Source organism: Melanostigma gelatinosum (assembly GCF_949748355.1).
Source record: "Melanostigma gelatinosum genome assembly, chromosome: 3".
Lineage (NCBI taxonomy): Eukaryota > Metazoa > Chordata > Actinopteri > Perciformes > Zoarcidae > Melanostigma > Melanostigma gelatinosum.
Window position 1 is genome coordinate 738,220 of NC_136636.1, and position 72,089 is coordinate 810,308.

Genomic DNA, 72,089 nt, shown 5'->3' on the forward strand with positions numbered 1-72,089 from the left:
TCATACCTCCGCTGACCGCACGTCCCTGGTTGACACTATATGTCCTTTGCTTCCAGGGAACAGGTCAACAGGTCATGTGTATTTCACCTTATGTGTAGAACATATTCAGTCTTGCTGATCTGACAGAAAGCACAGAGGTGAGGCAATGAAGGGGGCGTGAGAGAGTTCCATTACTCTTCTTCTACACTTCTCTTCTTCTTCTTCTTCTTCTATTTTGCTTTGTCCGCAAACATTGAAGATTAAATATCTAAGCTTTAACAATTCTCAAAAAACAGGAAAATATGACCAAATCAACAGCAATCCAGCGTCGGTAAAGTAACCTTGCATGTGTTTGTTCTCTTTATGAATCACGCACCTGGTGCATTCAAATATGTACCTTACCTGTGTGTCTGTGTGTGTGTGTGCGTGTGTGTGTGTAAAGAATGCTGATATGAAATATGAGCTTGTAAAGTTAATTTATGTTGATTCATTTAAACTGTGCTAAGTGTTCGCTAGCGTACAGCTCATGGTGTGCTAAGCTAATGTTAGCACTCAGGATAAAGCATGACTGCACATGTCAAACATCTTCCTTAATCGAGTGTCTACTGTCGGGGATGACGGCTCGTCTAGAGCAGCTGGAGAACCAGCTGCTCTCCAGGAAGTGATCCGATCTTCATCGCAGCAAGCGAGCGAGACGTCACAGAGGAAGAGGAACAGAGTGAGGAAGAGGAGGGGCCCATCAGAAACCTGTGTGGCCTTCAGTCGGTCCTCGTGAGGAAGACCTTCATCTGAGCAACAACATCACGTCAAACGGAAGCTTTCATAAAACATCAACCAAGACTTCATCATCGACATTTAGGATAAATCCAAGAGACGGTGTAGAACCGGTGTTATTGTGACGCACGTCATCACGGTCACACTGGAGATGTTATCAGACATCTCACTCTGTTCATCTCGCTCCGTTCATCTCACTATTTCATCTCGCTCTGTTCATCTCACTCTGTTCATCTCGCTCTGTTCATCTCGCTCCGTTCATCTCACTCTTTCATCTCACTCTTTCATCTCACTCCGTTTATCTTGCTCTGTTCATCTCACTCTTTCATCTCGCTCCGTTCATCTCACTCCGTTCATCTCGCTCTTTCATCTCGCTCTGTTCATCTCACTCTGTTCATCTCACTCTTTCATCTCGCTCTGTTCATCTCACTCTGTTCATCTCGCTCCGTTCATCTCACTCTGTTCATCTCGCTCTTTCATCTCACTCTTTCATCTCACTCTTTCATCTCGCTCTGTTCATCTCGCTCCGTTCATCTCACTCTTTCATCTCGCTCCGTTCATCTCGCTCCGTTCATCTCACTTTCATCTCGCTCTTTCATCTTGCTCTTTCATCTCGCTCTGTTCATCTCGCTCTTTCATCTCACTCTGTTCATCTCACTCTTTCATCTCGCTCTGTTCATCTCGCTCCGTTCATCGCACTCTTTCATCTCGCTCCGTTCATCTCACTTTCATCTCACTTTCATCTCGCTCTGTCCATCTCACTCTTTCATCTCACTTTCATCTCGCTCTGTTCATCTCACTCTTTCATCTCACTCTTTCATCTCGCTCTGTTCATCTCGCTCTGTTCATCTCGCTCTTTCATCTCGCTCTTTCATCTCGCTCTTTCATCTCGCTCCGTTCATCTCGCTCTGTTCATCTCACTCTGTTCATCTCGCTCCGTTCATCTCGCTCTGTTCATCTCACTCTTTCATCTCGCTCCGTTCATCTCACTCTTTCATCTCACTCTTTCATCTCGCTCTGTTTATCTCACTCTGTTCATCTCACTCTTTCATCTCGCTCCGTTCATCTCGCTCTTTCATCTCACTCTTTCATCTCACTCTTTCATCTCACTCTGTTCATCTCACTCTTTCATCTCGCTCCGTTCATCTCACTTTCATCTCGCTCCGTTCATCTCGCTCCGTTCATCTCACTCTTTCATCTCGCTCCGTTCATCTCGCTCCGTTCATCTTACTTTCATCTCGCTCTGTTCATCTCGCTCTGTTCATCTCGCTCTTTCATCTCGCTCTGTTCATCTCGCTCTTTCATCTCACTCTGTTCATCTCACTCTTTCATCTCACTCTGTTCATCTCGCTCCGTTCATCTCACTCTTTCATCTCGCTCCGTTCATCTCACTCTTTCATCTCACTTTCATCTCGCTCTGTCCATCTCACTCTTTCATCTTGCTCTGTTCATCTCACTCTTTCATCTCGCTCTGTTCATCTCGCTCTGTTCATCTCGCTCGTTCATCTCGCTCTTTCATCTCGCTCCGTTCATCTCGCTCCGTTCATCTCACTCCGTTCATCTCACTCTTTCATCTCGCTCTGTTCATCTCACTCTGTTCATCTCGCTCCGTTCATCTCGCTCCGTTCATCTCACTCTTTCATCTCGCTCTGTTCATCGCACTCTTTCATCTCACTCTTTCATCTCGCTCTGTTTATCTCGCTCTGTTCATCTCACTCTTTCATCTCGCTCCGTTCATCTCGCTCTTTCATCTCACTCTTTCATCTCACTCTGTTTATCTCGCTCTGTTCATCTCACTCTTTCATCTCGCTCCGTTCATCTCACTCTTTCATCTCACTCTTTCATCTCACTTTCATCTCGCTCTGTTCATCTCGCTCCGTTCATCTCACTCTTTCATCTCGCTCCGTTCATCTCGCTCTGTTCATCTCACTTTCATCTCGCTCTGTTCATCTCGCTCTTTCATCTCGCTCTTTCATCTCGCTCTGTTCATCTCGCTCTTTCATCTCACTCTGTTCATCTCACTCTTTCATCTCGCTCCGTTCATCTCACTCTTTCATCTCGCTCCGTTCATCTCACTCTTTCATCTCACTTTCATCTCGCTCTGTCCATCTCACTCTTTCATCTCGCTCTGTTCATCTCGCTCTGTTCATCTCACTCTTTCATCTCGCTCTGTTCATCTCGCTCTTTCATCTCGCTCTGTTCATCTCGCTCTGTTCATCTCGCTCTTTCATCTCGCTCCGTTCATCTCGCTCTGTTCATCTCACTCGTTCATCTCGCTCTGTTCATCTCACTCGTTCATCTCGCTCTGTTCATCTCACTCTTTCATCTCGCTCTGTTCATCTCGCTCTGTTCATCTCGCTCTGTTCATCTCGCTCTGTTCATCTCGCTCTTTCATCTCACTCTTTCATCTCACTCTGTTAATACTCCATCTCTTCTGTCGTTTCATGTCATGGATTTATAGCAGATTCTTTGTTTTCTACACTAGAATAAAAGTACAAAGTGTCGTTACCACTCATATAATATCTAAAATAATATAATAAGACAAGGAGGGAAGTTCAGACGTTCATCACCACTGAGCTCACGATCACTACGGTCCTGAACACGTCCTTCATCATCATCATCATCATCATCATCATCATCACCTGAGCAGCCTGCCATCGTCCGCTCACATCAGACTGCAGGAAATATGAATATTTGGTTTCTCTCTTGTAAAAACAGAACAAAATGTACTTCTTTGTATTTTCTGTATGTTTTTGTACATTTCATAACAGCTGTACCTTTTTGTATTTTTCTGATCAATCTCTATGTTACAGCACAGACTGCAATAAAAGAGTCAACTTTTTACTTGTGAGTGATGTTTTGTTTTTCCTCAGTTATGAGAGAATATGAATAATCAAACACTAACACGTCTGGTCAATATTTTCAAGCGGTTTCCTGGAAGGAACAACCTAACTAAAGCTCCATTTAACCCAAAGTAAATATGAATCCAGCATTCCTTCATTATCGGCAATATTTTCCATAAATGTCGAATTGTGTGTTTGTAATAAATAACAATGTAATAATGACTCTTGTGTCCTTTGTCCATTAATTGGAAATGTACCAATTAAAGCACGTCTCTACATTCCCTATAATTAGAACCAAACTACAGAACTCATTTTTGAAAATGTAAGTATTATTACTTGGCTGATATTTCTGGAGTCGGATCAGAACCCACAGACCTGAGCCCAGTCGGCCCGATCAACAATGGATCCATGCTCATAAAGAACATTGAGTTTGATGAGTTTGATGACGTTGTGACCTTCTTATGTTGTTCCCATGAAGTTCTTCTTCGGTTAGACGTGTTCAGCTTCGACCGGGCGTCATGTGACCAGTTGAGATCCTCAGCACTTGGTTTAGAAGCTGTTCTCATCAGTGACGGGTCCCAACAATCACAAGTGGGTCTTGACTTACAGAAAGTGGGATGTTTGCATAATTCACTTTTATCAGCAGATCTTTTTTTCCATCAATACTCTGATTACTTTCTTCAGTCCACAGAATGTGAAATGCAGAAGCACTTCCTGTCCTACGTGGGACCAGGTCCACCTTCAGGCTTTAGACGGGCTACTAAACACTCACTGAACTTTTCTTTGTCCTACTTTGAACGTAGAGAACTCGCGTGTCATTCTGAAAGGTGACGAGTTCCCTGATGACCGGAGTCTGTTGTGAAGGAGGCAGCAGGAGGTTGTGATTAGCGAGCAGCTCCTCAGGGATCAGTGAGCGCCTCATTACTGACGATGACCTTTAGTCCGCGGTCTCAGGGGACGGGGACGTGACACCTATTGGTTCCACTGGCTCCTCTCTTGTGTGGGCTGACGGATCTACAAGTCAAAGTTTCTGTCAGCGTCATTCTAAATATGAACTTGTACTGTAGTTCTGACTTCTTTACTGACATGGAAGGATTCCTCACAGTGAAGTTCACAGATAATAAATAACCAGGATCAGATCTCAGATGCACTGACTCACTGAACCCCTTGATTCATTGATTATTTATGGGTGAGGCTGCACCATTATGCCTAAAATGAGAATCACAATTATTTCGGTCAATGCTGAGATCTCGATTATTCACAGATTTAAGGGACAAAACATATTTTTTGCCGTCTCACGTTTAAACCAACAGAGTTCTTCAACAAATCCTCGTTCAGCCGATATCGATCAGAAGTTACTGCTTCTTCTTTGTGTGTTTTACGAACATTTCTGTAGGAGAAGCTACGAACGCTGGACGAGACCAGTCCGTCCTTATTCACAGCGATTCAAAATAAAATCAGACAAAAACCTTTTTCAAGACATTAAAGGTGCAAAGTCAGAGATTGGGAGCATTTTGATTGACTCCCAACGGCTCTCAAGATGGTGGCATCGAGCCGGCAGCTCACAGCTAACAGTGGTAGCACGCTAACATGCACTAACATGCACTAAAAGGCACGCGGCCGGCTATGTGAACAAAGAGAGAAGCTCTGATAGCAGATTTGTTATGAATGTACGTTGGTACATAGAGGGTAATAAGAAGCTGTACATGGAGGGGCTTAGGACCCAGGGGAATGTAGGTGAAGGATACAGGAAGAGACGGAAGCGACGCCACACAAACAGCTGTTCACCGCTCGCTGCGTTCTTGTGTTAAGAATGTCCGCTTAATAATAAATAAAAAAAACTGCGTTAACGCTAGATAAAATAATTGTCGGCGTTAATGAATGAATGCGTTCACGCAGTGGTTCTCAAACTGTGGGGCGCGCCCCTCTAGTGGGGCGCGGAGGTATTGCAGGTGGGGCGCAGGGGGAAATGCAGAATTTTTTTATTTCAAGAACTTTATTCATACCTGAAAACTTGTCGCTTTCCGGTGAAATTCGCCGTTTTGAATCAACGTTTCAGCGTTCAGGGTCTTCATTTCCCTCCGTTAAAGTTTAAATTCCGTTATGTTCCGTCACGTTCATACTTGCTGGGTTAAGTTAACGTCCACTGCATGCGGAACTTTATCGACTGTTAACGTTCGTCATTATCACGATTTAGAAGGAAAACGTAACGTGATGAAACATGCAGTTCACGCGGTCACTCTTTAACGTTAAACCAGAACGCTGGCGCATCTGCAGGCAGGTTGTTTGTTTCAACTCAAAGTAGAATGAGATGATTTCATGGTCAGAATAACTTTCATGACCACGAAACATGAGGCCCAGATACTGATGAGATGATGAGGTCACAGAGCTTCAGGGAGAGGAGGCTGTCTGTAGCGCAGCTTGACGCTTGATCCAGGCCTGGATAAAGGTGGAGCTGGGCCTGGATAAAGGTGGAGGTGGGCCTGGATAAAGGTGGAGGTGGGCCTGGATAAAGGTGGAGCTGGGTCTGGATAAAGGTGGAGGTGGGCCTGGATAAAGGTGGAGGTGGGCCTGGATAAAGGTGGAGCTGGGTCTGGATAAAGGTGGAGGTGGAGGTGGGCCTGAATAAAGGTGGTGCTGGGCCTGGATAAAGGTGGAGGTGGGCCTGGATAAAGGTGGAGCTGGGCCTGGATAAAGGTGGAGGTGGGCCTGAATAAAGGTGGTGCTGGGCCTGGATAAAGGTGGAGCTGGGCCTGGATAAAGGTGGAGGTGGGCCTGGATAAAGGTGGAGCTGGGCCTGGATAAAGATGGAGCTGGGCCTGGATAAAGGTGGAGGTGGGCCTGGATAAAGGTGGAGCTGGGTCTGGATAAAGGTGGAGGTGGGCCTGGATAAAGGTGGAGGTGGGCCTGGATAAAGGTGGAGCTGGGTCTGGATAAAGGTGGAGGTGGGCCTGAATAAAGGTGGTGCTGGGCCTGGATAAAGGTGGAGGTGGGCCTGGATAAAGGTGGAGCTGGGCCTGGATAAAGGTGGAGCTGGGTCTGGATAAAGGTGGAGGTGGGCCTGGATAAAGGTGGAGGTGGGCCTGGATAAAGGTGGAGCTGGGCCTGGATAAAGGTGGAGGTGGGCCTGGATAAAGGTGGAGCTGGGCCTGGATAAAGGTGGAGCTGGGACTGGATAAAGGTGGAGGTGGGCCTGGATAAAGGTGGAGCTGGGCCTTGATAAAGGTGGAGGTGGGCCTGGATAAAGGTGGAGCTGGGTCTGGATAAAGGTGGAGCTGGGCCTGGATAAAGGTGGAGGTGGGCCTGGATAAAGGTGGAGCTGGGTCTGGATAAAGGTGGAGCTGGCCTGGATAAAGGTGGAGCTGGGACTGGATAAAGGTGGAGGTGGGCCTGGATAAAGGTGGAGGTGGGCCTGGATAAAGGTGGAGCTGGGCCTTGATAAAGGTGGAGGTGGGCCTGGATAAAGGTGGAGCTGGGCCTTGATAAAGGTGGAGGTGGGCCTGGATAAAGGTGGAGGTGGCCTGGATAAAGGTGGAGCTGGGCCTGGATAAAGGTGGAGGTGGGCCTGGATAAAGGTGGAGCTGGGCCTGGATAAAGATGGAGCTGGGCCTGGATAAAGGTGGAGGTGGGCCTGGATAAAGGTGGAGCTGGGTCTGGATAAAGGTGGAGCTGGGCTGGATAAAGGTGGAGCTGGGCTGGATAAAGGTGGCGCTGGGCCTGGATAAAGGTGGAGGTGGCCTGGATAAAGGTGGCGCTGGGCCTGGATAAAGGTGGAGGTGGGCCTGGATAAAGGTGGAGGTCTAAACAGACGTGAGTACAGCTTCCTGCTGTCACAGTGTTTAAACACATTGATATTCAGGGTATGATGAATGCAGCCTCTGCTCCAAGGAGATGAACAACAGCAACAAAGACCCACGTGCAGCTATTATTATTATCACAGCTATTATTTTACTCTTAGAATGCTACATTTTAAAGCTCATAATTAAAATAAAATGCTCCTGATATGTGTGAGCATATCTGCACTCATTTAGTTTAGTTTTTCACAGGTTGCACTTTATTGTTATTATCTTAGAAAGATATTCAGTGCAAAACAGGTGCATTGCAGCCACAATAAGCTATTTTTGCCAAATATTAGTTATTTTTTGCACAGATTGAACATTATTTGCATTGTTCTAACAAAGTGATGCACATTGTGTTTGTTTCTGTCTGATGGAGTAATCTGGTTTACTTGAAAGTGATCGCAATTGTCTTTATTCTATTATTTGAAAAAGCACAGATGGAGGAGTCACAATGTTGTTATTTCAATAAAAGTTCAACATGGAACATTTTGTTACAACTTTGTTGGGGCGGTGGGGCATGAACATTGTTCTTCCTCCAAAGTGGGGCGCGACAGAAGAAGTTTGAGAACCAGAGAGTGAACGTGATAATCACGCGTTCCCTTACCGGCACGAGTTCTTAACAACCTGGTTAAAGTAAACGCTTTGTTAGTGGAGAGATTTCAAACAAGATCTATTGTCATATTTTGATGAAATATCACAATTCTTTGTTTCAGTTGATTTTTCTGACTGAAGCGTTCGTCACACATGTGTTCAAGGACCACCGGAAAGATGAAAATCTGACAATAATAACAATTTTTACAGCCGTTGTGATAAACGGTGTAGTTTTGTAGTTTTCAATCCGTGTTTTGGGGTTCAGAGGGTTAAAGTCAGACATTTAGTTTACGTTCACGGAGACATTTCGATGGACGGATTCATTAGGAAATCAACTGACTGAACCAGTTACAGGATGTAGAAGATAACGGAACAGGCATTTTGTTAAATATCATAAATGTGGCTTTGAGAGGGTGAACACGTGAAAGGAAAGTTGTGATCACAAACTAACGGTGAAGGAAAGTTTCAGTTCATTCGTTTCGAAGTAAAAGCTGCTGAAGGAACAGAGATGATGATGATGATGATGATGATGAAGAGCACGTCCACAGAGAACGTCGTGTCTCTTTAATGTCAGTGAACCGAACCCGTTCTCCATTGAGGATGCTGCAACTTGTTGTTGATTGACTGAGAGCCGTTTGAAGTAAATGATGTTGAACATGAGGACGTCTCAGAGGACATACTTAATAAAAGTAAATGATGTTGAACATGAGGACGTCTCAGAGGACATGTCTCATGAAACAACAAGCCGCCCCACCGCGGCCAACCTTTCCTGATGACGCTCTGCAGCTCCACGGAGGACTCGTGACGTCACCGCGTCCCTCGCGGCGCTCCAGCAGCTTTACTCACTTTTAGTTTGACAGAAAAATAGTTCCATGAAGGATTTCAAAACGAAATGTTTTATTAGAGTCATGAGAATCTTGACCACAGTCATCTTCATCATCATCATCATCTTCATCATCTTCAGGTCTGGATATTAAAGGACTCAATGTCAGCTGATCAACAGCAAAACATCACAGAGCAGAAATCAAACATTGCAGTAAATCCAGAGCTTTAGTTTGAATGTGATCTGTTCAAATGTTACGACACTGAAAACGTATCACAATATGCTGATGTCATCATATAATACATACACCTACATATATATAATCGATTGATCATATAATATAATCCATCATATTTAGTGATACAAGATGTTCATGTTGATTTCCTTTTAGAAGTAATTAATTAATACGAGCCACAAAGCAAATGTTCCAGATTGAACCATGAAGGCTGATTTTCATCTGCAGTCAATGAACGCATGAACAAACACATAAACACATGTTCATGTGTTTGTTTATGTCTTCATGTATTCATGTGTTCATGTGTTTGTGTTCATGTGTTCATGTGTTTGTGGTCATGTGTTTATGTGTTTATGTGTTCATGTGTTTATGTGTTTATGTGTTTGTGTTTATGTGTTAATGTGTTTGTGTTCATGTGTTTGTGTTCATGTATTCATGTGTTTGTGTTTATGTGTTTATGTGTTTGTGTTCATGTGTTCATGTGTTCATGTGTTCGTGTGTTCGTGTGTTTATGTGTTTATGTGTTCATGTGTTTGTGTTCATGTGTTTGTGTTCATGTATTCATGTGTTTGTGTTTATGTGTTTATGTGTTTGTGTTCATGTGTTCATGTGTTCGTGTGTTCGTGTGTTTATGTGTTTATGTATTCATGTGTTCATGTGTTCGTGTGTTCGTGTGTTTATGTGTTTGTGTTCATGTGTTCGTGTTTGTGTTCATGTATTCATGTGTTTGTGTTCATGTATTCATGTGTTCATGTGTTCATGTGTTCATGTGTTTATGTGTTCATGTGTTTATGTGTTCATGTGTTCATGTGTTTATGTGTGTTTGTTTGTATATTGATCACATTGATTGTATTGATCACATTGATTATATTGATTATATTGATTATATTGATTACATTGATTATATTGATCACATTGATTATATTGATCACATTAATCACATCGATGATATTTATCACATTGATTATATTGATCACATTGATCACATCGATGATATTTATCACATTGATTATATTGATCACATTGATTATATTGATCATGTTGATTATATTGATCACATTGATCACATCGATGATATTGATCACATTGATTATATTGATCACATTGATTATATTGATCACATTGATGATATTGATGATATTGATGATATTGATTACATTGATCACAATGACTATATTGATCACATTGATGATATTGATTACATTGATCACATTGATTATATTGATTACATTGATTATATTGATCACATTGATTATATTGATCACATCGATGATATTTATCACATTGATTATATTGATCACATTGATTATATTGATGATATTGATTATATTGATCACATTGATTATATAGATTACATTGATTATATTGATCACATTGATTATATTGATCACATTGATGATATTGATCACATTGATTATATTGATCACATTGATTATATTGATCACATTGATGATATTGATGATATTGATTACATTGATCACAATGACTATATTGATCACATTGATGATATTGATGATATTGATTACATTGATCACATTGATTATATTGATTACATTGATTATATTGATCACATTGATTATATTGATCACATTGATTATATTGATCACATTGATCGCATTGATTATATTGATTACATTGATTGTATTGATCACATTGATTCTATTGATCACATTGATTACATTGATTATATTGATTACATTGATTATATTGATCACATTGATTACATTGATCACATTGATTATATTGATTACATTGATTGTATTGATCACATTGATTATATTGATCACATTGATTATATTGATCACATTGATTATATTGATTACATTGATCACATTGATTATATTGATCACATTGATTATATTGATCACAATGATTATATTGATCACATTGATTATATTGATCACAATGATTATATTGATCACATTGATTATATTGATCACATTGATTACATTGATCACATTGATTATATTGATCACATTGATTATATTGATTACATTGATTGTATTGATCACATTGATTATATTGATTACATTGATTGTATTGATCACATTGATTATATTGATCACATTGATTATATTTATCACATTGATTGTATTGATCACATTGATTATATTGATCACATTGATTATATTTATCACATTGGTTATATTGATCACATTGATTATATTGATCATACTGATGACATTGATCACATTGATTATATTGATTACATTGATTGTATTGATCACATTGATTATATTGATCACATTGATGATATTGATCACATTGATTATATTGATTATATTGATTACATTGATCACAATGACTATATTGATTACATTGATTGTATTGATCACATTGATTATATTGATCACATTGATGATATTGATCACATTGATTATATTGATTATATTGATTAGGATTATATATTCACTCTGGTCGAGGAAACAACTGGCTCGTGGTCTTGAGCGATACTTTTGGCATCTGGTTTATATTCTGCCCGACAACACACTGAGGATCAACAAACGATATAAATTATGTAATACATTTTGTTTTAAAAACTAGATTCTGATAAATGATCAAATATTCATCACATCTCTCTCTCTGCTGCTATAATAGAGTTTATGTTTGTCCCTGAGGTTTAAATACAACACACACACATAGACACACACGCACAGACAGACAGAGACAGACAGAGAGACAGACAGACAGAGACATACAGACAGACAGACAGATAGAGACAGACAGAGAGACAGACAGACAGACAGATAGAGACAGACAGAGAGACAGACAGACAGAGACATACAGACAGACAGACAGATAGAGATAGAGAGACAGACAGAGATATAGAGACAGACAGACAGACAGATACATACAGAGAGACAGACAGAAAGACAGAGACACACAGACAGACAGATATAGACAGAGACAGACAGAGATATAGAGACAGACAGACAGACAGATAGAGACAGATAGAGACAGACAGACAGACAGATAGAGACAGACAGAATGATAGAGACAGACAGACAGAGACAGATAGAGACAGACAGAATGATAGAGACAGACAGACAGACAGACAGATACAGACAGAATAGCTATAGAATCATGATGTGCTTCTCGTCCACGATGTCAAACATGAGATCTCATTTCAGTCAAAAGGCCCAGAAGGTTCCGTCCATCACGGATCTGCTGAGGCTGACCAGACGGAGGTTCTAGGTGGCTCCAAAAAGGACGTCCACATCCATCCACGCCACACAGTACCTCCATCCACACCCTGATCATCAACCGCTATTATTTATTATATTCACCATTTGGGCCATTTTGCTCTTAGACTGCTTCATAGATGACTAAGTGTTGAAGCAGTCAAACGTGGACAGAACTGTCTGTAAAGATCCACAAAAGAACCCAAACAAAGGATAACGGTGACGGGAAAGAAGGAGCTTGCTAATATAATAATAATAACAATAATAATAATAATAATAATAATAATATTTTTGGATTACGGCCGTCGCCATGTTGTTGTTTTTTGCAACCAGTGAACAGGAAGTGACCATATCTGGACTGAGGAGGAGTGACGTAGAGACGCTGTATACGTCTCTGGTGTCGACCTGTCAATCAGCGTGTAGCCCCGCCCTAAAGCATCCCCTGCTTTATGGTCTATGTGACTCTAAATGGACCATAATGTACTAAATGAACATCATGCTGTATTGAAGAAGACTTGGAACTGGAGATTGGTTGGTTCACAGTTTGTGAATAAGACCACGTCGGCTGGTTGGGCAGGTTTAGTCTACAGGTGTGTTCTTTAGGACGTCTCTGGTCCTGAGATCGGCCTGCTGGAGGAACCACTCAGGTCGGCTTGGTGTTCCTTTTTCTTACTGCTGGACAGAAAAACTTTCAGCTCACATCAACTCTGGCTTCAGATGTTTTGGAGGTTAAAGTATTGAAATTGAATATCTATGATTAATATAGATAGAAATAGTCAATGAGTAAAAACTAAAACTCTGCCACTCATCATAATGGGAAGTGATGCTCTCATAGAATATAAATGTTATTTTGAATCATAATGATGTTTATAAGAGTAAACAACAACTGATAGTTTTAAGAATAAATAAGTATGTAATAACACATTTTCTTTGGGAATGTTTCACTCAAAGGGTCAATATTGGAATTTCTTTTCAATTATTGTCAATATTTACAATCCTTTGTTAGAGATGAACGTGTCGTCCGTCAATGTGACCGTGGTTCTGGAGTACCGAGACTCCTTCACTAAAGCTGTGATCAAGAACGTGATCGTCGTGGTTCTCGGCATCTCCATCAACTACATCAATGCTGCCCTCATCCACACCTTCCATAACCACCAGGTATGATGCTCCTTCAATTATGTGGGAACAAACAAGACATATGCTGCAGATTCATATTTAAATGAGTGAGTCATAGTCTTTTACCAGCAGCAGAAGATATTCAATGTTGATTCCATATTTATCTGACACATTGAAACAACAGGTTCAGCCTTCTACATTTGTAAACAACTATCTATGTATTACTACATTTGTATACAACTATCTATGTATTACTACATTTGTATACAACTATCTATGTATTAATACATTTGTATACAACTATCTATGTATCACTACATTTGTATACAACTATCTATGTATTAATACATTTCAATGTACCTTTCAACGGAAAGGTACCTGGTGCATTACAGAGCCCGAACGGCATCCGTGTAAACTCATACAAGCCTCATACAAGCCTGTCTAGTTCATCTTCTCCCGACCTACAGGCAGAAGCTAAAATCTGCAAAGCCTGAGGTGAAGACTGTGGGGAGTTGGACCAACGAGGCAAAGCTGGAGCTACAGTCCTGCTTTGCCTGCACTGATTGGAATGTTTGTGAGGCTGCTGCTACAGACCTGGATTAGGGTTAGGGTTTGGCCTGACTGAGGCCTAGTCCATACTACTCCCGTTTTACTCCATCTTTGCTACGTTTACACTGAGCAGCCACACTACACAGGAGTTTTGGAGCACCCTAAACGGAGGAGCCTGAAAACTCCGCCGAGGTTGGAGGTATTTAAAAACTCCGGGGTTTTGGTTGAGTGTAGACGTAGGATACGGATGTGTGTTTGAAAAAATGAGCCCACACCCGTGCTCGCTACTGGATTGGTTATTACCAGCCATGACGTCTCCGTGCCTGATTCGTCACACTCACTATCACGTGACCCGTACCCGGAAGAAAACAAACAGCTGGTGGACCAGCAGCGATTCATTTCAACATGGATAACGAATGGCAAGCCTTGCTTGCTGTGTTGTCTGTCCTAGCAGCTATTGTGAGTTAAATGTGTCATTTTACAATGCTGCTCTTGCCTACAGGCGGAGGAGGTGAGCTGTTCTTCGAGCGATGAGCGACAATTCCCGAGTCCAGAGACTTATCAGCCGTACATGGAGCGCCGGTTTTGTGCACGCTGTATTACCTGTTGCGTAGTAGCAGCTGTTGTGCAGTAAAAAGTCTGCATTTATGTGGAGGAAGCAGCTGTTCTTCTAGCGATGAGCGAGCTGCTTGACCATCGGCGATCAGCCCCCACGGAGTGGCTGTCTGAAGCTACAGTTAGCAATAAATGCTATTCAGCGCTACGAGTGACAAACAGACAACAACACAGAGGAAACGAGTGATCGACGCTGATTCGTTTTACTTCTTCCGTTTGGTAGCCTTGAGAGACCTTAGTCTGCAAGTATTTCTTTATGAAGCATGAAAAGATTTACGAAGATATATTATATTCGCTAATGCTAATCGCGGTTAGCATTTCCCCATTGGCGGTAATGTTATAATTAGCTTAGAAGCTGGCGAGTCGGACCTGTTTCATGATGTTCAGAGCTAGAGCTGTGCCCTAAAAGATGGAGCAATTCCCCCATGCCCTAAAGAATTGATAGAGGGCGAAGATGATATCCCTGTTTCTCTGCTGGGTGACCAGCTTATCCCCTGATGCCGGATCTCATGAAGGAATACCTCAATGGCGGAGCTAACGTTACATTCATCAGCCCCCATGGCAACAACAGACAACAACACAGAGGAAGCGAGTGATCTACGTGTGTTGACCACATTTATGGACCATAATCTAGTAAACGTTTCCGTGTAAGTGTTGATTTTAAAGTAAAGTTGATGTGTGAGAGAGAGAGAGACAGAGACCCGCAGCGCTGTAACTACGTCTGAAAAATAAAACTTCTAAAACTTTCCACGAACTGTGTCTGTTTGAGTTTATAGAGGAATATTTTAGAGGAAGATCAAATACAACCTTTCAAATACAACCTTTCATTATTAAAGACTACTTTGGTATTTTTTTTAACGAAGCGAGCAATCCACTTCCTGTTTACACCGTCACGCGCATGCCCAGTGTACGTTAATGGTCACGTGCTGTCCGCCTTCGAAGGCTGCCGTGTGGATGCAGATCAACTTGAGAATAATGCTGAAACTCCCATGTGGACGGAGATCGTTTCTATTTGACAACTCTGCATCCAACTAGACACGGAGTAGTGAGGACATGGCATGACACTGTGACATCATACATCAGTTTTACTGAGGACATGTGTGTGCCGACTAAAACCTTCTGCACATTCTACAACAATAAACCTGGTTTACTGAAAGACTGCTAAGGAGGAGGCCTACAGAGGTGGGGACAGGATCCTGGACAACCAGACCAGAAACACACTGACAAAGGAGATCAGGGTAGCAAAGAGGAGCTACACTGAAAAACTGGAGAAAAAGTTTTCAGTCAACGACCCCTCGTCTGTGTGGAGAGGTTTACAGGTTTGATAAGCCCACCTCAACGACCCCCAACTGCCCCATCATCAAACAACCACCTACACCCCCTGCCTCCATCTCACCTCTCCCAACCGACCCCCCACCAGCACTGAGGATCTGCGAAGAGGATGTAAGTCGGCTCTTCCACAGACAGAAGCCCAGGAAGGCACCAGGCCCGGACGGTGTGTCCCCCTCCTGCCTGAAAGTCTGTGCTGACCAGCTGGACCCATCTTCACAAAGACCTTCAACCGATCACTGGAGCTGTGTGAAGTCCCCTCCTGCTTCAAACGCTCCACCATCATCCCGGTCCCCAAGAAACCCTCCATCACAGGATTAATGACTACAGGCCCGTCGCCCTGACGTCTGTGGTCATGAAGTCCTTTGAGAAACTGGTGTTGACCCACCTGAAGAACATCACAGGACCCCTGCTGGACCCCCTGCAGTTTGCCTACCGTGCAAACATGTCGATGGATGATGCAGTCAGCATGGGACTGCACCACATGCTGCAACACCTCGACTCCCCAGGGTCATATGAAGGGTTCTGTTTCTGGACTTCAGCTCAGCGTTCACCACCATCATCCTGGAGATACTCCACCCAAACTCTCCAGCTCACTGTGCAGCCTCCACCTGTCAGTGGATCACTAACCTCCTGACAGACAGGACGCAGCAGGTGAGGCTGGGAAACATCACATCCAGCACCCGGACCATCAGCACTGGACCCCCCAGGGATGTGGTTTAGCACCCGGACTATCAGCACTGGACCCCCAGGGATGTGTGCTCTCCCCACTGCTCTTCTGTTAAACTCCTGAAGTTCTCAGACGACACAACGGTCATCGGGCTCATCAGGGACGGTGATGAGTCTGCGTACAGACGGGAGGTTGAACAGCTGGTCCTCTGGTGTGGTCAGAACAACCTGGAGCTGAACAAGCTCAAGACTGTGGAGATGACAGTGGACTTCAGGAGAAGCCCACCAACACTGCCCCCCCCCCTCACCATACACAACACTGTATCTGCTGTGGAGACCTTCAGGTTTCTAGGATCCACAATCTCCCAGGACCTGAAGTGGGCTCCCAACATCAACACCATCAGGAAAAAGGCCCAGCAGAGGTTGTACTTCCTGCTCCAGCTCAGGAAGTTCAACCTGCCTCAGGAGCTGCTGATCCTGTTATACTCCACCATCATCCAGTCTGTTCTCTGCTCCTCCATCACTGTGTGGTTTGGATCGGCCAACAAACAGGACAGAACAGACTGCAACGGATTGTCAGGTCTGCAGAGAGGATCATTGGTTCCAGCCTGACCTCCATCCTGGACTTGTTCACCTCCAGAGTCAGGAAACGGGCTGAAAGATCTCTGCAGACCCTTCACACCCTGGACACAAGCTGTTCACCTCCTCCCCTCTGGAGGGCGCTACAGGGCTCTGTACACCAAGACCACCAGACACAGGAACAGCTTCTTTCTGCTGGCCGTCACTCTCATGAACAATTAATCAGACAAACTGCAGATTACCTCTGTTTGCACTATCACCTCAATTACATTGCCACTGTTGTTTATAGGTTGGTCACTCTGGCAGGAACAGCTGGTCCCACAAGTGTTCACTTGGGTTGAGGTCAGGACTGCTGGCAGGCCATTCCATCCTCTCCACTCCCACATTCTGGAGGTAGTCTCTGAAGAACCGCTCTGTGGGGGTGAGCGTCTTCATCTTGGAGGATGGAGTTCGGTCCCAGACTGGAGAAATGGGATTGCCACTGGTTGCAGAATCTCATCTCGATATCTCTCTGCATTGAGATTGCCTCCAATGAAGACGAGCCTCGTTGTTCCAGTGATGGAGATGCCGCCCCACACCATCACACTGCCTCCACCAGAAGGTGTTCCTCTATCGGTGCAGCAATCAGCATAGCGTTCTCCCCGTCTTCTCCACACTTTGACCCTATGATCCAACTTCCTTAGACAGAATCTGGACTCATCACTGAACATAACGTTCCTCCACATGTTCAGGTTCCGGTGCAGGTGTTGCCGACACCGGCGCAAACGGGCCTGACGGTCAATAGCAACAGCAGAATAAGCTGTTTGGCAGAGAAGATTTGGCAAATGTTTCATGGGCGCAACCCACATACTCAGCTGTGCTGCTCATCCCACAAATGCATCTTCCTTATGAATGTGTCACCGTTTGAAAGGTAACTAAACAGGCTTTCCAACGGTATAACATTCATTGCCAAAAAGCATTGTTACAACAGGGAAATAATCTACCAAACACTCATTTCCGAACTTTTTCGATGTTTATAATATACTGTATATTTGTCAGTGGTGTATAAAGTACTCAAAAGCCATACTTGAGTAAAAGTAAAGATACCTTACTGGAAAACTACTCCAGTAAAAGTAAAAAGGCACCTATGAGAATACCACTTGAGTAAAAGTCTTAAAGTATCTGATATTTATTGTACTTAAGTACAAAATTACTTAAGTATCAAAAGTAATTTTCTGATATTAAATGTACATCATAACCTGAACATTAAATGAACATCATAACCTGTTCATTGAAAGTAAAAGTAAATGCTGTTAATAAAAAAGCAAAGGGTCAGAATTATGAGAATGATGAAGTTTATTCTTTTAAGTGCTGTGGCACCATGACCAAGGACATGGAGCTGTGTTGAACATAATTGGGTTGGCTGTGATCCATCCAGGAGCAACAATGTTCAACATAATACATTGTACATAAGTATACTTTTGCATCGACTATGAACTTATCGTCATAATTCTCTGAAAAGCAATATGACACTATGAAGGAGTTGTAACAGTGCGTTTATAAGTCTGCTCATTAGACTAGAGGATGTAGAGGACAAATGCATAATATTATGTTCAGCAAAACATATCCACTTGATGCATCAGGTCAGTGTTTAGAGAAAGGACGCCTGCCTTGTAAACTCCTGTGGGCTGATTTGAACACAATAGACAAAGGTTTTGCTCAAGATTGTTAGATCCTGGGGTACTTCTGGCCCGATACGGGGCTACTTACTGACTCAGCTCTCTATTAAAAGATTGTTGAGCTGGTGTTCTTGCGAGGGAACTCGCCTGGCTCCGCTAACTGCCGTTACTCCCAACGTCTACCCTGCTTCCTCCGGTCAGAGCGCGCTCGGCCGAGAGACTAGTCCTGGCCCCGGGCGCTCCCACCAGTCGCGTCGGTTATGGCAGCTTCCCTCTTATGGATCCGTGCTCTTGGTAAATGCCAGGTTAGGTTTTAACGGCTAGGATTACTTCTTGCTAAAACCGTAAGGGGTTGTTAAGTGGATTCGGTCTCTAGGATAACCTTTCAGAACTCAGTTGTTATACATACAATGGCTTTAACTTTTTACTGCCACGAGGAACTTTTTACTACTTGAGCAAATGAATGCACTTGAGAAATTTACTTTAAATGCAGATTAGATATTTATTGCAGGTTATATTTGGTTAGTTTGCAAGGGTTAAAGCTACAGCTCACATAAAATGTCACTACACTTGATTCGTTATGTTAATATTCTTCTCTGATTATACTCATTAGTTTTAGTTGCCGAGACGGCTCGGTTGGAGCTGGATTTTCAAAGGTGCGATGAAAAGGTTCTTTTGGAGTTGTTAGGAGCGAAGGTCTGGCCAGACCCTCGGTCCTCCTGCTCTGCAACGGAGTCCGTTCAACAGTCCTCAAAACTCAGTACAAAGTCTTTCTCGGGCTGCTGCGTCTTCTCCGTTGTCCAGATGTTAAGAGTCGAGCAGTGGGGAGAGGAAAACCTCCGTCTTTAATTCTTATTGTCCGCGAACAGCGGTCTTCTTTCCGTGAACAGAGACGAAGTCCTCAATACATCAGTTGCGATCGTCCGTATCTTCCCTCGGTGCACTTGGACGGCACCCGTGTTGAAATCCCAGTGTGCTGCCTGCAAATGTCTCCTTTTATCCATCATTTGGGCTTTGTCAGCCCCCCTTGTTCAATACATGATCTCATCCCCCCCTCCCTCTGGAGAGGGCGTTGGGTTCTGAACAAGTCCGGACAAGTCCAGGCTTCCTGCCTCTATGACTCATCTCTTGCAACAGTCTCTTCCTAACTCCACCCATAACATCTGTCTCTGATTTCTGCAAGTCATTCTGACTAGCACTTTTATCGCAGCTCCGGTTACACAAGACATTTGTTAAACACTTATTACATTTGTTAAATCACTCTATGCATTTACACATTCGTTACTTATTGATTAAACATTTCGTTATATAATTCCTACACTTTATCTTTTGATTACATTGTATTCTGAGTATATGCTTTGTGCTCTTATATCCTGACTCTCCCTTGAATGTGTCAACATGTTACCGAGGCAGCTCTGAGGGGTCAACTCTTCTTGACACCCCCTTCTTGAGGTCTCAGGCTGCCGCATTGTGCCCCAAGTAATCCTCTAAGAACTCATCGTCGTCCTCGGCGGTGATGATGAGAACGTCGTCCTCCGGCTCTGATTCGTGTTGCCAGCTGTCGATCACCATCAGGCCATCCAGGCCAGGTGGCTGGAAATCCAGGAGGGCGTTGTCATCTTTGGCATCCTTCATCTGCTCGTCCAGGCTCAGTACCAGGGCTATCACATTCTGGTCCAGAATGCTGTCTGGGGAGAGGGAGGCCGGGGTAGGGACTGGGCTGGTTGATGCTTTGTCCTCGGACCCGCGATAAACCGCTAATCCTTCAGGGATAACCTCCACCAGCTCGCCGCAGTCCTCGTCGTATCCCCACATCCCCATTAGAGTTGGTATTATCCCTGCGATCGTTGTCTGGCTACCCACGTCTCGGTGTTCCACACCCGTGATGCTTGCTGCGTCGGTATCCTCTTCTGGAGTCGGTACGTGGTACAGCTGGGCGGGCAGGCGTGGTCCAATGACGACGAAATGGCCATCGGTGAGGTGGGTGGTGGATACTCGGATGCCATGAGGGTACGCCCATATTTTTGTATATACTGGGCAGTATATACCATCAGTGTAGAGCAGGACCCCTGGTGGGGTTCTCCCAGCGGAACTCCACACGGGTTTTGCCTTAGTCTCTAATTCCATACAGTCGACCACATTCATTGCAGGCATATAAGGGGTACTTCCTTTGCAGAAGAGGCCGCTGGCTGCTCCTATCGGGAATTGCCCCAGGTAGCACTGGGTGCACCATAGGGCTTGGGTTACCTCCCACAGGTGCCATATTTGCTCCGGGGGGATCCCACAGCAGATACAGCGGGCCTCCGCCTGAATGATGTTGAACACAAAGACTTCATTAATTATTACATTTTTCAGCGCATTTTTTACAAGCCAAGCGTAGCAAGCAGGGGGTGGTCTTATTTTCATTCTTTTTAAGGCCCCCTCTCAGTATTGGAGCGCTTTGTAGAGCGCCTTTCAGCCAGAGAATGCAGCCATGGAGACGCCAACACCATTGGAGGAGGTGTTAGGCCTGGGCTTGTAGGCCCATCCCTTCTTGGAAACAGAGGCTCATACATCATGAGCCAAGCTGCTATCCCGATTGATGATTCAGAACCCGCCCAGTAGATGGCGACAGTTATGCCCCAACCTATGCCCCAAAGAGCAATGGCGCCGATCTTGTGGAGCCAACGCCCTCTTCCTCTTTCTTTTATAGCCATGGTCATGACCACGAGATACGCCAGGGCCGCAAACGCCATCATGGCCTCGACGATTGCCGAGACCATCTTCAGGGGGTTGTAGAAAACTGCAGCGACGTCGATTCCCATCCAGATGATCACCATTCCGGCCTTTACTAGACCGAAGCGAGTGGAGTCGATGTGGACTCTCCCCAGGAGGTAAGTAGCAAACCAGGACAGGGTAAGCCACATCGATCCTCGATAGATGTTCTCAATCCCTGTTTTCAGACACCCTACAGCTAGGGCTAGTATTCTTAGCGGTTGATCTATGGACCATTTGCCCATGCAACAGTAGAAGAACCATATGATCTCAAGGACCCAAAAGTCCAGTTCGGTTAATCGAATCACTGGCTTGCATCTGCGTGCTGCGTCGGAGGAGTTCTGTAATGCTTCAGTTATACTCACTCCGAAGGTGGTCATGTCTGGAGGTTCAGTGGTTGTGGTGTTGGTGGCGTTGGTCATCTTGGCTTTTTAGGTTTATTCGTTCTTATTTCAGTATGAGGCTCTTGGTTGAGGTTCCGGGTCTGCAATGGCTATGGCGCTCCAGTGGTTCACCCTTTATAGGTGGGTGGACTCCTCCCTTCTTCGTGGGAGGAGTCCCTTCTTTACTTCTCCTTTATCCTTCAACTTCCCCTTAAAGCACGAGGCAACAGTGGCTGCTACCCCGCCCTTAATGGCTGCACAGATTATTAGGCCCACGATCACAATTCAAACTATCATCAACAAATAAGGCCAAAGCCAGGAGAACAAACTCCCCATCCAGCCCTTTATGACCGTGAATCCTTCTCCAATCTTCCCTGCCAATTCTTCCACTACGATGGTTGCGGTCCCGACCATGGAGGCACCTGTTAGTTCGATCCAACTGCACTCGTGTTCTCGTCGGCCGCTCCCGCAACTCAGCCAGTGTTCTTCTGGCTCGTAGCATGTTCCGTTCCCATAGAGGCGGTTAGCCCCTATCCATTCAAATCCTTTGTCTTCTTTACCCTCGCAGAGGCTTTTCCTGAAGGCGTGGCCCTCAGCTAGAAAGACTGTAGGGTCGGTTACTGGGGGAATGATTTGGCCGTTCACGTTCACTCTGTCTTTCATGCGATGGCCCAGGATTAAGTTGGTACAGCTGCTGGTCAGAGGCCCTGACCGTCTCCATTTCTTGTCTTTATCTTTCACCCAGGTTACTTCTTGCACGTGGGTTTCATATTCTGCTCCATAGTGTGTCTGGCAATGGTCTTTCCATCCTGGCACAGTCTCACAATGTCCCCCGGCCAGGCTGATGTTGCAGGTCGTGTTTCGTCGGTTGCATTCCATCTTCCAGGGCCGCGGGCCTATATATGGTTCTGGTCGGCTCCAAACCCCAGGCCAGATGTCTCTGCATAGGTTACCTCGGGTTTCCAGTATCCCTCGTTCCCTTGCTCTGCCCATGAGACACATGCCCATGAACAGTACCAGCCTGGGACACCGTTTTCGGGGTAGATCCAATTACACTGTGCCCTTTTTCCTTCTTCTGCTTTCTTCATCATTACCGTAATCTTCATCTCCGCTCCCAGCGTAGATACTTCATCTATCCTCCATGTCGAATTCTCTATTACTTTCTGGAATTCGCCTGCCCAATCTGTTTCTTCACCCGTGTCGTTGATTTTCTGTTCCCAGATAGTCATCCACGCGATGATGGTAGCTGTCAGATTCGGTGCCGTCCCACCCCCTTCTTGGACTTGACCGGTTGCATTAGACCCAACCTCAAGGTCCAACCGGGGCGAGGTGCTCTTCTGTCCAGCGAGTTGGGAGAGAACGATCGTTCCAGATTCGACCGTCCAGCATGTCTGGTCGAACCTTTTTGTGGTAGTGTGGGACACCCTTACATGAGCGAGGGCCCATGGGATACTACCATAGTAGTACAGTATAGCCAGGACAATGCACAGTCCTGTTAGTACTGCTACTACTTTAGCCATTAAGCAAATCCATAGTCGTTTTCCATTCCGTGGTCGTTCACTTGATTGGTCCAGTCGCTTGCCGGGGCGTTTTAATGAGACGGGGGTAAAGGTTGAGGATCGCCTAAATTCTTGAACCCTCCCATGTAGAAGTGGGAGATCCATGGAGCTGGATTCTGCAGTGTGAGGACCGGTAGCACAGGCCCCACGTTGGGCGCCACGTGTTAGATCCTGGGGTACTTCTGGCCCGATACGGGGCTACTTACTGACTCAGCTCTCTATTAAAAGATTGTCGAGCTGGTGTTCTTGCGAGGGAACTCGCCTGGCTCCGCTAACTGCCGTTACTCCCAACGTCTACCCTGCTTCCTCCGGTCAGAGCGCGCTCGGCCGAGAGACCAGTCCTGGCCCCGGGCGCTCCCACCAGTCGCGTCGGTTATGGCAGCTTCCCTCTTATGGATCCGTGCTCTTGGTAAATGCCAGGTTAGGTTTTAACGGCTAGGATTACTTCTTGCTAAAACCGTAAGGGGTTGTTAAGTGGATTCGGTCTCTAGGATAACCTTTCAGAACTCAGTTGTTATACATACAATGGCTTTAACTTTTTACTGCCACGAGGAACTTTTTACTACTTGAGCAAATGAATGCACTTGAGAAATTTACTTTAAATGCAGATTAGATATTTATTGCAGGTTATATTTGGTTAGTTTGCAAGGGTTAAAGCTACAGCTCACATAAAATGTCACTACACTTGATTTGTTATGTTAATATTCTTCTCTGATTATACTCATTAGTTTTAGTTGCCGAGACGGCTCGGTTGGAGCTGGATTTTCAAAGGTGCGATGAAAAGGTTCTTTTGGAGTTGTTAGGAGCGAAGGTCTGGCCAGACCCTCGGTCCTCCTGCTCTGCAACGGAGTCCGTTCAACAGTCCTCAAAACTCAGTACAAAGTCTTTCTCGGGCTGCTGCGTCTTCTCCGTTGTCCAGATGTTAAGAGTCGAGCAGTGGGGAGAGGAAAACCTCCGTCTTTAATTCTTATTGTCCACGAACAGCGGTCTTCTTTCCGTGAACAGAGACGAAGTCCTCAATACATCAGTTGCGATCGTCCGTATCTTCCCTCGGTGCACTTGGACGGCACCCGTGTTGAAATCCCAGTGTGCTGCCTGCAAATGTCTCCTTTTATCCATCATTTGGGCTTTGTCAGCCCCCCTTGTTCAATACATGATCTCATCCCCCCCTCCCTCTGGAGAGGGCGTTGGGTTCTGAACAAGTCCGGACAAGTCCAGGCTTCCTGCCTCTATGACTCATCTCTTGCAACAGTCTCTTCCTAACTCCACCCATAACATCTGTCTCTGATTTCTGCAAGTCATTCTGACTAGCACTTTTATCGCAGCTCCGGTTACACAAGACATTTGTTAAACACTTATTACATTTGTTAAATCACTCTATGCATTTACACATTCGTTACTTATTGATTAAACATTTCGTTATATAATTCCTACACTTTATCTTTTGATTACATTGTATTCTGAGTATATGCTTTGTGCTCTTATATCCTGACTCTCCCTTGAATGTGTCAACATGTTACCGAGGGAGCTCTGAGGGGTCAACTCTTCTTGACAAGATGAATCTGCAATTGGGCGACTGCTACCATCATAACTCCATCTGATCATCCACAACATGACTCAAATACCAAAACATGATCAATGCTAAAGCAGCAGCGAAAGTAACAACACAGTCATTACTTGAAACTGAAAAATGTCCTGTTCATCTTCAAAAGAAGTTGTTTTTCAAAATTGTGAGAATTCAGTCTCGCTCTTCTTGGGCTGAAGACTCGTCCTGCGATGCTAAATAGCCTTTCACAGGCCGCTGAGGCAGGTAGAGGTGTGTTCAGCATCACACACAGCTTGCGCACAGCTGTGAAGGATTTCCCTAATGCTAACGCTAATGCTAACGCTGCGCTCTCTCGGCTCCCGTCAATCCTATGGCGTGGTGGCTAGCTACAGCTAACATTAGCCAACTAGTGCTGCACAACTGTCAACACTTCCTCAGCTCACTAACTCGCTAGCGATCCACGGGTCTTGTTGGTCTTCGTCACCACCGTCGTTTGTTGCGGGAGTAGCAGGTGCTTCCATTTCTGCTTCCATCATGAAATCAGTCATCGTGGAGTGGAATGCTACTCAGGTAGTCGCCCGCTAGCTATAGCATGTAGCATCCTGGGCATCACTGGGAATCAAAACACCGCGGCTTTGAGAGCACTTGTTTGCAATTGTGCATTAACGTGATTAACCAATGATTTAACTTGCTGCTAGGACCACTGATTCACCAAACCTGCTTGCTTGCAGTCTGTGTTCCACCACAGTCCCCGACGCTGCTCTCAGGATTCATTTTGTTTCTGAAGATAGATTTGATTTTGTAGCGAGTAACGAAGGTTTCAGGGGAAATGTATCGGAGCAAAAGTATCAGTTTTCTTTGCAAAATGTAGTGAAGTAAAAGTAAAAGTCAACAGAAATATAAGTAGTAAAGTACAGATACCAAAAAAAACTACTGAAGTACAGTAATGAAGTATTTCTACTTCGTTACTGTACACCACTGATATTTGTTTATAAATACATTTCTCATTTGTCACTTTCAAAGACTGAAGGTCATTTGGAGACTATAAATTGCCCGTAGGTGTGAATGTCAGCGTGAATGTTTGTCTGTCTCTACATGTGCCCTGCGATGAACTGGCGACCTGTCCAGGGTGAACCCTGCCTTCGCCCAATGTCAGCCAGGATCGGCTCCAGCGCCCCGCGACCCTGAACAGGATAAGCGGTTTGAAGAATGGAATGGAAGTATTGAAAATTGCACTATAGTACTTTAGTGAATGTACTTTGTTACAATACACAATTGTTAACATAAATACATTTAACAACCGAAAAACGAATACACATTAATAACATTAACATATATTTACAACATCACAATGAATATGGAATATTTGAAGAACACTTTTAAAATTCATTTTTAATGATTAAAACGTGTAGTTTGAATATAAATAAGGTGCCAGAGTGCATCAAAAGCATGAAAATAGAGCTTGTTATTCAAAACAACATTGAAACAACAGCTTTCCTTCTTAACTTTAGCTGGATGAAGTCATTGAGGTTACAGCAGCTCCCTGATGCTGCTTCATAAAAAGAGATGAAACCGCTTCACACTCATTTCATAACTGGTGAAGGTGGAAACTAGAGCATTCTATCTGAGGTAGGAATGTCTTTGATGCTCTCATACTGTGTTAGTGTAGTATTCTACTGTGGTGTTTAGAATATTGTAATCATTTTGAACAATATGAAATTATTATGCTCAACTTCTAAATGTCTATATACAATTTAACAACTAGATGGGAGAATGTGTTTTGAGAAGTGGATAACAGTTCATCTCAAAACAGAAAAAACATTTAAAGATGAAAGGTTTTCCTATAAACAGTGTGAGGATGAATGAATTGGCCGTAGATTTATTTCACCCTCCCTTCAATTGTTAACCAAGGTATTCCTGCTATGGTTGGAAATGTGTTTTATATGTTTGAAATGTTCCTCAGACGCTTGCAGGATCCTCAGATCAGCTCAATGAATTCATCGTCTTCTGGCTTTAACGTGTCGTCTCTGAGGTATCGAGACTCCTACAACACAGTCGTAGCCAAAAATGTGATTGTTCTGACTCTCGGCCTCATCATCAACTACATCAACGGTTCCTTGATTCACACCTTCAGGAAACACCAGGTCACAGTCCTTTAGCACTGATTGTGTGTTACACTTTGTTAATATGTCATACTGTGTTGTTATATCATACACTGTATTATATTTCTATTATTTATATATATTTATACGGACAGGTATCATTACTTTATCACATTATAAATGAGTCTGATGGACGCAACATTCCTCCTGAATGATTTTTATGATTACTCCAATTCTAATTAAATTTTTATATTTCCCTTATTGTTTATTCTTATTAATTATTTTATCTTATCAATATTTTTTTTTTTTCGGGTGCCGATATTTGAAAGATATTGAGTTGTTTAGACTGTGGTTCTTTCTTTTTTCTGTCCTCTCCTTCAGATATTCTATGTGAATCCCCGTTACATCCTCTTCATCCACCTGGTGGTGAACGACATGATCCAGCTGACGTCATCAATCAGCCTGTTTGTCTTAACTTACGTCTTCTACAGAATTAATGTTTCCTTATGTTGCCTCATTATGATCTTCACTGTCTTCACCAACCTCAACACTCCATTCAATTTAGCTGTCATGGCCGTGGAGTGTTACATCGCTATCTGTCTACCACTGCGACACGCTGAGCTCTGTACCATCAGAAGAACATACATTCTGATTGGTTTGATTTGGGCCATGAGTGCAGTTTCAATACTGTCAGATCTCTTTATTTTACTGGCTACAGAGCCTGTGGAGTTATTTTATTCCACCATTTATTGTATTGTTGATAATCTGTTCAGTCACCCTATCCACGTAAAAAAGAAGGACGTTTCCTTCCTAGTTTACCTGGTTGTTGTTTGGCTCACGCTCCTCTACACTTACATCAAGGTCATCTTAGCTGCTAAAACAGCTAAAGCATCGAACTCAACTAAAGGAGACACAAACAAAGCCAGGAACACCATCCTGCTGCATGGCTTTCAGCTGCTGCTGTGTATGCTCACCTACGTAGCCCATCTCATCAGAAAGGCTCTGGTGTACATCTTCCCTGAATATTATAAAATGATCATCTTTGCCTCGTATATCATCGTCCAGATGCTCCCCAGGTTGGTCAGTCCTATTGTGTACGGACTACGAGACAATACATTCAGACAGCATCTAAAGAAGTATCTGCTGTGTTCAATGAGACCAAGCATCAAACACGGACCTCACTGAAAATCATGTTGCTGTACTTGACCATGTGTGTATATATAACCTTTTTGCTAAATAACTAGTTAACTGTCAGTCGTAACCTTTTTATTTGTGAATAGATATTATTTACGATACATTTTTAAAAGGTTTTCAGAATATACTCTTGATTTACAGAATATGATTTTACAGGGAAAACATGTTCAGACGAAGGCTGTGATATGTGTAACTATTCACACGTTTTGTCTTTAAGGTCCAAAATGACGTGAAATTGTAAAGTTCTAAGTATAAAAACTTCACATTTTCTTGAGGAATGATAAAAGATAATAAAATTGCACTCAGGTTATTTTACGCAATATGAGAAAAACCACAGCTATTACGTTATTGATGCAGAAAGAAGACGTTCTTTATTTATGTGTGTGTCGACTTATTGAAATGATTGGGGTTGTATTGTTGCCGAAGGGCAGTTGTAAATATAAGAAGATTATTTTTAATCTTACAGTTATTCACTTTGTACAGAATTCAATCCGTTTCCAGTAATGCCCTTTTTATTGTATTTCTATCTAAAATATATACGGATTGGACAAGACATACTGCCCAATCTGTGTACATCGGATCAGGTCTTCCTTAATGTTCACTAGTGATGTCCCACATGCAACCACACACACACACACACACGACATCTGGATTTAACTACTAAATATTTCAAGAGACATCTGACTTAATGTGTGTGTGTGTGTGTGTGTGTCTGTGTGTGTGTGTGCATGTTTGCCATATATGACTAAAGGTGGGTTCATATTCTCTCTGTGATCTTGTCTTTGTATTAAGAGACAATATCTGGATTTTTGTTTCATCATTATTTTGTATGTGGGTCTCATTCTGCACATTAGATTTTTACAAATATGTTCTTTACTCTAAAATGAAACAATGTTGTTGTTGTTTTGCCGATTTAAACAATCCCAGAAGACGAGCTGTCCTGTTACATCTGACTCTTCTGACTGAAGAGGAAAACAGGTCTCTAAACCAACTGTGTGTGAGGGATAATGCGTTCTTTGTACAAGAACGCATGTGTTTTATTGTACAAATGTCACGTCGCATACTTTAAAGCATTGCTCCAAAACAAACTAAAATGGTAAATGACTAATTTTGCTATGAACTGGAGCGAGAGACCCGATCAGATGATGGAGAGGTGAAAAGTAAAAACACTACACTGAATGAACTGTATCTGAAAATGATTTGTGTGTGAGTAAAAGAAAACCTTTTTAATATTTCAAAAAACTATTGTTAACATAAAGATGCAGAAGAAGTACTCAGGTGTCTTCTTAATAAAAGTAGTAATACGACAAAATATACTGAAAGTACTTAAAGTAAAAGTTCATATGGCCAATTTTAGAATAAAATATATTATATTCTTGAATTGTAAATATTGAGGAATACAACTGGGGAGGCTCGACTGTCTTCACTAGCATCCATGAACGGAGAAGGACTTCTTACTGGAACTAAAACACACGGATGTACTGAACAACCGTGAGATTAAACTCTTAACAAAGAAAGGAGGATGGACTTTGTCTTTAAATAGTGAACAGCAGCTCATGTAAGTTAACTGCGTTTGTTTTTACATGTAGTTTCATAAACTTTGTTCAGGAACTGGGCCACGCCCAGAACACAGCTCATTTCCTCTGCACAGAGTATTTAAGCACAACGAACCTGTTCACTTCCTCTTCGACTCGTCTTCACATGACGTACGACAGACACTCTCTAACTCAGCAGACGCTCCATCCCTACATCCCTCTACCCCTACCCCACATCCAGACGAGCAACGCTCTCTGACTCAGCTTTCATAGACTCAAGACAGACGAACAACGCTCTCTGACTCAGCTTTCATACACTTCAACACGAGGCGCGACAGACAAACAACATCTTAAAACCGCTGACCTTTCACAAAGGCTCTCCTCAACCCTTCCGGATGACCAGCCATATCCCAAAGCTCCCTCCTGTTCTCACCACGCTCGTCGCTAGCGATAACCATCCTCCGTCAACTCCGAAGCGTCCGCCCCGCCTTCCAACAGCCCGGGGGGGGGGGTGGAGATCCCGATTTCGGAATCCCATCCTCCGACCCTAATCCTCTCAATTCTTCACCCACGCCGCTCTCCCGACAGCCGGAGTTCTAGGCGCTCGAACGACCGGCGAAACCACCGTGACCCTCCTTCACCATTCCGAGGCCCCGACAGTCTCTATATATCCCACTTCTCCGAGTGGACAGTCTCTCAAATGAAGAAAGCAATCATCCAACGCAACAGTCCTTTACATCAGTCCGTTACAAAGTGCAACTTTCCAAACTTTTCTAGCACCGGTAGCACAACACCCCTCTCGCTCTCCGAGCCTCCAGAGCACTTCCGGGTTCCCGGCGCCACATCAGGTGCACGGCGATGATGTCATGACGCATCACACGGCGGAAGAAGCCCATCCATCTACATCAGTCCCTCCAGAGGGCCAGGTTGTGTACTCTGATCGTGAATCTTTAATCTGAGTTTAATACGGCCAGTAAGTACCCGATTAGGGTAATGAGACCGGTACCAAGGCTATGAATCGATCCTCTTCAAGACGAGGCACGATTAAATATCTGACAAACTGCATGCGGGAGTTAGATATACGGCATTCAGTAGGAGAAAGTGTTTTAGCGTGAGTTAGGCTGCTGCTTCCAGTCTGCTGTTGGCCTCAACTTAGATGTGGTTAGAGAAGGGCAGTCGACTGCGTCCTGCCTTAAGTTGTCCCATACCATACTGACTCTGGCCGTCAAGCTCCCCGGGCGCCAGAGACATCTCCGAGAAATGTTTTTCCGCCTAACTTCACGATTAACCCAGGCACATCCATCCTGGCATCCTTTCATGTTCTGTTACTTCTACCTTCCATGTTCCACCCACCTCGGCCAACTTCGGCTAACTGCTCCCACCTCTACCGGCTACCCCAGCTGCACAGACCGCTCCAACAACAGAACAGGTAGGTATATGGCACAGCTAAGGGAGCAGCTGGGGGTTGGTTTTCTTGCCAGGGTTGTTTCTTCCTGCCTATGCTACTTAAGCTCAAGTTCAACCAGCCGAACTCCCCGCAAGATCCCCTGTTGCGGTCTCGGGCTCACCACCACTTTCGCCATATCTTGGGCCGATCCACCGCTTCAAGCCAAGGAATTTCGGACCACATCCTCAAGATACGTGATTGTTGGGCTTCCACCACGTACCTCTCACAAGTTCATTCCAACCCGAACGACACCAGAAACCCCATCGGCATCAGTCTTTATGGAGCTATCTTTGGGGACTCTGTACTGCCAGAGCTTCCGAAGAGACAGCCCCACCCTACAAGTCTCCATTCCCGCCAGCCGCCGGACATCAACGGTCCCCCTTCGATCGCCTAACCTCCTTCCTACGAACCCTCCTCGTTTCTTCTTCCTTACATCCCTTCATCCCTACCCTACATCCCTTCATCCCTTCATCCCTCTACCCTACATCCCTTCATTCCTCTACCCCTACCCTACATCCCATCATCTCTTCATCCCTACCCTACATCCCTTCATCCCTCTACCCTACATCCCTTCATTCCTCTACCCCTACCCTACATCCCATCATCTCTTCATCCCTACCCTACATCCCTTCATTCCTCTACCCTACATCCCTTCATTCCTCTACCCCTACCCTACATCCCATCATCTCTTCATCCCTACCCTACATCCCTTCATCCCTCTACCCTACATCCCTTCATTCCTCTACCCCTACCCTACATCCCATCATCTCTTCATCCCTACCCTACATCCCTTCATCCCTCTACCCTACATCCCTTCATTCCTCTACCCCTACCCTACATCCCATCATCTCTTCATCCCTACCCTACATACCTTCATCCCTCTACCCTACATCCCTTCATTCTTCAACCCCTACCCTACATCCCTCTACCTCGACCCCTACCCCTCATCCCTTCATCTCTTCATCCCTACCCTACATCCCTACATCTATTCATCCCTCGACCCCTTCCGCTTCTTGAATCTAACAATCATTCCACTATGCAATAAACCTCTCGAAACTCAAACTGTTATTGGCGTGGTCCTTGTTGGTGAAATCTGGAGTAGCTTTAATATGCTTGTTTGTATAGTATTATTTGTCCAACTTGTTTTTATGAAGATGGATTTTTGTTTGGTTTTATATGTGATAGGAACCATTGTTACGTCCAATGTTGCTCTGGGGACATATTTAGCCGGTGCCAGTGTTGCCAACTTGGCGACTTTCTCGCTAAATCTGGCGACTTTCCAAACCCTCATGGCGATTTTTTTGTCAAAAGCTACTAGTGACAAATCTAGAGACTTGTTCTGGTGTTGGAGAATTTTCTGGTGTTTTGACGTTAAAGCTCGTACGTTCTGACTGTCGTGAACGAGCAGCGCGAGCTGCCGTGAGCCCCTCCGCCGCGGCAACTCTCTCAGCAGCCTCGCGCAGCAGTCAGAGGAGAGAGGAGACGCACTCTATCTACAGGTGTTGGCTTCATTTTGACACGAAACAAATAATAACCGTAGCTGCGTTTCAGCTGCAGGACAGTAGTGAAGGCCCAGGTATAAAATGCACGGTCCGCCACTGATATACACATATATCTGTGTGTATATATTATATATATGAATATACTGTATATTTGTTTATAAATACATTTCTCATTTGTCACTTTCAAAGACTGAAGGTCATTTGGAGACTATAAATTGCCCGTAGGTGTGAATGTGAGCGTGAATGTTTGTCTGTCTCTACATGTGCCCTGCGATGAACTGGCGACCTGTCCAGGGTGAACCCTGCCTTCGCCCAATGTCAGCTAGGATCGGCTCCAGCGCCCCGCGACCCTGAACAGGATAAGCGGTTTGAAGAATGGAATGGAAGTATTGAAAATTGCACTATAGTACTTTAGTAAATGTACTTTGTTACAATACACAATTGTTAACATAAATACATTTAACAACCGAAAAACGAATACACATTAATAACATTAACATATATTTACAACATCACAATGAATATGGAATATTTGAAGAACACTTTTAAAATTCATTTTTAATGATTAAAACGTGTAGTTTGAATATAAATAAGGTGCCAGAGTGCATCAAAAGCATGAAAATAGAGCTTGTTATTCAAAACAACATTGAAACAACAGCTTTCCTTCTTAACTTTAGCTGGATGAAGTCATTGAGGTTACAGCAGCTCCCTGATGCTGCTTCATAAAAAGAGATGAAACCGCTTCACACTCATTTCATAACTGGTGAAGGTGGAAACTAGAGCATTCTATCTGAGGTAGGAATGTCTTTGATGCTCTCATACTGTGTTAGTGTAGTATTCTACTGTGGTGTTTAGAATATTGTAATCATTTTGAACAATATGAAATTATTATGCTCAACTTCTAAATTTCTATATACAATTTAACAACTAGATGGGAGAATGTGTTTTGAGAAGTGGATAACAGTTCATCTCAAAACAGAAAAAACATTTAAAGATGAATGGTTTTCCTATAAACAGTGTGAGGATGAGTGAATTGGCCGTAGATTTATTTCACCCTCCCTTCAATTGTTAACCAAGGTATTCCTGCTATGGTTGGAAATGTGTTTTATATGTTTGAAATGTTCCTCAGACGCTTGCAGGATCCTCAGATCAGCTCAATGAATTCATCGTCTTCTGGCTTTAACGTGTCGTCTCTGAGGTATCGAGACTCCTACAACACAGTCGTAGCCAAAAATGTGATTGTTCTGACTCTCGGCCTCATCATCAACTACATCAACGGTTCCTTGATTCACACCTTCAGGAAACACCAGGTCACAGTCCTTTAGCACTGATTGTGTGTTACACTTTGTTAATATGTCATACTGTGTTGTTATATCATACACTGTATTATATTTCTATTATTTATATATATTTATACGGACAGGTATCATTACTTTATCACATTATAAATGAGTCTGATGGACGCAACATTCCTCCTGAATGATTTTTATGATTACTCCAATTCTAATTAAATTTTGATATTTCCCTTATTGTTTATTCTTATTAATTATTTTATCTTATCAATATTATTTATTTTTCAGGTGCCGATATTTGGAAGATATTGAGTTGTTTAGACTGTGGTTCTTTCTTTTTTCTGTCCTCTCCTTCAGATATTTTATGTGAATCCCCGTTACATCCTCTTCATCCACCTGGTGGTGAACGACATGATCCAGCTGACGTCATCAATCAGCCTGTTTGTCTTAACTTACAACTTCCACAGAATTAATGTTTCCTTATGTTGCCTCATTATGAGCTTCACTGTCTTCACCAACCTCAACACTCCATTCAATTTAGCTGTCATGGCCGTGGAGTGTTACATCGCTATCTGTCTACCACTGCGACACGCTGAGCTCTGTACCATCAGAAGAACATACATTCTGATTGGTTTGATTTGGGCCATGAGTGCAGTTTCAATACTGTCAGATCTCTTTATTTTACTGGCTACAGAGCCTGTGGAGTTATTTTATTCCACCATTTATTGTATTGTTAATAATCTGTTCAGTCACCCTATCCACCTAAAAAAGAAGGACGTTTCCTTCCTAGTTTACCTGGTTGTTGTTTGGCTCACGCTCCTCTACACTTACATCAAGGTCATCTTAGCTGCTAAAACAGCTAAAGCATCGAACTCAACTAAAGGAGACACAAACAAAGCCAGGAACACCATCCTGCTGCATGGCTTTCAGCTGCTGCTGTGTATGCTCACCTACGTAGCCCATCTCATCATAAAGGCTCTGGTGTACATCTTCCCTGAATATCATGGAATGATCATCTTAGCCTCGTATATCATCGTCCAGATGCTCCCCAGGTTGGTCAGTCCTATTGTGTACGGACTACGAGACAATACATTCAGACAGCATCTAAAGAAGTATCTGCTGTGTTCAATGAGACCAAGCATCAAACACGGACCTCACTGAAAATCATGTTGCTGTACTTGACCATGTGTGTATATATAACCTTTTTGCTAAATAACTAGTTAACTGTCAGTCGTAACCTTTTTATTTGTGAATAGATATTATTTACGATACATTTTTAAAAGGTTTTCAGAATATACTCTTGATTTACAGAATATGATTTTACAGGGAAAACATGTTCAGACGAAGGCTGTGATATGTGTAACTATTCACACGTTTTGTCTTTAAGGTCCAAAATGACGTGAAATTGTAAAGTTCTAAGTATAAAAACTTCACATTTTCTTGAGGAACGATAAAAGATAATACAATTGCACTCAGGTTATTTTACGCAATATGAGAAAAACCACAGCTATTACGTTATTGATGCAGAAAGAAGACGTTCTTTATTTATGTGTGTGTCGACTTATTGAAATGATTGGGGTTGTATTGTTGCCGAAGGGCAGTTGTAAATATAAGAAGATTATTTTTAATCATACAGTTATTCACTTTGTACAGAATTCAATCCGTTTCCAGTAATGCCCTTTTTATTGTATTTCTATCTAAAATATATACGGATTGGACAAGACATACTGCCCAATCTGTGTACATCGGATCAGGTCTTCCTTAATGTTCACTAGTGATGTCCCACATGCAACCACACACACACACACACACACGACATCTGGATTTAACTACTAAATATTTCAAGAGACATCTGACTTAATGTGTGTGTGTGTGTCTGTGTGTGTGTGTGCGTGTTTGCCATATATGACTAAAGGTGGGTTCATATTCTCTCTGTGATCTTGTCTTTGTATTAAGAGACAATATCTGGATTTTTGTTTCATCATTATTTTGTATGTGTGTCTCATTCTGCACATTAGATTTTTACAAATATGTTCTTTACTCTAAAATGAAACAATGTTGTTGTTGTTTTGCCGATTTAAACAATCCCAGAAGACGAGCTGTCCTGTTACATCTGACTCTTCTGACTGAAGAGGAAAACAGGTCTCTAAACCAACTGTGTGTGTGAGGGATAATGCGTTCTTTAGGTGTTTTATTGTACAAATGTCACGTCGCATACTTTAAAGCGTTGCTCCAAAACAAACTAAAACGGTAAATGACTAATTTTGCTATGAACTGGAGCGAGAGACCCGATCAGATGATGGAGAGGTGAAAAGTAAAAACACTACACTGAATGAACTGTATCTGAAAATGATTTGTGTGTGAGTAAAAGAAAACCTTTTTAATATTTCAAAAAACTATTGTTAACATAAAGATGCAGAAGAAGTACTCAGGTGTCTTCTTAATAAAAGTAGTAATACGACAAAATATACTGAAAGTACTTAAAGTAAAAGTTCATATGGCCAATTTTAGAATAAAATATATTATATTCTTGAATTGTAAATATTGAGGAATACAACTGGGGAGGCTCGACTGTCTTCACTAGCATCCATGAACGGAGAAGGACTTCTTACTGGAACTAAAACACACGGATGTACTGAACAACCGTGAGATTAAACTCTTAACAAAGAAAGGAGGATGGACTTTGTCTTTAAATAGTGAACAGCAGCTCATGTAAGTTAACTGCGTTTGTTTTTACATGTAGTTTCATAAACTTTGTTCAGGAACTGGGCCACGCCCAGAACACAGCTCATTTCCTCTGCACAGAGTATTTAAGCACAACGAACCTGTTCACTTCCTCTTCGACTCGTCTTCACATGACGTACGACAGACACTCTCTAACTCAGCAGACGCTCCATCCCTACATCCCTCTACCCCTACCCCACATCCAGACGAGCAACGCTCTCTGACTCAGCTTTCATAGACTCAAGACAGACGAACAACGCTCTTTGACTCAGCTTTCATACACTTCAACACGAGGCGCGACAGACAAACAACATCTTAAAACCGCTGACCTTTCACAAAGGCTCTCCTCAACCCTTCCGGATGACCAGCCATATCCCAAAGCTCCCTCCTGTTCTCACCACGCTCGTCGCTAGCGATAACCATCCTCCGTCAACTCCGAAGCGTCCGCCCCGCCTTCCAACAGCCCGGGGGGGGGGGGGGGGGGGGAGATCCCGATTTCGGAATCCCATCCTCCGACCCTAATCCTCTCAATTCTTCACCCACGCCGCTCTCCCGACAGCCGGGGTTCTAGGCGCTCGAACGACCGGCGAAACCACCGTGACCCTCCTTCACCATTCCGAGGCCCCGACAGTCTCTATATATCCCACTTCTCCGAGTGGACAGTCTCTCAAATGAAGAAAGCAATCATCCAACGCAACAGTCCTTTACATCAGTCCATTACAAAGCGCAACTTTCCAAACTTTTCTAGCACCGGTAGCACAACACCCCTCTCGCTCTCCGAGCCTCCAGAGCACTTCCGGGTTCCCGGCGCCACATCAGGTGCACGGCGATGACGTCATGACGCATCACACGGCGGAAGAAGCCCATCCATCTACATCAGTCCCTCCAGAGGGCCAGGTTGTATACTCTGATCGTGAATCTTTAATCTGAGTTTAATACGGCCAGTAAGTACCCGATTAGGGTAATGAGACCGGTACCAAGGCTATGAATCGATCCTCTTCAAGACGAGGCACGATTAAATATCTGACAAACTGCATGCGGGAGTTAGATATACGGCATTCAGTAGGAGAAAGTGTTTTAGCGTGAGTTAGGCTGCTGCTTCCAGTCTGCTGTTGGCCTCAACTTAGATGTGGTTAGAGAAGGGCAGTCGATGCATCCTGCCTTAAGTTGTCCCATACCATACTGACTCTGGCCGTCAAGCTCCCCGGGCGCCAGAGACATCTCCGAGAAATGTTTTTCCGCCTAACTTCACGATTAACCCAGGCACATCCATCCTGGCATCCTTTCATGTTCTGTTACTTCTACCTTCCATGTTCCACCCACCTCGGCCAACTTCGGCTAACTCCTCCCACCTCTACCGGCTACCCCAGCTGCACAGACCGCTCCAACAACAGAACAGGTAGGTATATGGCACAGCTAAGGGAGCAGCTGGGGGTTGGTTTTCTTGCCAGGGATGCAACAGTTGTTTCTTCCTGCCTATGCTACTTAAGCTCAAGTTCAACCAGCCGAACTCCCCGCAAGATCCCCTGTTGCGGTCTCGGGCTCACCACCACTTTCGCCATATCTTGGGCAGATCCACCGCTTCAAGCCAAGGAATTTCGGACCACATCCTCAAGATACGTGATTGTTGGGCTTCCACCACGTACCTCTCACAAGTTCATTCCAACCCGAACGACACCAGAAACCCCATCGGCATCAGTCTTTATGGAGCTATCTTTGGGGACTCTGTACTGCCAGAGCTTCCGAAGAGACAGCCCCACCCTACAAGTCTCCATTCCCGCCAGCCGCCGGACATCAACGGTCCCCCTTCGATCGCCTAACCTCCTTCCTACGAACCCTCCTCGTTTCTTCTTCCTTACATCCCTTCATCCCTACCCTACATCCCTTCATCCCTTCATCCCTCTACCCTACATCCCTTCATTCCTCTACCCCTACCCTACATCCCATCATCTCTTCATCCCTACCCTACATCCCTTCATCCCTCTACTCTACATCCCTTCATTCCTCTACCCCTACCCTACATCCCATCATCTCTTCATCCCTACCCTACATCCCTTCATCCCTCTACTCTACATCCCTTCATTCCTCTACCCCTACCCTACATTCCATCATCTCTTCATCCCTACCCTACATCCCTTCATCCCTCTACCCTACATCCCTTCATTCCTCTACCCCTACCCTACATCCCATCATCTCTTCATCCCTACCCTACATCCCTTCATCCCTCTACCCTACATCCCTTCATTCCTCTACCCCTACCCTACATCCCATCATCTCTTCATCCCTACCCTACATCCCTTCATCCCTCTACCCTACATCCCTTCATTCCTCTACCCCTACCCTACATCCCATCATCTCTTCATCCCTACCCTACATACCTTCATCCCTCTACCCTACATCCCTTCATTCTTCAACCCCTACCCTACATCCCTCTACCTCGACCCCTACCCCTCATCCCTTCATCTCTTCATCCCTACCCTACATCCCTACATCTTTTCATCCCTCGACCCCTTCCGCTTCTTGAATCTAACAATCATTCCACTATGCAATAAACCTCTCGAAACTCAAACTGTTATTGGCGTGGTCCTTGTTGGTGAAATCTGGAGTAGCTTTAATATGCTTGTTTGTATAGTATTATTTGTCCAACTTGTTTTTATGAAGATGGATTTTTGTTTGGTTTTATATGTGATAGGAACCATTGTTACGTCCAATGTTGCTCTGGGGACATATTTAGCCGGTGCCAGTGTTGCCAACTTGGCGACTTTCTCGCTAAATCTGGCGACTTTCCAAACCCTCATGGCGATTTTTTTGTCAAACGCTACTAGTGACAAATCCAGAGACTTGTTCTGGTGTTGGAGAATTTTCTGGTGTTTTGACGTTAAAGCTCGTACGTTCTGACTGTCGTGAACGAGCAGCGCGAGCTGCCGTGAGCCCCTCCGCCGCGGCAACTCTCTCAGCAGCCTCGCGCAGCAGTCAGAGGAGAGAGGAGACGCACTCTATCTACAGGTGTTGGCTTCATTTTGACACGAAACAAATAATAACCGTAGCTGCGTTTCAGCTGCAGGACAGTAGTGAAGGCCCAGGTATAAAATGCACGGTCCGCCACTGATATACACATATATCTGTGTGTATATATTATATATATGAATATACTGTATATTTGTTTATAAATACATTTCTCATTTGTCACTTTCAAAGACTGAAGGTCATTTGGAGACTATAAATTGCCCGTAGGTGTGAATGTCAGCGTGAATGTTTGTCTGTCTCTACATGTGCCCTGCGATGAACTGGCGACCTGTCCAGGGTGAACCCTGCCTTCGCCCAATGTCAGCTAGGATCGGCTCCAGCGCCCCGCGACCCTGAACAGGATAAGCGGTTTGAAGAATGGAATGGAAGTATTGAAAATTGCACTATAGTACTTTAGTAAATGTACTTTGTTACAATACACAATTGTTAACATAAATACATTTAACAACCGAAAAACGAATACACATTAATAACATTAACATATATTTACAACATCACAATGAATATGGAATATTTGAAGAACACTTTTAAAATTCATTTTTAATGATTAAAACGTGTAGTTTGAATATAAATAAGGTGCCAGAGTGCATCAAAAGCATGAAAATAGAGCTTGTTATTCAAAACAACATTGAAACAACAGCTTTCCTTCTTAACTTTAGCTGGATGAAGTCATTGAGGTTACAGCAGCTCCCTGATGCTGCTTCATAAAAAGAGATGAAACCGCTTCACACTCATTTCATAACTGGTGAAGGTGGAAACTAGAGCATTCTATCTGAGGTAGGAATGTCTTTGATGCTCTCATACTGTGTTAGTGTAGTATTCTACTGTGGTGTTTAGAATATTGTAATCATTTTGAACAATATGAAATTATTATGCTCAACTTCTAAATTTCTATATACAATTTAACAACTAGATGGGAGAATGTGTTTTGAGAAGTGGATAACAGTTCATCTCAAAACAGAAAAAACATTTAAAGATGAAAGGTTTTCCTATAAACAGTGTGAGGATGAGTGAATTGGCCGTAGATTTATTTCACTCTCCCTTCAATTGTTAACCAAGGTATTCCTGCTATGGTTGGAAATGTGTTTTATATGTTTGAAATGTTCCTCAGACGCTTGCAGGATCCTCAGATCAGCTCAATGAATTCATCGTCTTCTGGCTTTAACGTGTCGTCTCTGAGGTATCGAGACTCCTACAACACAGTCGTAGCCAAAAATGTGATTGTTCTGACTCTCGGCCTCATCATCAACTACATCAACGGTTCCTTGATTCACACCTTCAGGAAACACCAGGTCACAGTCCTTTAGCACTGATTGTGTGTTACACTTTGTTAATATGTCATACTGTGTTGTTATATCATACACTGTATTATATTTCTATTATTTATATATATTTATACGGACAGGTATCATTACTTTATCACATTATAAATGAGTCTGATGGACGCAACATTCCTCCTGAATGATTTTTATGATTACTCCAATTCTAATTAAATTTTTATATTTCCCTTATTGTTTATTCTTATTAATTATTTTATCTTATCAATATTATTTATTTTTCAGGTGCCGATATTTGGAAGATATTGAGTTGTTTAGACTGTGGTTCTTTCTTTTTTCTGTCCTCTCCTTCAGATATTTTATGTGAATCCCCGTTACATCCTCTTCATCCACCTGGTGGTGAACGACATGATCCAGCTGACGTCATCAATCAGCCTGTTTGTCTTAACTTACAACTTCCACAGAATTAATGTTTCCTTATGTTGCCTCATTATGATCTTCACTGTCTTCACCAACCTCAACACTCCATTCAATTTAGCTGTCATGGCCGTGGAGTGTTACATCGCTATCTGTCTACCACTGCGACACGCTGAGCTCTGTACCATCAGAAGAACATACATTCTGATTGGTTTGATTTGGGCCATGAGTGCAGTTTCAATACTGTCAGATCTCTTTATTTTACTGGCTACAGAGCCTGTGGAGTTATTTTATTCCACCATTTATTGTATTGTTGATAATCTGTTCAGTCACCCTATCCACGTAAAAAAGAAGGACGTTTCCTTCCTAGTTTACCTGGTTGTTGTTTGGCTCACGCTCCTCTACACTTACATCAAGATCATCTTAGCTGCTAAAACAGCTAAAGCATCGAACTCAACTAAAGGAGACACAAACAAAGCCAGGAACACCATCCTGCTGCATGGCTTTCAGCTGCTGCTGTGTATGCTCACCTACGTAGCCCATCTCATCATAAAGGCTCTGGTGTACATCTTCCCTGAATATTATAAAATGATCATCTTTGCCTCGTATATCATCGTCCAGATGCTCCCCAGGTTGGTCAGTCCTATTGTGTACGGACTACGAGACAATACATTCAGACAGCATCTAAAGAAGTATCTGCTGTGTTCAATGAGACCAAGCATCAAACACGGACCTCACTGAAAATCATGTTGCTGTACTTGACCATGTGTGTATATATAACCTTTTTGCTAAATAACTAGTTAACTGTCAGTCGTAACCTTTTTATTTGTGAATAGATATTATTTACGATACATTTTTAAAAGGTTTTCAGAATATACTCTTGATTTACAGAATATGATTTTACAGGGAAAACATGTTCAGACGAAGGCTGTGATATGTGTAACTATTCACACGTTTTGTCTTTAAGGTCCAAAATGACGTGAAATTGTAAAGTTCTAAGTATAAAAACTTCACATTTTCTTGAGGAACGATAAAAGATAATAAAATTGCACTCAGGTTATTTTACGCAATATGAGAAAAACCACAGCTATTACGTTATTGATGCAGAAAGAAGACGTTCTTTATTTATGTGTGTGTCGACTTATTGAAATGATTGGGGTTGTATTGTTGCAGAAGGGCAGTTGTAAATATAAGAAGATTATTTTTAATCTTACAGTTATTCACTTTGTACAGAATTCAATCCGTTTCCAGTAATGCCCTTTTTATTGTATTTCTATCTAAAATATATACGGATTGGACAAGACATACTGCCCAATCTGTGTACATCGGATCAGGTCTTCCTTAATGTTCACTAGTGATGTCCCACATGCAACCACACACACACACGCACACACACGACATCTGGATTTAACTACTAAATATTTCAAGAGACATCTGACTTAATGTGTGTGTGTGTGTCTGTGTGTGTGTGTGCGTGTTTGCCATATATGACTAAAGGTGGGTTCATATTCTCTCTGTGATCTTGTCTTTGTATTAAGAGACAATATCTGGATTTTTGTTTCATCATTATTTTGTATGTGTGTCTCATTCTGCACATTAGATTTTTACAAATATGTTCTTTACTCTAAAATGAAACAATGTTGTTGTTGTTTTGCCGATTTAAACAATCCCAGAAGACGAGCTGTCCTGTTACATCTGACTCTTCTGACTGAAGAGGAAAACAGGTCTCTAAACCAACTGTGTGTGTGAGGGATAATGCGTTCTTTAGGTGTTTTATTGTACAAATGTCACGTCGCATACTTTAAAGCGTTGCTCCAAAACAAACTAAAACGGTAAATGACTAATTTTGCTATGAACTGGAGCGAGAGACCCGATCAGATGATGGAGAGGTGAAAAGTAAAAACACTACACTGAATGAACTGTATCTGAAAATGATTTGTGTGTGAGTAAAAGAAAACCTTTTTAATATTTCAAAAACTATTGTTAACATAAAGATGCAGAAGAAGTACTCAGGTGTCTTCTTAATAAAAGTAGTAATACGACAAAATATACTGAAAGTACTTAAAGCAAAAGTTCATATGGCCAATTTTAGAATAAAATATATTATATTCTTGAATTGTAAATATTGAGGAATACAACTGGGGAGGCTCGACTGTCTTCACTAGCATCCATGAATGGAGAAGGACTTCTTACTGGAACTAAAACACACGGATGTACTGAACAACCGTGAGATTAAACTCTTAACAAAGAAAGGAGGATGGACTTTGTCTTTAAATAGTGAACAGCAGCTCATGTAAGTTAACTGCGTTTGTTTTTACATGTAGTTTCATAAACTTTGTTCAGGAACTGGGCCACGCCCAGAACACAGCTCATTTCCTCTGCACAGAGTATTTAAGCACAACGAACCTGTTCACTTCCTCTTCGACTCGTCTTCACATGACGTACGACAGACACTCTCTAACTCAGCAGACGCTCCATCCCTACATCCCTCTACCCCTACCCCACATCCAGACGAGCAACGCTCTCTGACTCAGCTTTCATAGACTCAAGACAGACGAACAACGCTCTTTGACTCAGCTTTCATACACTTCAACACGAGGCGCGACAGACAAACAACATCTTAAAACCGCTGACCTTTCACAAAGGCTCTCCTCAACCCTTCCGGATGACCAGCCATATCCCAAAGCTCCCTCCTGTTCTCACCACGCTCGTCGCTAGCGATAACCATCCTCCGTCAACTCCGAAGCGTCCGCCCCGCCTTCCAACAGCCCGGGGGGGGGGGGGGGGGGCGGGAGATCCCGATTTCGGAATCCCATCCTCCGACCCTAATCCTCTCAATTCTTCACCCACGCCGCTCTCCCGACAGCCGGAGTTCTAGGCGCTCGAACGACCGGCGAAACCACCGTGACCCTCCTTCACCATTCCGAGGCCCCGACAGTCTCTATATATCCCACTTCTCCGAGTGGACAGTCTCTCAAATGAAGAAAGCAATCATCCAACACAACAGTCCTTTACATCAGTCCGTTACAAAGCGCAACTTTCCAAACTTTTCTAGCACCGGTAGCACAACACCCCTCTCGCTCTCCGAGCCTCCAGAGCACTTCCGGGTTCCCGGCGCCACATCAGGTGCACGGCGATGACATCATGACGCATCACACGGCGGAAGAAGCCCATCCATCTACATCAGTCCCTCCAGAGGGCCAGGTTGTATACTCTGATCGTGAATCTTTAATCTGAGTTTAATACGGCCAGTAAGTACCCGATTAGGGTAATGAGACCGGTACCAAGGCTATGAATCGATCCTCTTCAAGACGAGGCACGATTAAATATCTGACAAACTGCATGCGGGAGTTAGATATACGGCATTCAGTAGGAGAAAGTGTTTTAGCGTGAGTTAGGCTGCTGCTTCCAGTCTGCTGTTGGCCTCAACTTAGATGTGGTTAGAGAAGGGCAGTCGACTGCGTCCTGCCTTAAGTTGTCCCATACCATACTGACTCTGGCCGTCAAGCTCCCCGGGCGCCAGAGACATCTCCGAGAAATGTTTTTCCGCCTAACTTCACGATTAACCCAGGCACATCCATCCTGGCATCCTTTCATGTTCTGTTACTTCTACCTTCCATGTTCCACCCACCTCGGCCAACTTCGGCTAACTCCTCCCACCTCTACCGGCTACCCCAGCTGCACAGACTGCTCCAACAACAGAACAGGTAGGTATATGGCACAGCTAAGGGAGCAGCTGGGGGTTGGTTTTCTTGCCAGGGATGCAACAGTTGTTTCTTCCTGCCTATGCTACTTAAGCTCAAGTTCAACCAGCCGAACTCCCCGCAAGATCCCCTGTTGCGGTCTCGGGCTCACCAACCACCACTTTCGCCATATCTTGGGCCGATCCACCGCTTCAAGCCAAGGAATTTCGGACCACATCCTCAAGATACGTGATTGTTGGGCTTCCACCACGTACCTCTCACAAGTTCATTCCAACCCGAACGACACCAGAAACCCCATCGGCATCAGTCTTTATGGAGCTATCTTTGGGGACTCTGTACTGCCAGAGCTTCCGAAGAGACAGCCCCACCCTACAAGTCTCCATTCCCGCCAGCCGCCGGACATCAACGGTCCCCCTTCGATCGCCTAACCTCCTTCCTACGAACCCTCCTCGTTTCTTCTTCCTTACATCCCTTCATCCCTACCCTACATCCCTCTACCCTACATCCCTTCATTCCTCTACCCCTACCCTACATCCCATCATCTCTTCATCCCTACCCTACATCCCTTCATCCCTCTACCCTACATCCCTTCATTCCTCTACCCCTACCCTACATCCCATCATTCCTCTACCCCTACCCTACATCCCATCATCTCTTCATCCCTACCCTACATCCCTTCATCCCTCTACCCTACATCCCTTCATTCCTCTACCCCTACCCTACATCCCATCATCTCTTCATCCCTACCCTACATCCCTTCATCCCTCTACCCTACATCCCTTCATTCCTCTACCCCTACCCTACATCCCATCATCTCTTCATCCCTACCCTACATCCCTTCATCCCTCTACCCTACATCCCTTCATTCCTCTACCCCTACCCTACATCCCATCATCTCTTCATCCCTACCCTACATCCCTTCATCCCTCTACCCTACATCCCTTCATTCTTCAACCCCTACCCTACATCCCTCTACCTCGACCCCTACCCCTCATCCCTTCATCTCTTCATCCCTACCCTACATCCCTACATCTATTCATCCCTCGACCCCTTCCGCTTCTTGAATCTAACAATCATTCCACTATGCAATAAACCTCTCGAAACTCAAACTGTTATTGCCGTGGTCCTTGTTGGTGAAATCTGGAGTAGCTTTAATATGCTTGTTTGTATAGTATTATTTGTCCAACTTGTTTTTATGAAGATGGATTTTTGTTTGGTTTTATATGTGATAGGAACCATTGTTACGTCCAATGTTGCTCTGGGGACATATTTAGCCGGTGCCAGTGTTGCCAACTTGGCGACTTTCTCGCTAAATCTGGCGACTTTCCAAACCCTCATGGCGATTTTTTTGTCAAAAGCTACTAGTGACAAATCTAGAGACTTGTTCTGGTGTTGGAGAATTTTCTGGTGTTTTGACGTTAAAGCTCGTACGTTCTGACTGTCGTGAACGAGCAGCGCGAGCTGCCGTGAGCCCCTCCGCCGCGGCAACTCTCTCAGCAGCCTCACGCAGCAGTCAGAGGAGAGAGGAGACGCACTCTATCTACAGGTGTTGGCTTCATTTTGACACGAAACAAATAATAACCGTAGCTGCGTTTCAGCTGCAGGACAGTAGTGAAGGCCCAGGTATAAAATGCACGGTCCGCCACTGATATACACATATATCTGTGTGTATATATTATATATATGAATATACTGTATATTTGTTTATAAATACATTTCTCATTTGTCACTTTCAAAGACTGAAGGTCATTTGGAGACTATAAATTGCCCGTAGGTGTGAATGTCAGCGTGAATGTTTGTCTGTCTCTACATGTGCCCTGCGATGAACTGGCGACCTGTCCAGGGTGAACCCTGCCTTCGCCCAATGTCAGCTAGGATCGGCTCCAGCGCCCCGCGACCCTGAACAGGATAAGCGGTTTGAAGAATGGAATGGAAGTATTGAAAATTGCACTATAGTACTTTAGTAAATGTACTTTGTTACAATACACAATTGTTAACATAAATACATTTAACAACCGAAAAACGAATACACATTAATAACATTAACATATATTTACAACATCACAATGAATATGGAATATTTGAAGAACACTTTTAAAATTCATTTTTAATGATTAAAACGTGTAGTTTGAATATAAATAAGGTGCCAGAGTGCATCAAAAGCATGAAAATAGAGCTTGTTATTCAAAACAACATTGAAACAACAGCTTTCCTTCTTAACTTTAGCTGGATGAAGTCATTGAGGTTACAGCAGCTCCCTGATGCTGCTTCATAAAAAGAGATGAAACCGCTTCACACTCATTTCATAACTGGTGAAGGTGGAAACTAGAGCATTCTATCTGAGGTAGGAATGTCTTTGATGCTCTCATACTGTGTTAGTGTAGTATTCTACTGTGGTGTTTAGAATATTGTAATCATTTTGAACAATATGAAATTATTATGCTCAACTTCTAAATTTCTATATACAATTTAACAACTAGATGGGAGAATGTGTTTTGAGAAGTGGATAACAGTTCATCTCAAAACAGAAAAAACATTTAAAGATGAAAGGTTTTCCTATAAACAGTGTGAGGATGAGTGAATTGGCCGTAGATTTATTTCACTCTCCCTTCAATTGTTAACCAAGGTATTCCTGCTATGGTTGGAAATGTGTTTTATATGTTTGAAATGTTCCTCAGACGCTTGCAGGATCCTCAGATCAGCTCAATGAATTCATCGTCTTCTGGCTTTAACGTGTCGTCTCTGAGGTATCGAGACTCCTACAACACAGTCGTAGCCAAAAATGTGATTGTTCTGACTCTCGGCCTCATCATCAACTACATCAACGGTTCCTTGATTCACACCTTCAGGAAACACCAGGTCACAGTCTTTTAGCACTGATTGTGTGTTACACTTTGTTAATATGTCATACTGTGTTGTTATATCATACACTGTATTATATTTCTATTATTTATATATATTTATACGGACAGGTATCATTACTTTATCACATTATAAATGAGTCTGATGGACGCAACATTCCTCCTGAATGATTTTTATGATTACTCCAATTCTAATTAAATTTTTATATTTCCCTTATTGTTTATTCTTATTAATTATTTTATCTTATCAATATTATTTATTTTTCAGGTGCCGATATTTGGAAGATATTGAGTTGTTTAGACTGTGGTTATTTCTTTTTTCTGTCCTCTCCTTCAGATATTTTATGTGAATCCCCGTTACATCCTCTTCATCCACCTGGTGGTGAACGACATGATCCAGCTGACGTCATCAATCAGCCTGTTTGTCTTAACTTACGTCTTCTACAGAATTAATGTTTCCTTATGTTGCCTCATTATGATCTTCACTGTCTTCACCAACCTCAACACTCCATTAAATTTAGCTGTCATGGCCGTGGAGTGTTACATCGCTATCTGTCTACCACTGCGACACGCTGAGCTCTGTACCATCAGAAGAACATACATTCTGATTGGTTTGATTTGGGCCATGAGTGCAGTTTCAATACTGCCAGATCTCTTCATTTTACTGGCTACAGAGCCTGTGGAGTTATTTTATTCCACCATTTATTGTATGGTTGAGAATCTGTTCAGTCACCCTATCCACCTAAAAAAGAAGGACGTTTCCTTCCTAGTTTACCTGGTTGTTGTTTGGCTCACGCTCCTCTACACTTACATCAAGGTCATCTTAGCTGCTAAAACAGCTAAAGCATCGAAATCAACTAAAGGAGACACAAACAAAGCCAGGAACACCATCCTGCTGCATGGCTTTCAGCTGCTGCTGTGTATGCTCACCTACGTAGCCCATCTCATCATAAAGGCTCTGGTGTACAACTTCCCTGAAAATAATCAAATTATCATCTTTGCCTCGTATATCATCGTCCAGATGCTCCCCAGGTTGGTCAGTCCTATTGTGTACGGACTACGAGACAATACATTCAGACAGCATCTAAAGAAGTATCTGCTGTGTTCAATGAGACCAAGCATCAAACACGGACCTCACTGAAAATCATGTTGCTGTACTTGACTATTTATTTATCAATATATATTAGTGCTGGGCAAGTTAACGCGTTATTATCGCATTAACGCATTCATTAATTAATGCCGACAATAATTTTATCCCGCGTTAACGCAATGTTTTTATTCATTATTAAGCAGACATTTTTAACACCAGGACCGGCCGGCAGACCGGCCGGCCGGCAGACAGCTGTTTGTGTGGCGTCTCTTCCTGTTTCTTTCACCTACATTCCCCTGGGTCCTAAGTCCCTCCATGTACAGCAGTGGTCACCAACCTTTTTAAGCCCAAGATCCCCGACCTCTGCCATCTACCTATTGAGGCGTTGAGAGAAAAAGATTGTCCAGACCAGGGGCGTTTCTAGGATTCAAAGAAAGGGGGACGTAGCACCAAGGGGAGTGAGGCATTTTTCTGCGGCATGTTTGCAATTTTTTTTGGGACCTATTTGGGGCTGCGAAAATCCATTGTTTCAGACAGTTCATAGATTGGTTCAATCAGAAAGAGTGTTATTTTGCTCTGTAGTTTTGCTTGCATTCAGTATATGATAACACAAGAGACAGAATTTCAGGGTCACAGTGAAATTTGACAACACAAATATGAACTTTTCTCAAATAAAGAGAGAGAAATACTTTTCCTGCTTGTAAAGGGAAGACGGATAAACTAGCTTTCATATCCGCGTCACTCCCAAATCCTAATTCTTAAAGGGACGCACACAACGGATGGAGAATGTACCTGACAGGGTCAACTTTTGACTTGTTTACTTGTTATGAGCAGAAGGGAATAAGATTTTGATCAACATTTACATCTATTTTGTTGTCCGTGTAATTTTTACATACCAGTGATATTTTATGCTAATTTGGACACTATCACTGAGATAAAGATGAACTTGTTCAGTGTCAAATATACCATTCAATGGAAAAAAAAACCATGAACCACAAAAATAAAAGAACACATTTCAAGTACATCTTAATTATCGAATGATAAATATTGTATGATGGGCTGAAATGGAAGGCACCCAATGCATTCACTATAACCAAGTCAAACTAGGATTACAATGTACAGAGAAAAACACTCTAGGACCAGATCCGGACAGGACTTTCCGCATTGATATTATTTGAATCAGTCTGAAGTTGCTTTCGCGTTGCCTGTCGATTGTGCACACTTCTCGTCACACTGTTTGCCCGAACTAGTTGACTTTACTAGAAAACGGCGAGGAAACCCGTTGTCTCAAACCATTTAAGTTTTTACAAATGGAGGAACTAAACAGATCTAGCTGTGTTAACATAGAACCTTAATGAATGCAGTAGATAGATTTAAGTCCACATTAGTAATCTTTGCTAAAAATCATTAGTTCACTTGAATTATTTCTTTTCTTTAGTGTAAGTTTAATGAAATAACTATTTTAAGTTCAACATACATAAGCATTTATAAACAAATCACTAATATAACATTATTTATTGCTACTTAAGACCATTAGTTTATTTAAGTAATGTCTTTACTTTTAATTAAATTAATTATACTATTTGATTTTGAGATTTAATGTATTGTTTCAAGAAAATTGTACAGAAGGAAAGAAATTAAACAATACATTTGAATGTTCCAATGTGTTTTATTTTTTCAAAACATTGCATTGTAACAAGAAATTCCAACTTGTTGAGAGAAGAAATGCAGCATTACACAGTAACTGCCATGTGAATGACTGTTCACATTACACAGTAACTGTGTAATGTGAACAGTCATTCATATTACACAGTAACTGTGTAATGTGAATGACTGTTCACACGCAGACATTTCAATTTGACTGGATCAGGACAGAGGAACTGGGTTAAAGATATCCAAACAACTGAACACCAACATGCAGTCCTGAGCATACACTGTAAAACACAAGTGGTGGAACATTCCTACTCCTCATTCAACATAAATTCATAACATAATTCTAAATAAGTATCTTAGTCGTTAAACATTTCCTGAGAGTCTTTGGTGACAACGGGGCATTAAAACCATGTGAGGCTTGGTTTGGAGGGGCTAGCAGACCCCACAGTTAAGGTGTCTCTGCATATAAGACCTAAACAGACCGCAAACTCTGCAATGAATAGTATCAAAAACAGGATTTTAAAACATCGCATGTATCACATGTATAACACATACATGTTTAGGCTTGTTCAGTAGGGATGCTGACTGCGGCACGCCTCCTGGAGCTTCCCCTGTCTGCTGCCAGGTTGAACCTCATTGCTGTTTCACACTCATCATCTGTGGCGGCACGTGAGACACGATTCTTTCGACGGCATCTGTAATCACAAGCAGATCATACAAAATCCCATGAGCCCTCAGTGGAACATATAGCAGACATGCAGTCTAAAAGCTCGTGGCTGTCTGGCATGTAAAGGTTTGCTATGCTATATTCAGAGCTAATATATCATATAACTATTATGTGAAGATATAGTCGAGTAATATCTACCTGAGCAGAGAATGAAGTTGAAGTTTCAAAGAGAATTTGTAAGTTTGAACACGACCTAAGACCTCTGGGTGACTTCAGATTGTTTTCATTAAATATTAGTTACTTACGCAGGAGCAAAGTCTTCGACTCCATCTGGCTGAAGGACTTTTCCCCATTTATCCCTTTCCAGTTCATTCTCTTCCCAACATCACCGTTGAACATGCGGGCAAGGATGTTCCATGTAACCCGTTTTGTGTCATGTCCTCCGATGGTTGCCAGGGAGGAAATCTAAAATGGATCAAAAAAGTACTGTTAACACTTTACAGAATGTTTTTTCTACAATTTCACTCTTAAAATCATGCTTTTAAACATATTTAAAAAAGGAAAGAGAAGTTACCAAACAAAGGCTGACCTAGAGGTAGATCAGTTGCTCTCTCAGGTTTGTCTGAGTTCAGGAGGAAAGGTGAACCTCCCACCCCATTGTATGCCCCCTGTTGCCTGGGTCCTAATGGTAGGCTGCCTGTTACCTGCCTGCAGTATTTGAACGGGGGAAAAAGGCGCGTTTGATGTGCGGATACCCCGGGGTCCGCAGTGAGTCCACTGTTTGACGGTGCGCGATCCGGGGGCGACCTGAGTCGACTTATGAACTCACAATATGTACACTTCCATTGCATCTTCACAAGAACCTGTGAAAACAAGAAGAAAACTATTGGCTCAACTTTCAGTTCAACAACCCAGTTCCAGTAACATTAACTCCACTGCAAAACGTTACCCAGCCTCTGCTAATAACCAACTAATGACCTCTGTCAAGAAAAGTTGAGCCCACAGAGCTGCCTCGAAAACATGCATACACGATCAGGGGAAGGTCAGGATATAAAAAGCATAAAGCATATACTCAGAAATCAATAGTTAAAGTGTAATCGAAAGATAAAGTGTATGATCATTATATAACAAAATGTTTAATCAATATGTAACGAATGTTTAATACATAGAGTGATTTAACAAATGTAAACCTGATAATAATATGTGTATCTGAGTATAGTGCAGTCTGAGTGTAGAAAGTACGGAGAAAGAGGAAGTAAGCAGGGTGTTGGCTTCAAGGGATGGGGAAATAATGATGGTTGAGAAGAAAAGACACAAAGCACAATAATGATGAAGGATGAGATCAATAATCATTTTATAAGCAAATGTGTACTAACCAAACCGATTTAACAAATGTAAAAACTGATTAACAAATGTTCTGTGTGACCGGAGCTGCGATGTAAGAAAAGTGTTTTGTCAGGATGAGTTGGCAAAAAGAGAAAGGGGAAGTGCAACAGATGTTGAACACCCAGACAGGGAAGTTGGGGTGATTTCCTCATGCACACACACACAAAAGTTAGGTCATTTTCGAAGCACAGGCACCAGATCAATGATGTCATGTTAATCACGGGCTGCGGGAGGACGTGTTGAGGAAGAGGGGGGAGAGACGCGAGAGGCAGCCCAAAAGTGTTATAAAAGAAGTAACTTGCAAACAGCAAGACGGGAATTCACGATGGGACGCCGACCGAGCCATCCATGGAGAAACACTGGACCTCGTTCGACAGCCGCGTCCGAGGACTTCGTCTCTGTTCACGGAAAGAAGACCACCGTTCGTGGACAACAAGAATTAAAGACGGAGGTTTTCCTCTCCCCACTGCTCGACTCTTAACATCTGGACAACGGAGAAGACGCAGCAGCCCGAGAAAGACTTTGTACTGAGTTTTGAGGACTGTTGAACGGGCTCCGCTGCAGAGCAGGAGGACCGAGGGTCTGGCCAGACCTTCGCTCCTAACAACTCCAAAAGAACCTTTTTCATCGCACCATTGAACATCCAGCTCCAGCCGAGCCGTCTCGGCATCTAAAACTAATGAGTATAATCGAAGAAGAAATTTAAAGTAACGAATCAAGTGTAGTAACATTTTATGTGAGCTGTAGCTTTAACCCTTGCAAACTAACTAAATATAACCTGCAATAAATATCTAATCTGCATTTAAAGTAAATTTCTCAAGTGCATTCATTTGCTCAAGTAGTAAAAAGTTCCTCGTGGCAGTAAAAAGTTAAAGCCATTGTATGTCTAACAACTGAGTTCTGAAAGGTTATCCTAGAGACTGAATCCACTTAACAATCCCTTACGGTTTTAGCAAGAAGTAATCCTAGCCGTTAAAACCTAACCTGGCATTTACCAAGAGCACGGATCCAGAAGAGGGAAGCTGCCATAACCGACGCGACTGGTAGGAGCGCCCGGGGTCAGGGTGGCCCCTCGACCGAGTGCACTCAGACCGGAGGAAGCAGGGTAGACGTCGGGAGTAACGGCAGTTAGAAGAGCCAGGCGAGTTCCCTCGCAAGAACACCAGCTCGACAATCTTTTAACAGAGAGCTGAGTCAGTAAGTAGCCCCGTATCGGGCCAGAAGTACCCCAGGATCTAACACCTCGTGTCTTGAGAAGCGAGCTAAGTTACTGCTATGAATGCAATAAATAACTCCTGTGCAACCTAACCAAGCACCATTTTGAAAAGCTAACGTAACGTTATCATCAGCTAGCTTAAAACACAGCACACGTGTTAAAGTTATAAACGACCCACAGAAAATCGTTAGCATGCTAACACTCAGCTAACGTTAGCGTTTAGCTTACTTGTTGAAATAAATGCTCCCAGAATGATGTCTAACGTTACAGTCAACATGGTGAGAGCACACACTCACCATTCCACTTGGTTCAAAGTTGTTGCAGAAGTCCCGCAGCTCCGTCAAAGCCAGGACAGGTGTCGCGCTCGGACGCAGGACGAGCAGACTCCTCTGGGCTCGTCACTGCGCTGCACACGGCACTAATGCTTAATCGAGTGTAATTCAAACGGACGCGATTTAAGAATCCTCATTTGGGGGAGCACAGCTGAGAACTGTGCTCCCCCGAATGAGGAAGTGCACTTCAGCTGTGTAAGAACCCATTTTCAGACGGATATCTTTTCTGCCGTTGGTCTTCCGAAGTCAAGGGAATATGGCACCAATGTAGCCCTTTGGGGCTGTTTTTGGGCACCTTAACTTGCAGCTACGACGTCCACATTTTAGGTATTTAATGGTCACAAGCCCCTCTTTGAAGAAGAAAAGGATCCAAATCTCTACTTTGATTTAAAGTATAAAAATTAAGAAAAAAGACTGGTGAAAACTGGTTTACGGCCATTTGGGAACATATGTGCCATTTGTTTAGAATGCTTTCTGTTGGGTGCAATAAAAACACTTGTAACTGGCTTATTGTCCTAAAATTGACATTTGATGGACACAAGAGGACACACTTCAAGGTTAAATTGGTGTCAAATCATTAGCATGCTGCTAAAACAAGTTAGCCTTCACAGGGGTCTGCAGAATTCTTGCTTTACAGGCTGAATCAAGTTATCAGAGGGAATGTTTGATGCAAAATTCAGGCAGTGTCAACCTTTTTCTCAGATTTAATGGCCATTTTTACATAGGTCAAAAAATCCCCAAAAATTAGGGAATGGGAATTTTCAAAAAAAGCTGTTTTCAGTCTTTAGAGTCAAGGGGGTTTCTGTTGGGTCCTATAAAAACACTAATAAATGACTTTTTGTTATAAAATTGACATATGATGGACACGAGGACACTCGACTAGGATTACTTGGTTTTATCTAATTAGCATGCTGCTAACAGAAGATAGCTTTCCAGAGGGCTGAGTGACAAGTGGGCAAGCTCAGGACCTCAGATAGGATGTTGGGTGCAATTTCCAGACTGTTAGACCTATTTGATGAGTTATTTTGCATGTTGTAGGAATGGAGGGCATTTGGGTCAATGTCGGCAGTTTGGGTTTGGATTTTTGGACAAAATGGTCAGCCCATATATATTTTGTCGAAATGGGAACTGCCATTTCCCGGACAAAAAGGTCCGGGAAATGGCAGTTTTTTTTAATTATAAGGGAACCTATCTTCCCTTATCACTCAAAAATGGCCACTTCCACTCCATTTGATTGGGCTCTCATTTCAGCCAAAAATCCTAACCCAGATGGCACAAATTAACCCAAAAGACATTGGGAATCTCGGAACAATCACTCCCATTTGGGTCGGGATTATTGGACAAAATGAGAGCCCAATCACATGTAGTTGGAATGGCAGTTTTGGGAAAATTAGGGAATGTGAATTAGGCAAAGCTGTTTTTAGTCTTCAGAGTCAAGAGGGTTTCTGTTGGGTCCCATAAAAACACAAATAAATGACTTTTTGTTATATAATTGACATATGGTGGACACAAGAGGACGCTCTACTAGGATTAATTGGTTTGATCTCATTAGCATGCTGCTAAAATAAGATAGCTGTCCAGAGGGCTGAGAGATGGGATCCTTGGTGAGCAAGCTCAAGACCTCAGATAAGATGTTGGGTGCAGTTTCCAGACAGTTTGACCTATTTGATGAGTTATTTGCATGTTGTAGATATGAAGGACACTTGGGTCAATGTCGGCCGATTGGGTTGGGATTTTTGGCTGAAATGAGAGCCCAATCAAATGGAGTGGAAATGGACATTTTTAGTTATAGGGAACTGCCATTTCCCAGACAAAAAGGTCCTCTAAATGGCAGTTTTTGAATTATAAGGGAACTGCCATTTCGCAGACATTTTGTCCTATAAATGGCAGTTTTAGTTATTAGGGAACTGCCAGTTACGGGACAACAAGGTCCTCAACATGGCAGGTTTTGAGTTATAAGGGAACTCAAAAAGCTACCCATCTCTCCCAAACAATATCTCCAATTGCTTTGGGCTAGGATGCTGAAACTTATGAGGGAGCATCCAACAGCCAACCAAGTGTGCAAAGTTTCAAGCAAATCGTATGAGTTTTGATTTTTCAGCCTTACACTTACTTGCCTGATAATTCACAAAAATGCACTTTCTCCAGTCCTTTTTCATACCAGTGCATCCATAGGTCGAGAGGACAGTACAGTCTAAATTTCAGCTTCCTAGCCCAAAGGGTTGTGGAGATTGTCCAGGTCAAATGTCAGTTTATTTACAACTCAAAAAACCGAGCTAAACTGACACCGGTTCCTCTCCTCCCGAAACGGCATCTCCTTCTTCCACGACGAACACATCACCAAGCCGGAAGACATCCAGATTTTCACAGATGCAGCACCCTCGATCAGCTTCGACGGCTTCTACAGTGACAATCGGTCCTTGGCCGCTTGAATTCTCATCCGTGGGGGATGAGAATTCTTCCTTCGCGATCTACGAAACGCATCCCATAGTCATAGTAGCCATTATTTTGGGGCATGACCGGTCCATTAAAGACCATTGCCATCCACTCGGAATATAGCGCAGAATATAGTGCCTAAACGGCTGACCCTCACTTCGGACCTCCTCACCTGCGGCATCCTCACCTTCAGCTCAGGACATCCGTCTCCCTTCATGGACAAAGCATTAAAGTACACGGTCTTGCCAGCTTCTTTCGCTGCTCCGAGTTCACTGCCTTGAACTCCATCCGTCCCGACATGCCACCGCGTCAGACATTACATCCATCCTCCCAACACAGTCGTCTATCACCTTAAATGCCACAAGACCAACCAATATGGTCCACCTCAACCCATCTACCCTTTCCGACCAGACTCGTACTCAAGTCTGTACGAACCCATCCACGACTACTTAAACTCAAGTTCAACCAGCCGAACTCCCCGCAAGATCCCTTGTTGCGGTCTCGGGCTCACCACCACTTTCGCAATATCTTGGCCTGATCCAGATGGTCTTCCCCTGCGTTCCTCTCATAAGTTCGTTCCAAACCGAACGACTCCAGAAACGGCCATCGGCATCAGTCTTTATGGATCTATCTTTTGGGGACTCTGCACCGCCAGAGCTTCTGAAGAGACGGCCCCCACCCTACAGTCTCCAGTCCCCTCGTTCCCGCCAGCCGCCGGACATCAACGGCCCCCCATTGATCGCCTAACCTCCTTGTTTATTCTTCCTGACATTCCTTCATCCCTACCCTACATCCCTTCATCACTCTACCCTACATCCCTTCATCCCTCTACCCCTACCCGACATCCCTCTACCTCGACCCCTACCCCACATCCCTTCATCCCTCTACCCTACTCCCCTTCATCCACCCCTACCCTACATCCCTCTACTTCGACCCCTACCCCACATCCCTTCATCCCTACTCTACATCCCTTCATCCCTCTACCCTACTCCCCTTCATCCCTCTACCCCTACCCTATATCTATTTCATCGCTCGACCCCTTCCGTTCTTCTTGAATCTACAATCATTCCACTATGCAATAAACCTCTCAAAACTCATACTGTTATTGGCGTGGTCCTTGTTAGTGAAATGACTATTACCAAGGTGGGTTCATATTGTCTTTGTATTAAGAGACAATATCTTGATTTTTGTTTCATCATTATTTTGTATGTGTCTCATTCTGCACATTAGAGTTTTACAAATATGTTCGTTACTCTAAAATGAAACACTGCACTGAATGAACTGTATCTGAAAATGATTTGTGTGTGAGTAAAAGAAAACCTTTTTAATATTTCAAAAAACTATTGTTAACATAAATATGCAGAAGTACTCAGGTGTCTTCTTAATAAAAGTAGTAATACGACAAAATATACTGAAAGTACTAAAAGTAAAAGTTCATATGGCCAATTTTTGAATAAAATATATTATATTCTTGAATTGTAAATATTGAGGCAATAATGTGTTCAGCACGTTTATGTTACAGCTGGTACAGGTGCAGGTCATTTTAAGGATTTTTTATACTACTGATAGTTTAATCTGTAATAATATATAATCATTTATTAGTTGATTATATTTTGTATTATTATTGTGATTCTGTAAAGTAACTCAAGTTGTGAATACTAACATCCAGTGGTGGGCCGTCAGGGCCTGCAAGGCCTTCTCTGCTGGCCTAAACAGAATCACAAAGTTATCTATTTTATAATTTAATTTTTTTTTCTTAAATACACTACATGTATTATAATTTATAAAGTATTGTTCACATTGTCTTATTTTCTCAATGCACAGCTCCCGTCTTCCTCAGTTGCTCTGCTTCCAGTGCAGCTTGTTTTAAGTAGAGCTTTTATCCAATCAGATCTCACCTCTGTGTCTCTAGGTAAGAACAGAGGCCCGAGGCCTGCAGACTCACAAGTGCATCATGTGCACTTTAAGTGAATGGGGACGATATTGTTGATTGTCATAGTGTTCAACCAATTAGATCTTTAGTTTGACATGTTGGGCGTATTCTTTGACGTGTCAGAGCTGCTAGCTGGCCTACAAGTACGTGATTGGTCAGTGGGCTAGCCTGACATGTAGGCCGGTCGATAAAGGTGACCTTTGTACTAGAACGAATTGTTAAAGTGTCCGGATACGTAGACTACGCTGTATGAAGGCAATGCGTGTGTGTTATCCTTTGTGACATAAATTACCCTGTGCCAGTACACTTGTTTACTCAGTATATATACCAGAGGAGACACATCTCTGAGCGGCCTTGATGTACATTGTTAGATCCTGGGGTACTTCTGGCCCGATACGGGGCTACTTACTGACTCAGCTCTCTATTAAAAGATTGTCGAGCTGGTGTTCTTGCGAGGGAACTCGCCTGGCTCTTCTAACTGCCGTTACTCCCGACGTCTACCCTGCTTCCTCCGGTCTGAGCGCACTCGGTCGAGGGGCCACCCTGACCCCGGGCGCTCCTACCGGTCGCGTCGGTTATGGCAGCTTCCCTCTTATGGATCCGTGCTCTTGGTAAATGCCAGGTTAGGTTTTAACGGCTAGGATTACTTCTTGCTAAAACCGTAAGGGATTGTTAAGTGGATTCAGTCTCTAGGATAACCTTTCAGAACTCAGTTGTTAGACATACAATGGCTTTAACTTTTTACTGCCACGAGGAACTTTTTACTACTTGAGCAAATGAATGCACTTGAGAAATTTACTTTAAATGCAGATTAGATATTTATTGCAGGTTATATTTGGTTAGTTTGCAAGGGTTAAAGCTACAGCTCACATAAAATGTCACTACACTCAATCAGTCACTTCATTTTCTTCTTCGATTATACTCATTAGTTTTAGTCGCCGAGACGGCTCGGCGGGAGCTGGATGTTCAATGGTGCGATGAAAAGGTTCTTTTGGAGTTGTTAGGAGCGAAGGTCCGGCCGGACCCTCGGTCCTCCTGCTCTGCAACGGAGCCCGTTCAACAGTTCCTCAAAACTCAGTACAAAGTCTTTCTCGGGCTGCTGCGTCTTCTCCGTTGTCCAGATGTTAAGAGTCGAGCAGTGGGGAGAGGAAAACCTCCGTCTTTAAATCTTATTGTCCACGAACAGCGGTCTTTCTTTCCGTGAACAGAGACGAAGTCCTCAATACATCAGTTGCGATCGTCCGTATCTCCTCCGCAGCGCACTTGGACGGCGCTCGTGTAGAAATCCCGTCTTGCTGTTTGCAAGTTACTTCTTTTATAACACTTTTGGGCTGTCAGCCCCCTCCTGTTCAATACATGATCTCATCCCCCCCACCCTCGGGAGAGGGCGTTGGGTTCGAACATGTCCTAACTTTTGTGTGTGTGTGCATGAGGAAATCACCCCAACTTCCCTGTCTGGGTGTTCAACATCTGTTGCACTTCCCCTTTCTCTTTTTGCCAACTCATCCTGACAAAACACTTTTCTTACATCGCAGCTCCGGTCACACAGAACATTTGTTAATCAGTTTTTACATTTGTTAAATCAGTTTAGTTAGTACACATTTGCTTATAAAATGATTATTGATCTCATCCTTCATCATTATTGTGCTTTGTGTCTTTTCTTCTCAACCATCATTATTTCCCCATCCCTTGAAGCCAACACCCTGCTTACTTCCTCTTTCTCCGTACTTTCTAGACTCAGACTGCACTATACTCAGATACACATATTATTATTATCAGGTTTACATTTGTTAAATCACTCTATGTATTAAACATTTGTTATGTAACGATCATACACTTTATCTTTAGATTACACTTTAACTATTGATTTCTGATTATATGCTTTTTATATCCTGACCTTCCCCTGATCGTGTATGCATGTTTTCGAGGCAGCTCTGTGGGCTCAACTTTTCTTGACAACATTCAGTATGTGAATCAACTCTGTCTCCTTCTTGCAAGAATAAATGTCCTGTGATTCATGATTTTTACACCGGGCTCGAATGAATTTTTCTAACCCAATCCCAATATCTCCAAGATGGCGGATGCTGGCACAACTCTTGGCTGCCGCTCCGTACTTGATTGTTAAGTTTTTGTTAAATTTTGCTGTATAAATGGATCCCAATGCTAAAAACCTGGCCGATAAAGTTGAGCTGCTTGTTTGCGGTTAGATATTGCCATCTACCACCCAATCTACTCAAACATCTTCACTGGATTAGCCACACCAGATCAAGCTACCATCTCCATCTGCCAAAGCTACCTCCGTGCTAGCCCCAGGACTCCCGGGTCTGGTCCACAGCGCTACATCGTTGTCCTGCATCGTTGTCCTACTGGAGCTGTCGGTCTTCCCTGCCTGCTACATCGCTTGCCAACACAAGCGGCCAGCACGAGCACACCTGTTTATCCTGCCGGGATCTTTCCGTCCTGGCGCGGTTAGCAGGCTCGGGTTGGTCTTCTCCGCTAGCCAAAGTCGCACCAGACCTCCGTTTTCCGGGCAGGATCGTCCGGCAAACAGGCTGGTAGCCCCTCCAGGCCATCACTCCTTCCTCACCAGACTGTTGACGTCTTGCCGCTGTTATGCTGTGGATCATCCCGTTGATACTCCTGGGGCGCACATCGCTTCTCCTCTCACAGACAGCCGGCTCTTGGTCACCAGCTAATGCTAGCTTATCGCTAGCGCTCTCCAACCGGACCATGCTGCCGCTGTACTCCACATCAGATCTTCACAACTTCAACAACCACCTGCGTCCGGACTGCATGGACATTCTCAAAGAACATGGAATACTTCGCCGAGGCCATCCTTCACACAGAGGTTCTGGCCGCATGCTCACTTATAACTTCACGTCCCCAAACTCCATCCCATCCCTATGGTCCTGTCGCACCCGAACCTCCTTGTTACGTCACCACAACAAACAACACGTGAATCTGTCCAATCTCCGTCCCCTTCCTCAGTCCTCACAGCCTATCACAAAGCAACATCACCTGAAACTGGCTTTGCTCAACACTCACTCACTCAACAATAAAAGCCTCATTCTGAATGAATTCATAACGGACAGTAACCTTGATTTCCTCTGCCTCACTGAAACATGGCATAAACCCCTGGACTACTTCTCACTAAACCAGACCACTCCCACAGGATTCACATACATTGATGAACCTCGTCCTGAGGGACGGGGAGGTGGTGTTGCTGCTGTTTACAGGAAGGACATTAAAACAACCACCATTCCCATTCCTGCCATTCATTCTTTTGAACATCTTGCCTTCGAACTCTCTGGTCCCACTCCTTTGGTTACTGCTGTAATCTACCCCCCCCCCCAAGCCAAATCCCTCCTTTCTCTCTGACTTTTCAGATGTTCTGACTCAGCTATGTGCCATCTCACCTACTACTCACACCTCATACACTCTGGCTCTTCTAACCCAAAGGCTCTGTTCTCTACAATAAACAAGCTTCTCAAACCCAAGGACAACACCTCCACATCCTTCACAGTGAACAAATGCAACTCTTTTCTTTAATTTTTCCAAACAAAAATTGACACCATCTACAGCAACCTGAACACCTCCTCCGCCTTTTCCATCCCTCCACCTGCCCCCCCATCACCCCTCAGCCCTTTTCTCAGTTCTCCCTTGTGTCCCCGTTGGAGCTGCCTAAATTCACAACTGGAATGAGAAGCTCCACCTGCATCCTGGATCCCATCCCATCTAATCTGGTCAAGGACTGTCTCCCAGCCATCTCACCACTCATCACAGTCATCATCAACTCCTCCCTCAGCTCCGGTTCAGTCCCCGACACACTTAAACTGGCTGCTGTCACCCCCATCCTCAAACAACCTGGACTTGACCCTGACACTATGAGAAATTTCCGTCCCATTTCCAATCTTCCCTTTCTGTCAGAAATACTGGAACGCATTGTCACCACACAACTCAAAGCCCACCTCATCTCCAACGATCTGTTCGAGCCGTTTCAATCCAGTTTACAATCACAGCACAGCACTGAAACAGCCCTCCTCAAAGTCACCAACAACCTCCTCTCTTCAGACGCTGGTCACCTCAACATTCTCATCCTCGTCGACCTCACCGCAGCTTATGACACCATCAACTTAGATGTGGTTAGAGAAGGGCAGTCGACTGCGTCCTGCCTTAAGTTGTCCCATACCATACTGACTCTGGCCGTCAAGCTCCCCGGGCGCCAGAGACATCTCCGAGAAATGTTTTTCCGCCTAACTTCACGATTAACCCAGGCACATCCATCCTGGCATCCTTTCATGTTCTGTTACTTCTACCTTCCATGTTCCACCCACCTCGGCCAACTTCGGCTAACTCCTCCCACCTCTACCGGCTACCCCAGCTGCACAGACCGCTCCAACAACAGAACAGGTAGGTATATGGCACAGCTAAGGGAGCAGCTGGGGGTTGGTTTTCTTGCCAGGGATGCAACAGTTGTTTCTTCCTGCCTATGCTACTTAAGCTCAAGTTCAACCAGCCGAACTCCCCGCAAGATCCCCTGTTGCGGTCTCGGGCTCACCACCACTTTCGCCATATCTTGGGCCGATCCACCGCTTCAAGCCAAGGAATTTCGGACCACATCCTCAAGATACGTGATTGTTGGGCTTCCACCACGTACCTCTCACAAGTTCATTCCAACCCGAACGACACCAGAAACCCCATCGGCATCAGTCTTTATGGAGCTATCTTTGGGGACTCTGTACTGCCAGAGCTTCCGAAGAGACAGCCCCACCCTACAAGTCTCCATTCCCGCCAGCCGCCGGACATCAACGGTCCCCCTTCGATCGCCTAACCTCCTTCCTACGAACCCTCCTCGTTTCTTCTTCCTTACATCCCTTCATCCCTACCCTACATCCCTTCATCCCTCTACCCTACATCCCTTCATTCCTCTACCCCTACCCTACATCCCATCATCTCTTCATCCCTACCCTACATCCCTTCTACCCTACATCCCTTCATTCCTCTACCCCTACCCTACATCCCATCATCTCTTCATCCCTACCCTACATCCCTTCATCCCTCTACCCTACATCCCTTCATTCCTCTACCCCTACCCTACATCCCATCATCCCTTCATCCCTACCCTACATCCCTTCATCCCTCTACCCTACATCCCTTCATTCCTCTACCCCTACCCTACATCCCATCATCTCTTCATCCCTACCCTACATCCCTTCATCCCTCTACCCTACATCCCTTCATTCCTCTACCCCTACCCTACATCCCATCATCTCTTCATCCCTACCCTACATCCCTTCATCCCTCTACCCTACATCCCTTCATTCTTCAACCCCTACCCTACATCCCTCTACCTCGACCCCTACCCCTCATCCCTTCATCTCTTCATCCCTACCCTACATCCCTACATCTATTCATCCCTCGACCCCTTCCGCTTCTTGAATCTAACAATCATTCCACTATGCAATAAACCTCTCGAAACTCAAACTGTTATTGCCGTGGTCCTTGTTGGTGAAATCTGGAGTAGCTTTAATATGCTTGTTTGTATCGTATTATTTGTCCAACTTGTTTTTATGAAGATGGATTTTTGTTTGGTTTTATATGTGATAGGAACCATTGTTACGTCCAATGTTGCTCTGGGGACATATTTAGCCGTTGCCAGTGTTGCCAACTTGGCGACTTTCTCGCTAAATCTGGCGACTTTCCAAACCCTCATGGCGACTTTTTTGTCAAAAGCTACTAGTGACAAATCTAGAGACTTGTTCTGGTGTTGGAGAATTTTCTGGTGTTTTGACGTTAAAGCTCGTACGTTCTGACTGTCGTGAACGAGCAGCGCGAGCTGCCGTGAGCCCCTCCGCCGCGGCAACTCTCTCAGCAGCCTCGCGCAGCAGTCAGAGGAGAGAGGAGACGCACTCTATCTACAGGTGTTGGCTTCATTTTGACACGAAACAAATAATAACCGTAGCTGCGTTTCAGCTGCAGGACAGTAGTGAAGGCCCAGGTATAAAATGCACGGTCCGCCACTGATATACACATATATCTGTGTGTATATATTATATATATGAATATACTGTATATTTGTTTATAAATACATTTCTCATTTGTCACTTTCAAAGACTGAAGGTCATTTGGAGACTATAAATTGCCCGTAGGTGTGAATGTCAGCGTGAATGTTTGTCTGTCTCTACATGTGCCCTGCGATGAACTGGCGACCTGTCCAGGGTGAACCCTGCCTTCGCCCAATGTCAGCTAGGATCGGCTCCAGCGCCCCGCGACCCTGAACAGGATAAGCGGTTTGAAGAATGGAATGGAAGTATTGAAAATTGCACTATAGTACTTTAGTAAATGTACTTTGTTACAATACACAATTGTTAACATAAATACATTTAACAAACGAAAAACGAATACACATTAATAACATTAACATATATTTACAACATCACAATGAATATGGAATATTTGAAGAACACTTTTAAAATTCATTTTTAATGATTAAAACGTGTAGTTTGAATATAAATAAGGTGCCAGAGTGCATCAAAAGCATGAAAATAGAGCTTGTTATTCAAAACAACATTGAAACAACAGCTTTCCTTCTTAACTTTAGCTGGATGAAGTCATTGAGGTTACAGCAGCTCCCTGATGCTGCTTCATAAAAAGAGATGAAACCGCTTCACACTCATTTCATAACTGGTGAAGGTGGAAACTAGAGCATTCTATCTGAGGTAGGAATGTCTTTGATGCTCTCATACTGTGTTAGTGTAGTATTCTACTGTGGTGTTTAGAATATTGTAATCATTTTGAACAATATGAAATTATTATGCTCAACTTCTAAATTTCTATATACAATTTAACAACTAGATGGGAGAATGTGTTTTGAGAAGTGGATAACAGTTCATCTCAAAACAGAAAAAACATTTAAAGATGAAAGGTTTTCCTATAAACAGTGTGAGGATGAGTGAATTGGCCGTAGATTTATTTCACCCTCCCTTCAATTGTTAACCAAGGTATTCCTGCTATGGTTGGAAATGGGTTTTATATGTTTGAAATGTTCCTCAGACGCTTGCAGGATCCTCAGATGAGCTCAATGAATTCATCGTCTTCTGGCTTTAACGTGTCGTCTCTGAGGTATCGAGACTCCTACAACACAGTCGTAGCCAAAAATGTGATTGTTCTGACTCTCGGCCTCATCATCAACTACATCAACGGTTCCTTGATTCACACCTTCAGGAAACACCAGGTCACAGTCCTTTAGCACTGATTGTGTGTTACACTTTGTTAATATGTCATACTGTGTTGTTATATCATACACTGTATTATATTTCTATTATTTATATATATTTATACGGACAGGTATCATTACTTTATCACATTATAAATGAGTCTGATGGACGCAACATTCCTCCTGAATGATTTTTATGATTACTCCAATTCTAATTACATTTTTATATTTCCCTTATTGTTTATTCTTATTAATTATTTTATCTTATCAATATTATTTATTTTTCAGGTGCCGATATTTGAAAGATATTGAGTTGTTTAGACTGTGGTTCTTTCTTTTTTCTGTCCTCTCCTTCAGATATTCTATGTGAATCCCCGTTACATCCTCTTCATCCACCTGGTGGTGAACGACATGATCCAGCTGACGTCATCAATCAGCCTGTTTGTCTTAACTTACGTCTTCTACAGAATTAATGTTTCCTTATGTTGCCTCATTATGATCTTCGCTGTCTTCACCACCCTCAACACTCCATTAAATTTAGCTGTCATGGCCGTGGAGTGTTACATCGCTATCTGTCTACCACTGCGACACGCTGAGCTCTGTACCATCAGAAGAACATACATTCTGATTGGTTTGATTTGGGCCATGAGTGCAGTTTCAATACTGCCAGATCTCTTTATTTTACTGGCTACAGAGCCTGTGGAGTTATTTTATTCCACCATTTATTGTATTGTTGATAATCTGTTCAGTCACCCTATCCACCTAAAAAAGAAGGAAGTTTCCTTCCTAGTTTACCTGGTTGTTGTTTGGCTCACGCTCCTCTACACTTACATCAAGGTCATCTTAGCTGCTAAAACAGCTAAAGCATCGAAATCAACTAAAGGAGACACAAACAAAGCCAGGAACACCATCCTGCTGCATGGCTTTCAGCTGCTGCTGTGTATGCTCACCTACGTAGCCCATCTCATCAGAAAGGCTCTGGTGTACATCTTCCCTGAAAATAATCATATTATCATCTTTGCCTCGTATATCATCGTCCAGATGCTCCCCAGGTTGGTCAGTCCTATTGTGTACGGACTACGAGACAATACATTCAGACAGCATCTAAAGAAGTATCTGCTGTGTTCAATGAGACCAAGCATCAAACACGGACCTCACTGAAAATCATGTTGCTGTACTTGACCATTTATTTATCAATATATATTAGTGCTGGGCAAGTTAACGCGTTATTATCGCATTAACGCATTCATTAATTAATGCCGACAATAATTTTATCCCGCGTTAACGCAATGTTTTTATTCATTATTAAGCAGACATTTTTAACACCAGGACCGGCCGGCAGACCGACCTGCCGGTCTGCCGGTGTTTGTGTGGCGTCTCTTCCTGTTTCTTTCACCTACATTCCCCTGGGTCCTAAGTCCCTCCATGTACAGCAGTGGTCACCAACCTTTTTAAGCCCAAGATCCCCGACCTCTGCCATCTACCTATTGAGGCGTTGAGAGAAAAAGATTGTCCAGACCAGGGGCGTTTCTAGGATTCAAAGAAAGGGGGACGTAGCACCAAGGGGAGTGCGGCATTTTTCTGCGGCATGTTTGCAATTTTTTTTGGGACCTATTTGGGGCTGCGAAAATCCATTGTTTCAGACAGTTCATAGATTGGTTCAATCAGAAAGAGTGTTATTTTGCTCTGTAGTTTTGCTTGCATTCAGTATATGATAACACAAGAGACAGAATTTCAGGGTCACAGTGAAATTTGACAACACAAATATGAACTTTTCTCAAATAAAGAGAGAGAAATACTTTTCCTGCTTGTAAAGGGAAGACGGATAAACTAGCTTTCATATCCGCGTCACTCCCAAATCCTAATTCTTAAAGGGACGCACACAACGGATGGAGAATGTACCTGACAGGGTCAACTTTTGACTTGTTTACTTGTTATGAGCAGAAGGGAATAAGATTTTGATCAACATTTACATCTATTTTGTTGTCCGTGTAATTTTTACATACCAGTGATATTTTATGCTAATTTGGACACTATCACTGAGATAAAGATGAACTTGTTCAGTGTCAAATATACCATTCAATGGAAAAAAAACCATGAACCACAAAAATAAAAGAACACATTTCAAGTACATCTTAATTATCGAATGATAAATATTGTATGATGGGCTGAAATGGAAGGCACCCAATGCATTCACTATAACCAAGTCAAACTAGGATTACAATGTACAGAGAAAAACACTCTAGGACCAGATCCGGACAGGACTTTCCGCATTGATATGATTTGAATCAGTCTGAAGTTGCTTTCGCGTTGCCTGTCGATTGTGCACACTTCTCGTCACACTGTTTGCCCGAACTAGTTGACTTTACTAGAAAACGGCGAGGAAACCCGTTGTCTCAAACCATTTAAGTTTTTACAAATGGAGGAACTAAACAGATCTAGTTGTGTTAACATAGAACCTTAATGAATGCAGTAGATAGATTTAAGTCCACATTAGTAATCTTTGCTAAAAATCATTAGTTCACTTGAATTATTTCTTTTCTTTAGTGTAAGTTTAATGAAATAACTATTTTAAGTTCAACATACATAAGCATTTATAAACAAATCACTAATATAACATTATTTATTGCTACTTAAGACCATTAGTTTATTTAAGTAATGTCTTTACTTTTAATTAAATTAATTATACTATTTGATTTTGAGATTTAATGTATTGTTTCAAGAAAACTGTACAGAAGGAAAGAAATTAAACAATACATTTGAATGTTCCAATGTGTTTTATTTTTTCAAAACATTGCATTGTAACAAGAAATTCCAACTTGTTGAGAGAAGAAATGCAGCATTACACAGTAACTGTGCCATGTGAATGACTGTTCACATTACACAGTAACTGTGTAATGTGAACAGTCATTCACATTACACAGTAACTGTGTAATGTGAACAGTCATTCACATTACACAGTAACTGTGTAATGTGAATGACTGTTCACACGCAGACATTTCAATTTGACTGGATCAGGACAGAGGAACTGGGTTAAAGATATCCAAACAACTGAACACCAACATGCAGTCCTGAGCATACACTGTAAAACACAAGTGGTGGAACATTCCTACTCCTCATTCAACATAAACTCATAACATAATTCAAAATAAGTATCTTAGTCGTTAAACATTTCCTGAGAGTCTTTGGTGACAACGGGGCATTAAAACCATGTGAGGCTTGGTTTGGAGGGGCTAGCAGACCCCACAGTTAAGGTGTCTCTGCATATAAGACCTAAACAGACCGCAAACTCTGCAATGAACAGGATCAAAAACAGGATTTTAAAACATCGCATGTATCACATGTATAACACATACATGTTTAGGCTTGTTCAGTAGGGATGCTGACTGCGGCACGCCTCCTGGAGCTTCCCCTGTCTGCTGCCAGGTTGAACCTCATTGCTGTTTCACACTCATCATCTGTGGCGGCACGTGAGACACGATTCTTTCGACGGCATCTGTAATCACAAGCAGATCATACAAAATCCCATGAGCCGTCAGTGGAACATATAGCAGACATGCAGTCTAAAAGCTCGTGGCTGTCTGGCATGTAAAGGTTTGCTATGCTATATTCAGAGCTAATATATCATATAACTATTATGTGAAGATATAGTCGAGTAATATCTACCTGAGCAGAGAATGAAGTTGAAGTTTCAAAGAGAATTTGTAAGTTTGAACACGACCTAAGACCTCTGGGTGACTTCAGATTGTTTTCATTAAATATTAGTTACTTACGCAGGAGCAAAGTCTTCGACTCCATCTGGCTGAAGGACTTTTCCCCATTTATCCCTTTCCAGTTCATTCTCTTCCCAACATCACCGTTGAACATGCGGGCAAGGATGTTCCATGTAACCCGTTTTGTGTCATGTCCTCCGATGGTTGCCAGGGAGGAAATCTAAAATGGATCAAAAAAGTACTGTTAACACTTTACAGAATGTTTTTTCTACAATTTCACTCTTAAAATCATGCTTTTAAACATATTTAAAAAAGGAAAGAGAAGTTACCAAACAAAGGCTGACCTCGAGGTAGATCAGTTGCTCTCTCAGGTTTGTCTGAGTTCAGGAGGAAAGGTGAACCTCCCACCCCATTGTATGCCCCCTGTTGCCTGGGTCCTAATGGTAGGCTGCCTGTTACCTGCCTGCAGTATTTGAACGGGGGAAAAAGGCGCGTTTGATGTGCGGATACCCCGGGGTCCGCAGTGAGTCCGCTGTTTGACGGTGCGCGATCCGGGGTCGACCTGAGTCGACTTATGAACTCACAATATGTACACTTCCATTGCATCTTCACAAGAACCTGTGAAAACAAGAAGAAAACTATTGGCTCAACTTTCAGTTCAACAACCCAGTTCCAGTAACATTAACTCCACTGCAAAACGTTACCCAGCCTCTGCTAATAACCAACTAATGACCTCGTGTCTTGAGAAGCGAGCTAAGTTACTGCTATGAATGCAATAAATAACTCCTGTGCAACCTAACCAAGCACCATTTTGAAAAGCTAACGTAACGTTATCGTCAGCTAGCTTAAAACACAGCACACGTGTTAAAGTTATAAACGACCCACAGAAAATCGTTAGCATGCTAACACTCAGCTAACGTTAGCGTTTAGCTTACTTGTTGAAATAAATGCTCCCAGAATGATGTCTAACGTTACAGTCAACATGGTGAGAGCACACACTCACCATTCCACTTGGTTCAAAGTTGTTGCAGAAGTCCCGCAGCTCCGTCAAAGCCAGGACAGGTGTCGCGCTCGGACGCAGGACGAGCAGACTCCTCTGGGCTCGTCACTGCGCTGCACACGGCACTAATGCTTAATCGAGTGTAATTCAAACGGACGCGATTTAAGAATCCTCATTTGGGGGAGCACAGCTGAGAACTGTGCTCCCCCGAATGAGGAAGTGCACTTCAGCTGTGTAAGAACCCATTTTCAGACGGATATCTTTTCTGCCGTTGGTCTTCCGAAGTCAAGGGAATATGGCACCAATGTAGCCCTTTGGGGCTGTTTTTGGGCACCTTAACTCGCAACTTACGACGTCCACATTTTAGGTATTTAATGGTCACAAGCCCCTCTTTGAAGAAGAAAAGGATCCAAATCTCTACTTTGATTTAAAGTATAAAAATTAAGAAAAAAGACTGGTGAAAACTGGTTTACGGCCATTTGGGAACATATGTGCCATTTGTTTAGAATGCTTTCTGTTGGGTGCAATAAAAACACTTGTGGTGATCGCTGAACCCAACTGGACTGATTGTGCTGCTCTTCAGTCTGGAACTGAGACTGCGAGAGATGTAAACTCTGTCCAGCCTGGCTGCACTAATCCTGTCATTGCTGACTCTAACCAGGTGTACTGTCTGCTTAGTGGCTGTTTTACTCTCCAAGTGTCCAACAGATCTCAGTGTGAGATGACGTTGTGGAGACTCTGAGCTGACTGTGGGTGTGGTTCCTCACTGTTTCGGTCCATGGTGAAGTCTAGAGTACAGTTAAAATCCCCTCCGATGATCAGCTGCTCCTGAAGGCAGCTCTGCAGTTCGTTTTGCAGCGTAGTGAAGAAGCGTACTCTCTCTGGCCCCTGATTCTGTGCATATATGTTGAGGAAGCAGTAAAGCGAGCTCTCTATCTCTGCCCTCACCATCAGCAAACGACCCTTCACCACCTCAGTGACCGACAGGACGGTTGCATTAGCTGCTGTTCTAAACAGCACGGCTGCCCCGGCACTAAGACTCAGGGTGCATGAGCCCTCCCACCATAAACCCCAGTCTACTTCATCTGATGGAATGGTGTGAGTTTCTTGCAAACAGAGGATGTCCAACCTTTTTTGATTTACAACCTCCTGTATTAATGCTCTTCTATGCCCGTCCCTCCCACCATTGATGTTTAAAGACCCTAAATTGAAGCTCTGCATGGAAAGGTCAGAGGATGGAAGGAGGTGAGACAAGATGAGAAGTGAGCAGTGGAAAGTGGAAAACCCCGTGTGACACATGATCATGTTAAACTGTCTTAGTTTGAACCCTTTTACTTTTCCT

At 43.3% G+C, this 72,089-nt stretch overlaps 6 protein-coding genes across 6 annotated transcripts in view; all 6 read left to right on the forward strand.

The window, feature by feature from the left end:
* matn4 (matrilin 4) overlaps positions 1-644 on the forward strand; it is a gene marked incomplete at both ends in the record, with an annotated part of 47,708 nt that extends 47,064 nt beyond the window's left edge. The window contains one exon of the mRNA XM_079265886.1: positions 586-644. Coding sequence (XP_079122012.1) covers positions 586-644 — 59 coding nt within the window. The remainder of the gene's footprint in view (positions 1-585) is intronic.
* Positions 645-13,274: 12,630 nt separating this feature from the next.
* On the forward strand, positions 13,275-49,246 carry LOC306775525 (odorant receptor 131-2-like; the record flags this gene model as incomplete). The annotated part of the gene is made up of 2 exons (XM_079265976.1): positions 13,275-13,424; positions 48,443-49,246. 2 exons carry the CDS (start codon positions 13,275-13,277, stop codon positions 49,244-49,246), a joined length of 954 nt encoding a protein of 317 aa, XP_079122102.1.
* LOC306797824 (odorant receptor 131-2-like) lies at positions 27,015-28,310 on the forward strand (the record flags this gene model as incomplete). The annotated part of the gene is made up of 2 exons (XM_079297263.1): positions 27,015-27,167; positions 27,507-28,310. The coding sequence occupies 2 exons, from the start codon at positions 27,015-27,017 to the stop codon at positions 28,308-28,310; spliced, it is 957 nt and encodes a 318-aa protein (XP_079153389.1).
* LOC306775516 (odorant receptor 131-2-like) lies at positions 33,961-35,256 on the forward strand (the record flags this gene model as incomplete). Its single annotated transcript, XM_079265967.1, has 2 exons — positions 33,961-34,113; positions 34,453-35,256. 2 exons carry the CDS (start codon positions 33,961-33,963, stop codon positions 35,254-35,256), a joined length of 957 nt encoding a protein of 318 aa, XP_079122093.1.
* Positions 38,130-42,281, forward strand: LOC306775518 (odorant receptor 131-2-like; the record flags this gene model as incomplete). The annotated part of the gene is made up of 3 exons (XM_079265969.1): positions 38,130-38,218; positions 40,958-41,138; positions 41,478-42,281. The coding sequence occupies 3 exons, from the start codon at positions 38,130-38,132 to the stop codon at positions 42,279-42,281; spliced, it is 1,074 nt and encodes a 357-aa protein (XP_079122095.1).
* A 16,653-nt stretch (positions 49,247-65,899) lies between the features above and the next one.
* LOC306775526 (odorant receptor 131-2-like) lies at positions 65,900-67,195 on the forward strand (the record flags this gene model as incomplete). The annotated part of the gene is made up of 2 exons (XM_079265977.1): positions 65,900-66,052; positions 66,392-67,195. The coding sequence occupies 2 exons, from the start codon at positions 65,900-65,902 to the stop codon at positions 67,193-67,195; spliced, it is 957 nt and encodes a 318-aa protein (XP_079122103.1).
* Positions 67,196-72,089: the final 4,894 nt, after the last annotated feature.